Source organism: Myodes glareolus, chromosome 1, assembly GCF_982192425.1.
Source record: "Myodes glareolus chromosome 1, mMyoGla1.1, whole genome shotgun sequence".
Taxonomy (NCBI): Eukaryota; Metazoa; Chordata; class Mammalia; order Rodentia; family Cricetidae; genus Myodes; species Myodes glareolus.
Window position 1 is genome coordinate 137995736 of NC_142026.1, and position 72089 is coordinate 138067824.

The 72089-nt window shown below is 43.7% G+C and overlaps 1 long non-coding RNA gene across 1 annotated transcript; it reads left to right on the forward strand.

Annotated features, from left to right (window-relative positions):
• Positions 1 to 24751: 24751 nt before the first annotated feature.
• LOC125392269 (uncharacterized) lies at positions 24752 to 41562 on the forward strand. Its single transcript, XR_007229451.3, has 3 exons — positions 24752 to 24893; positions 37647 to 37973; positions 41318 to 41562. It is a non-coding gene; the product is annotated as an uncharacterized LOC125392269 (long non-coding RNA).
• The last annotated feature ends 30527 nt before the right edge of the window (positions 41563 to 72089 follow it).

Consider the following 72089-nt stretch of genomic DNA (forward strand, 5'->3'; position numbering starts at 1 on the left):
AAAAACCCAAACAAGCTGGTCACAGCAAAGGCTGAATTCACTGAGTTGAGAGAGGTTGCCCTCTGTAGAAAGTCTCATCTCAAAATAGACCAGGATTCCTGCCCTTTAGACCAGCAGAAGTTTATAGTACAAACATTTTAAGTAAACTTAAAAGGGTTTCTTGAAGTGATCTATAGAAATGAACCAATGTTGATTTTGGCAAGAAACAGGCTCAAGACAGTGACCAGCTTTGGTGACTCTCCATGTAGCTACATTTTATTAGTGAAACAAAAGATAATTGTAGCTTCATCTACCAGACAACGGTCATCTCCAAGGTCATAAAAAGCAAGCCATGGAACTGTGGTGGTGGCAGTCACTTTTTGAAGGTGTTGAAATCATGGTCGCTGGGACCAGAGTCAGAGCCTAGGACAACTTTAGGTTCCCAACTTCCATGGCTTCTTAGTCTCCAGCACCTTACTGTATCTTTGTGCTTCAGCCCCCTTATTGGTAATGAGTACATAGCAACAGGTCCTAACTTGGATGATTGACGTGGGGGTTCAGGACCAGCATGGCACGTGCATTTATAGGGGAACCTTACTGTTCTTCATGCAGAGAAATACCTGAAGGTAATTTTGGGATATTGACATTATCCACTGTGGTGTGCTGATGAGAAATCACGTCACTGTTGCGAGTCCAGAACCCACAGAAAGCATTCACGATAAATAACACTCCCATGTTTTATGCATTTGCACAAATTCTTAAGGAAGTGTATCTTTTAAAGGATTGGAAAAGAGTGTGTTTTGTAGTTTCTCAGGTCAGCAAAGATTAATTGATGAAGTCTGCCCACAGTGACTGGAGGCCATGCATGAGGGGTAGGCGCATGGGTGTAGATGGGGAAAGAGTGAGTGCATTCTTTCTGGAGAGCAGCTAGATGTCGCCTTGCTGCCTTGCAGCCTTGGCATGTCAATTCTTCTTCTTCAAATTTATGCTAAGAAAATAATCATTGATAGAAAGATCTGTCTGGATGTTAGGATCCATACTGCCATAAAAGTGAGCAAATTATATCTACAAGCCATAGTCGATCGATGTTGGGATCATAAAGCCTGCAGGAGGAACCGAGCAGAGGGATACACACTTTATAGTGCTGATCCCTGGGTAATGTCCTAGAGTCCAGAAGCAGCTCCTGTGAAACCCATGTGCGAGAAGAAGTGAGGTGGTCCCCTGTGAGAAGAGATGGCTCATAGGGAAGGAAGGGAGCCTGGGGGTCCTGAAGCGGCCAATATTTCATTCCTTTAGACTTGTTTCTTTTCCTTACACTGTAGGCTGTGGGACCCAGGATTTTGTGCATGCCAGGCAGGCCTTCTTCCGTCGAGCTGCTCCCCCAGCATGTCTATACTTTTTAATCTCTGTAGTAATTAGCAGACATGTATCTCTGTCAGCTCCCTGAGTTGTGCGTCTAGGATGAGTGCACAGCCCATGTGCTGTGTACCCTCTACATTCTTTTCTTAAGCACATGTTGTTTAATTCTTTTAAGGAACATTATTTTAATCAGGGAGCATTATAAATGAAAACATAGGTATATTCCAACACATTTTTATTAGCATATATTAGTGAACTAGGTAATGGGTCTCATTATGATATAATGTAACATAGGATGTACATTGATTAGAGCCACCCCGGCTCCTGCCGGTTCTATTTCCCTTTCCTCCTCCTTTCTCTCTTTCCCGCTCCGCACTCCGTGTCCCCTGGTACTTTCATGTCCTTCTCCACATTCCACTTAACAGAGAAAACACGCCAGGCTTGTTTGTGGAAGATGGGTTACTTCACTTACTGCGGTGATCTGGCTAATCGCAAACGCAGGAAAGGGAAGAAAGAAATAATGATCAAAGCTGAAGTTAATGAAACGGAAGCTAAAATGAAGAGCACAAAGGCCCAGGGAAACAAAGAGGTGGTTCTGTGCTAGAATGATCAAGACTGACAGACTCTTAGCCAAACCAACCAAAAGAGAGAAAAGACCCAGTTTATTACAATTAGAGATGGAAAAGGCGGTATGATAGCACACGCTACCGAAATCCCGAGAATGGCTAGGGCATAGCTGGAAACCTTGTATTCCAGTCAATTAGAAAACTAGTGGGGATGGGCATGTCTCTGGAAACATAAAAGTTACCAAAAATGAACTTAGAAGATATGACTCCCCAAATAGATCAATAAGGAGTAACATGATGGAAGCAGAAAGCAAGCCCAGGACCCAGCGGGTTCACTTAATTCAACCAGACATTTGAAGAAACAAACACGTTCACTAAAGCTCTTCAATACTAACTGTTTATGTAGAACAGGGGACAGCAATCCCTCAGGCTCCTCCACCCAAGTCACATTTACAACCATGTTTTTATCCTATGTGGTAATTGTTAAAATCAACAACACAGAGACTTCTAAATTAATTGTTTCTATCAACAAGAGTAAATGTTGCCAAAATAACGAACAGAAAAAAAGTGCACATTATAGCATATGACCTCATCTTCTTACGAAAACAGTAATATGCTTATATTTAAACATAGGCACTCAAAAATTACTGGAAAGCTCCATAAAGATAAAATAGCCCCAGTGTCTGCAGTTTTTTCCCCTATGTTTTTTATAGACACTAAATGGAAAAATTCCAGAACCAATCAATTCATTCATTAAGTGGTATTAGCTTCTATGCCATTTGATGAGATCGGTGCTGTTATCGTGGGACACGAGTCTCCTTGGCTCAGTGTTTCCAAACAAACCCCCAAAATACTTTTGCAAGAATAATCAGTTTTATATGAAATGAAAGCTTGCTACCCATGTTGGCCATTCCATCTGCCATGGGCACCACACTGCTTGTGTTTTAGTGGAAGCTTTCCTTATTAACACCAATGCATCTCAGCTATACAATGGGCATCACTGAGACACATCATCACACACTCTTTGGTTATCTCACCATGGTTGTGATTTGTCCTCTCTTGTCTCCCTCTTTCTGAGAGTTCTTTTCTTCTCCTCAAGGGGTCCTCTTGTACTACCTTGATAGGTATATTTTTTGATAGATATACTTTTTCTTTAAGCCTGGAAGGAAAAGTTGCTATTTATCCTTCTGGGTCTCACTTGCTTCACTTAACACAAAGATGGCCAGTTCCATCTATTTTCCTGGAAACGAAGCAATTTAGTTCTTTATGTCTGGTCCCAAAACTCAAGAATAGAGCTGCAAAGGAGGCACCAAGACACAAGATGTGAAAGGATAAACAAACCTGGTATTCTGTGGTCACATACAGGGTCAAGGGAACAAAGGGAAGACATGGGGTTACAGCGCCATTTACCATGACTCTTGGAACGGTACCATTGTGATGAGCTAGGGGTGCTGTACCAACAGAGATGGTGTTCACATGGTGAAACACGGGTGACTTCCTTTCTCATGTTATCTGCAAGTGGCTCTATTGTGCTTTTCAGTTGTGAGTTAGTTACCAATCACTAAATATTGAGAACAAACAAACACCCAAAATACATTTGCAAGAATAATCAGTTTTATATGAAATGAAAAACTAAAGATTGGAACAGAAAAACTACAAAATGAGTTAAAATGTCATAAACAATGGTTAGAAATGATTATACAAAAAAAATTATGGTGTGGAAATTGGTTTGGGACTATGACTGAGTGAGAGAGAAGAGAATGTGATATATGTGTGTTGTATTAGTTCACAAACAGTTGGGTTTATGTGGGGTGAGAAACACCAACAGAGGTGCTCACACAGTGGTCAGGGCAGTGTCCCCCAGAGCTATGGGATAATGGGCATTTTCAGTTCTTTTCTAATAATTATTTCATCTGTATTCTCTCAATCATGCACTGGTGTAATGATAAAATACAATAGATACAATTTTTAATTGAAAAATTACTAAAGCAAACTAGCTTTAGCTTATTACATGTCTAAGCTGCAAGTGTCTGTGCAGTTTGTGTAGAGAGGATTTTCTTTGTTTGTTTATTTTTTCACAGCCAATTTAGTGAAAGTGTGTAAGATGATGTGGGATTCGGTAAACACAAAGTTCTGACACACAGGACACCCCCCTAGTGTTCTATCTGGCTTGATTTGAGACACAGTCCTTGTACGGGACAGCTTCCCAGTGTTCTCTTCCCTAGTCTCTGGGTCTGACGAGAGTAACAGACGCCAACAGCCGGTACTGTGCTCACCTCCCACTTCTAGAATTGGGTCTAGGCCTTAACCAGACCCTCGTCCCCTTACTCTGTCACAATTCTGTCTTTTGTTGACTCTGGAGGTTTCACCAAACATAACCCAGTGTGCAAGCTTCCTGAGACAGTCATAGTTCAGGAACCCAGGAGCTGGGAAGGTGGGCTGTGTTGGCTTCCAGATTCAGAACTCAGGGGAAAGTATGTTCTCAAAGGGCGGTCCTGCATGTTTGCTCTGCCCTGCAATGCCATCTAAGCAGTCTTGCCCAAGGGCCAATGCTGATCAGAGGGGAAGCTTAGGAGGGGAACCCATCAAAATCCCCACGAGCTTGGCTGGGTCAATCTGTCCCACCTCCAGGGTGCAGATGATATTTGGGTATTCTGTTGGTTTTCTTCCAAGTAGGTGGGCTGTGGATGTGCTGCAGGACTTGGAGAAACAACAGTCACCCTCAGGTTCCCGTGGTGGCTGCTGTTGGGGACAGGGGTTGAATTCCTTCTCAGCTACAAAACCAGTGTTCACCCCACAGTGTCGGGTCGTCCCACAGATCCGGTTTCCAGATCTCCCCGGAGCCTTCAGAGTCCCATTCCGTGCAGAGAACCTTGGCCCCGCCGAATAGAATCCGCTGAATGATGTGGGCCTTTTCTCTTTTCCTGAGCACATTGCTGTGGCAGGGTTCTGAGGCATTTCTCTTCTTGCCACGTTCATAACCATGACGTCAGCTAAGCACAAAGCGGCCTTGTCTGTGTGCTGAGGCAGCGCTGCAGAAGCCCACAGTAGCTGGGGCTTCATGGTAGATTTGGAGTCAGAGGGCAAAGGGCAGCCGCGGGCACAGTCACCAGCTACCCAGTGCTGGGAGACTAAGGCCTTGGAAGAGGTTGCAGCAGAGGCAAGCAGCTCAGAAGTTGTCCTGTGGAAGATGGTGCAGGGTGATAAGAAGCAAAACCAGGATCTACCCTGGCTACCACTAACAAATGCAAAAATTTGGAGCAAAATAGGAGCAACTAATATCCAACCACAGCACCTTCAAATCACATAGTTTTTTTAAGCAGCGAATTTTAGAATCATGGCAACAGAATTCACCATTTTCCAAGGACATTTTGATAAAATTTAGATCTTCCAAATAACAATCTAAGCAAATCAGAATTAGGAAGAAATAATTTGAATTTGTAAGAGACAATTCATTATAAAACAGCAAACCCAGAAGACATTATTGTAATAGTAAAAGGCTAAACTCATTCCTGCTAAAACTGAACAAGACAAAGGTAATTACTGTCACAATTATCTGATATTTCAGAAGATAAGAAAGGGAAATAATAATTAAAATGCTGGCAAAGAAGAGACAAAATTATTCTTTTTTGCTGATGATTTGAGTATATATCTATAAAATTCAAAATACCCTAATTTTAAAAGTTATTGTAATTAGTAAGTGAATTTGGTAAAGTAATTAGCTGTGACACATGTACCAATCAATAGCTTTTTTCTAGCTTGTAGTAACTAGCTAGAAATTAAAATAAGAAAAAAAATCATTCCATTAAACGGTAAAGGCAATTAACATAAAGTATTTACAAATCCAGCTAATCAGAAAACAAACTGAGTCTTTGTGCAAGATTACAAAAACTTCAAGGATAAAAATATCTTCACAAAATGGAAAAATTATTTTTTATATAAAGTTAAAAGTTAAATGCCATTAAAGTGCCAGTTACCCCAGATTAACTAGCATAACTATGACACTCAATGAAAAAAGCCTCCCCCCTCTTGAAATAATGTTTTTGAAGAATGGGTACCCAAGGAATATGATGCAGGGTGCTGGCTAGACCAAGCACCAGAACATATTCTAAAGCCACTGAAGTCAAACCCGCATGGTTCTGGGTTGGAGAGAGACTAACTCACGGGAAACATACTGAAATCTGGCAGTAAACACCACAGTATTGTGGGAGCGTGACAAAGCAACACTTAAACTCAGCGAGAAATGACGTGTTATCTAGAAAAGGCACTGTATCCTTGGCTGTTGCTCTTAGGTTGCATCACGTTGGGCTCTATTCCATATGATGTGTACGTTACTGAATGGGTTGATGATTTAAAAGTAGAGGAAGCTAGAGAAGTAATGGTATAAATCTTATGGATGGGACTTTTTGCAAGCATGGCAATAAATCCTGAAACCACAAGAGAAATGATAAGCCTGTTTGAATATTTAAGAACAAGATGTGCTTTGTAAAGCTGCCACCGAATATGGTCAACTAACAGATCAAGTGATTGAAAAAAGCCGTTTCATACCAGGGAACTCAGAGGTCTATTTCAAAAGGAGGATAAAAGCTAAATTTTTCAAATATATAAAGGATGTTTACATGAGAATGGTGAGTAGACCGGCCAGGAGAAATCAGGCAGGTAACACCCATTGGCACAGATCAGCAAACCCCTCACTGTCTGCAAAACTGCTAGATCTTTCCACAGGTGATAGAGGAACAGCTCTTGTTCTACCCAGTGCCCTAGAAACCAGAAAAGCCATCTGGGATAGCACTGTCAGTAGCAATAGAATGTTCTTTTTCTTCAGGACATCCACAAACATCTAATAATGTGTTTATGTGAGGATATGTGGTATGTATGTTTGTGTGTGTGTGTAGCAAGTATATGTGTCCACCTTCAGAGGCCATAGAACAAAGGTCTCTCACAGTCTCTGGAGCTTGTCATTTTGGAGGGCAAGCCCCGGCAATCCTCGAATCCCCACCTCCTTCTAGCACTGGAGTTGCAGGTGCTTACCACCATGTTCAGCATGCACACTGGGACTGGAGGGTATGAACTCAGGTCCCCATGACTGCTGCAAACACCCTTGCCCATGAGTCATCTCCCAGCCTAACTTCTGCCAACACATACAGTACTCAAGTGTCTCCCAAACAAAGGTGTCTTTAGGAATCCCCATATATATGCGACTGAGATCACAGGATCATTCACACCTACCAAAATCAAACTCAAACCAAGGACTCATCAATATCCAGCTGTGTGACTAACTCTCACACATTTGACAGTGCATATTCAAAAACCTCAGAGTGAGCATTACCCCTTGGAAGATCTGTGTGCCATCAGGTGAGAGCATCAAGACTGGAGCTTAGAAACATGCAGGACAGTTTTATAGAAGAAGCTGGAGTGGGTTGAACTGTGCACCCCCAACAGGTAGATTGAAGTCTTAACTATAGGGAGCTGAGAATGGCAACTCATTTGGAAATAGGATCTCTGCAGAGCCAAATAAGTAAAAAATCTCGAGGTGAGATCCTTGAGTCAAAGTGGGCCCTGAATCCGGTTCCCGGTGTCCTCCTAAGTGATGGAGGAGGGTTAACTGTCTATGTGTTACTTTCATTGGTTAATAAAGAAACTGCCTTGGCCTTTTTGATAGGCCAGCCCTTAGGTGGGTGGAGTAGACAGAACAGAATGGTGGGAGAAAGAAAGCAGAGGCAGTCGCCATGACTCTCCTCTCCGAGACAACTGCAGGTTAGAATCCACCTGGTAAGCCACCACCTCGTGGAGTTACACAGATTATTAGAAACGGGTTAGATCAATATGTAAGAGATAGCTAATAAGAGGCTACAGATAATGGGCCAAGCAGTGTTTAAAAGAATACAGTTTCCGTGTAATTATTTCGGGTAAAGCTAGCTGGGAGGCGGGCGGCAGGAAGAGGCCCACCATTACTTTGGAGAAGAGAATTTGCTTTTGTTTCCACAGAAAATGAGAGGCTGTGGATTCATTCTGAGTTAAGAAAAATCAGGTTCGAAAAAGGAAGACCACCTGAGAAATCTCCAATAGGAACAGATGACCCAGATGACAGAGTTCTACATCCAGAACAGATTCAAGACTGCTGCCTGAGATGATCAAGACTCACAAGATACTCCAGTCAGGACTTGATTATAACTCTAAATTTTCTTTAGGTCCCCATAAGATCATCAGTGCCCCCAACCAGCAGGAAGTAGCCTGAAATACTAAGCCCACATTCCCAACAAATGGACTATGGGTATTTTCCTTTGTTTAAAAAAAAAAGAGGGAAATGGTATGGGAGAATTGTCTGTATTCTGTCAATCATATTTTAATAAAACACTGATTGGCCAGGCAGGCAGTATAGGCGGGAAAACCAGACAGGAAGTAGAGGTGATGCAATGAGAACAGTAGTATTCTGGGAAACAGGAAGCTCCCTCCACCATTCCTACCCAGACCACCGAAGAGGCAACATATAAGCTGACAGCTGAAAAAGGTACCAAGCCATATGGCTAACATAGATCAGAATAATGGGTTAAGATAAGTCATAAGAACTAATAAGTAGCCTGACCTAATGGGCCAATCAGTTTATAACCTAATGTAGACTATGTGTTATTTTCTTTGGGAATTGCCGGCTGTGGTGTACCAGGCTGGACAGAAACCCCAACAAGCCGGCCCCCATGATACACCTAAGAGAAGGAGTCAGGAGGTATTTGTGAATATGAAAATGGAAGCAGCAAGTGAGCTAGGCTTTGATAGCAAAGGGTACCAAGGATGACTGGCCATGCCCCAAACCTGCAGGCTACACAAGGGAGGGAATTCCCTGTCATGGGTCCTAGAAGGAGGTGGCCCTGACCTGCCCAGGTCTTTAGATGTCAGGCTTTTGCACTAGAAGAGGACACTTCCTATATTTTTGAGCTCCCTAATGTGTGGTAATTTGTCGTGATGGTGCTAATCCATACCAAAATACATCCTTTGTGTAGACTGTCTCACACAAAGACACACATACACACACACACACACACACACACACACACACACACACAAAAGACAGAAATGAGGTGGAGAAGCTGAGAGGTCATTGACCCTGGGCCCTGTGGTGCCCATGGATGAGAGGACTGGGCCGCTGAGTAGATGATGCTTTGGCAAGACAAGGGCTGATATGTGGACTGGCGTGTCCAGGGCATGGGATGTTTGGAGATAGTGATTGGGGGGATATGGCCAGTTCTTTAGAGTAAATTAAAGAGAAGTTGAACCAGTAACCTCATGCTTTTGTCCTTTGGACCAGAGATGGTACACAGAACAAGATGTCTAAGATTTTCATCATAAAAAGCTAAGTAAAGATGAAAATCTACTCAAACCTTTGTATTTATCAAGCTAAACTTTTACATCTTCGAAGTGTTCAGACTTCTCAATCCTCAGCATCTTTTTATTGTATTTGTTGAATGGCTAAAGTCAAAAACCCCCATGAACTAATTAGACACTATCAGTTGGGTAGAGCCCGGCTGTGTTTGGGATCCTTGAGTACTGGCAATCAATCAATACCATAGAACTGAGGGGCCCCACTTTTTCCAAAATGAGGAGCTTCTGCTCAGACAGAACATTGGTTGTGCTGTGTGTGTGTGTGTGTGTGTGTGTGTATGTGTGTAATGTGATAAAAATCACTTTTTTGTGTGGGGGTGGGGGTGTGTGTAATGTGATAAAAATCACTTTTCAACTCCAATTTCTTTTCAGACTCCCACACAATGATGTTGTCTTGCAAGTACCTTTGGAGAGAAAAAAAATACATGATAGCAAAAAATTTACTGAAATTCAGCCATACTTTTAAGAAATGTACATTTTAGTAATCTTACTATTATACTTTCTTAGATTAAAGTAATGGGGACTGACTTTTCCCTCTCATCCAAACAAGCAGTAAGAGCAACAGCAATAAGTAATAGTAATTTTCAAAATACCCAATATGAAGTGACAATGGGCTGAAATACGTCAGAAATGAAACCAAACGACATGAGCGCCATGATTACCTTCCGAAGAGACACTGTTAGGAGAAAAAGAGACACGCCACACATACGTGAAAATTCCTTGTAAGGCTCATATCTGAAAAACATTCATACCTAGAATATCTTAAAAATGCTCCAAATCCAGTGATGAGCAAGCAGCCCCATTTAAATGTGGTCACGACTCTCAAGTAGACGCTCCGGCGCAAAAGATAGAGAGATGTCAGACGGGCACAAAGAAGGACGTTCAGCACTCTCATGGGTGGAGCAAAACAGGTTAAAACCATGCTTCTCAGGGACAGAGCCAAATGACAACCACAAAATCACACGGTGATTTGAGTCTGGGCTTAGACAGTGACCTGTCACGTGACGTCAGGGTGGAAGTTTCCTGACTGTGGTGTGATGTAGATGTTCAAAAAGTGTCAGATCTGGGGGCATCATGAACTTTAGATTTTCAGATTAAGGATGCCAATCCTTAATGTACAATATACGGGACATGGTGTCTGGCCACTCTTGTGTCATGAGGGGTTTCTTGGGATCTAGCAGGTCGTGCCCTTTTCCTGGCAGTGTGGCAGCATTTGGAGGCAGCCTTTGGGTGTTAGCTGAAGGTGTCTCAGCATGGATCTGCGTGTGAACCAACTCTGGGCATTGCCCAGCTGAGCAGTCCTGGGACTCCTCTTGACTGCCACAGCCTCAGTTTCCCTACCTGAGCTCACCTGGTTCTTGTGAGTGAGAAAGAAAACCATCCATGCAAACATCTGGAGCAGAGGCGGATGCCCAGTACATGATAGACTGATTTTACTGTTTGGGAGTGGTCCCTGGCTGCATTCCACTCCTCGACTGTTGATTTTTAGCAGAATTTCTGGTATTGATGAATGAATGAGTGGTTGAGCGAATGAGATCAGTGGATTGCCCCTTTTCATGATGTTTCATTTTTTCAAAAGTTCACTCTATAAAAAAAATCAGATCAAGCTGTCTAAATAACAAGATGTTCTACTCACCTGAACTCCTGTGGACACAGTGGGGGGCTTGATAAATAAGTAGGCAAATGTGCTATTTGATGCATAATTAATAACAAAGATTTTGTAGGAAGTGGGCCAATTCTACGATCAACTGAATTTAACTTTTTTTTTTTCTGAAGGATATATGGATGTAAAACCTGACAACCTTTTAATACTTAGAAACTAAACATAACATTTTTTTATTACATTACAGCCATAGTTTCTGTAACTCCAATAAAATTCGTTTTTTTTTTAAAAAAAATTCTCATTTGAAAATCTCTTGAACAAACTGGGAGTTCTAAATGCTCTAATAATTCTTGATACGTTCGTATTTAAAAATAATATGCCCTCTAAACATTTACATTCAAGATTTGTTTTTTTCTCAGATGTGTAAATAACACACAGTCATTTGCATCTCATGCATAAATCTCACTCTACTGTCAACAAATATTCAGAAAAGGTCTGTGGTTTTCTATTTCCCTGGCTTCCGGTGGTTTAACTGACTAGTATTTCCAGGAGGAGAGGGCTTGGAAAGTTAGGAAAATAATCATGATGACGGCTTTCAGTTGTGGGAGCTGAGAATAGTCTTCGTCTCCGTCTTCCAAAGTCCAACAAAGGCAGCTCAAATTGTCTTCTGTAGGTGACATGTGTAGATGTGACCCAGAATGAGCTACTCTTTGATTTCTTATATAGCAATATCAACACAACTTAAAGGGGTTCTCATTTCCTGGTGTCCCAGAGATGAGGAGTTCATGTGGAGAGCCCTGTTTGGCTGAGCTAGCCTCACCCAGGCACAGCCTGGATCCCCGTGTCATGTTGGCTTCATGCTGGAGCAGAGGTACAAGAAGCTCCCTTCGTCGCCGCATTGATTGTGCCGTCCGGCTACCCTCTGCGGCTTGTTTTACGCTGTGAATTTCCCGCACCACTGCTTTCTTATCTACTGCTCATTTGCTGGGTCTCTGTCTGGTAAGAAGACATCTCGGGAGAGCCTCCCCTCCGTTATAAAATGTGACTGCAGCACCTCATTGAGCCATATGCCCTTGGTGCAGCTAACTCCTCGAGGTAAACGTCTGCCGATGCTTTGAATAAAAGATACTACATGAAAATAAATAAAGCCACGCTCTTCTTGTGGCGCTGTTTATGCGCCTTCTTCTTCCACCGCGAGGGACATGCCTTATTTACCCGGCAGTGTTCTCTTCCTGTAAAATGTGCAAGACCGGTGTCTCTAAAATTATTTATTTATTCTGTCTCCCTTTCTCTCTTTAAACAACTTAATAGATGTTCATGGAGTACCAGGCTTGTTTGTGAGGCAGTAAGTAGCTCAGACCCTGCTCTTTGTGGAGCTCAGCCTTTTGGGAAGACTGACCGAGTTACAGAGTAGCCTGGTAGCAATGCCAGGCAGGAGCCACTAGAGTCACATGTCCAACCGGGGAGACACCAGGAAACGGAAAAAAGAATGAACAGAAAACATGGTACTAAGAGAGTAGGGTCACGTTTGGTTACTAGAGGAATTGAAGTAGCCATTATTGTGATTGATTTTCACCATCAAGAGCGTCACTTGATACCCATTGTTATCCTGACCCAGATGCTTGTCTGTGTGGAGTAGACAGTGCTGTTTATCCACCCCAGAGCAGGAAGTGTGTTAGTCACTTCCTGTCTCTGTGACAAATGGGTGAGGTAAGCAGAGAAGACTGATTGGATGGTAAGAACAGAGGGTTTATTTTGTCTCAATGTTCTGGAGGTTGCAGGCCTGTGATCGCTTAGCCTGGTTCTCTGTAGTGTGGTGAGCACTGTACGGTGGAAGCCTGAGGTGTGTGTTGGGGGCGGGACTTGGGATGCCCCTCCCCTCACATCAGGAAAGAGGTTAAAAAGAAAGGGACCCAGGTTCCATAATATCAGTCTGGGACATCCCCTAGCAACCAAACTTCCTGCTAGTCCACACCTTCTGAAGGCTCAGTCCCCTCCCATTGACATCACCTCTGTTAGCCAACCTCCAACATAAGGTCCTTTGGGAAGGTCAAGATTCAACCTATATCAAAGGTATATATCATTATTAGTCACTTTCTTGGCAATGTGTCATAAATACCTGACAAAAATTAAATGAAGGAAGGTTCATTTTGGCTCCTGCTTTGAGAGGTTGCCATCCACCATGGAGGGGGTGGCCTGGCAGTAAGAACACTGCCCTTGGTCACAATTGTGTCTGTGGTCAGGAATGTCCAGTTTTCCCCTCTCATTTTCTCTTTCTCATTGAGTCCAGGACCCCAGCCCACAGGATGCATCAGTGCTTTGAAAACTAACCTCAAATTACTGCTCGCCTGTAATCTATGACTGGAAGCAGAGAACACAGTCCCTAAGTCAGCCTTCCAGAGGGCCTGAAAATACTTCAGGCTTTACTATCTGAGCACACTAGATGTGTTATCACTGACACATGCATTCACTGCCTGGGAGGGGCCTAGCAAGAGCAATGATTCTGGGCTGCACTGGTCCTTTGTACATGTGTTCACACACATATACACACATGTTTGCCGTGAATGTCTGTGCATGTACACCAGTAAGTCCCTTCATCTACACAGACATCACAGAGGCCAGTGGCTCTGAAGACATTACCGCTACTGAAGTGGTGTCTTGCAAAATTTGGTTTTCCTGTTGCAGCCCCTGTCCAAAGACAAACTGTCCAATCACAGTGTGACTATTCTAATAAGCCACCTGTAGTCATAGTCCTGGATTAAAAAAAATATTTTGCTGGTGCCATCAATATTAAATCTCTAACATGAGACCTTGCCCTTCTCTACTCTCAGATCCCAATAACACTTAAAGATGGAGTATAAATTCCTGTAATGCAAATTCAGTCTCTCCCAACTCTATCAGTTGTGCCCCCTACACAACTCTAGTTCTCTCTGTCTTATAGTGTGACAGTCTTGCTAATATCTCATACCTGGAGATGCTTCCTTGTGCAAAACATCTTGACAACTTGTGTTTCTCATTTCTGCTAGTAGGGGTTTGTGTGGAAGCCTTAGTGTAAGCACTGAAGGAACATCAGAACGTTACTCCATGGTAGATGTGTAACCAATAGTCACCTGCCCTGTCAGAAGACTGAAGGAAACTTCGGTGGTCTATAGAGTTTTAGGTAAGTAGTGGAGGTAAGCAGCGCTCAGGGGAGGAGTTTACATCAGGATAGTTATGAAATCACCAAATTTTAGGACTGTGTATCTAGATTAAAGAGTTAAGAATAAATTGAAAGGATCCACTGTATAGAGGATGGATTGAGCTGGACTAATGATGGAGGGTATGCTATCACCATCAAGCATCTCCTGTTTTGAAGGAGAAACTGTGTCTATCTTACTAACCTCTTTAGAAAAAGTCTATAAAGCAGTTATGAGTCCAGGAGCAATTCAGAGCAGGGATGAGGCTTACTAATTCTGCTAGTAGGAACTTGGTTATCTCTCAGCTCTCAAATTATTTTTATCAAGGGGATTTGGTACCCTGAAGAAAGCATCTTCCTTGGCTCCTCCGTCCAGCATTAATTATACTCTTGGAAGAAGGAGCTGATGTCTCAAGTGCTCCCAGTCAGGGTCAGTGTGAGCATGGGCTCCTGGATTTGGGGAACAGGGCTGGGATCACAAGAGGCAGAGCTGTCGGGAGGCCCGGAGGACCGTGCAGTCTGGTAGTCTACTTCTCTGGGGCATTACATCCCCGGGAGCAGCTTTTGGTGATGACGTGCCAATTAGCAGGCAACCAAGCAGATCCCGTTCCATTTTCAGGAAAATGGCCAAGGTCAGTCAGTGAGCTGGCCTGTACAGCTCGGTCACATAGACACAAACTTATCTGTTGCTGCTTTGTTTGAGCTCCAATTGAGCTCAGAACAGGCCCCAAAGTCTGCTGTTTGGGCTTTGTTGCTTAACGGCTCAGCTAATTACAGGATGGCCACTCAGATTCCAGGCCCAGCGGAATCTGTATCATCTTCCTGTGGACCTTTAGAAACCCCAAATCTACCTTATTTCTGTATCTGTGGCCGTCAAAACAGGAGGCAGATCAGTGTCCCGGCCATCTCTGTCCCCGGTCCAAGCCCGGGATGGGACTGGCTTCCTTGTGGCCTTCCACCCAAGGCTAGCCTCAAACTCACTGTGTAGATCAGGTTGGTCTCAAATGTATCATCTTTCTGCCTCAGTTTCCAGAAATCATGGATTCAGGATGCTTATCACTGTGCCCCACCAATCTTTTATTTCTTTACATTTGGGGATACAGCCATTCACAATCTCAGATGATTCCATTCAGGGACATAGCCAACAGTTCTCTCGACGATAGACAGGCTGGTTGGCTAACAAGACAAATTTCAGCTGTGGGCTTACAGATGGGTATTTTAAAGGTTAAAATGTGCAAAGTATTTTCTAATGGGTACCATTGTCTGCTGAAACTCATTTATTAATTTTCAGGGCTAATTATGGAACCGGGGACTTGCTCATGTAGACAAGGGCTCATCACAGAAAGAATGAAAGGCCTTCATCCGAATTGTTCTTATATAACAGGCTTGCTTCTTTTTAAACATAATATTTATAAATTTAAATACTGGTGAAAGACTTTTTGAAAATTCTTACCTTTTCAAACAAAATGCTTACAATATGTTAGATATAAACAAACTGCCAGGAGACATAGTCTCAACACAGGTTAAAGGTAAGGAAACTGCACAGATGGACGGACATAGGACTGGACATTGGAGCTGAGGTGGATGCTGTGATGCCCCATGCAGCAAACACCATGTAGTGGTAGCCCACCTGTTCCTAGAGCACAAGAATGGCAGCCTTCTTGACCACTGACTCCCTCAGCTCCTTTGCGGTCCATTAACCATCACAGACTTTAATGCTGGTAACAAATCCATTTTCCATTTCGGTACAATTTAGCTGAACATTATACTTGTGAGCTTTGGGTGTGTTCTTCTAGGTGCTAAGTGAACTTGGGATCCTACAGTTCTGCAGACAAAGCCTCCGTGAGAGGACCTGACTGTGAGTCAGAGAGCCACATGACGGACCTGAGCTGCTTGGTGTCGCTTGCCTGTCCTGCTCCATGTCCGCAGGATAAAGCCTGCCACTAGCACTGAACTAAGCATTCTCAGATACACACTGTTACCCATGTTTGTTTGACAGGATTAAATACGCCCCCTCCCCACCCTGGAGGAACCAAAATTCCATCTTTATCGTAATTCCTCAGGGGACATTTGCAGACACCCCGTGTAGCCCAGTCAGGCTCTTTTCACACACTGATGGGCAGTGATTGCTTTTGTGGGGGTGGGGAGCTGAGAGAGGCTTGTGAGGGTGAGGGTTATTTTTTTTCTACAAACTTTTTATGTGAGAGGTTCCTTGAGACTTTAGATAGGCAACAGAATATAACCCCTTCCCGTCAGCAGTAATTGTGGAGATGATTGTCGAGAAGAGGCACAGAGGGCCTGCCTGGTATCCTGTGCCCTGCCTACCGCCTGCGTGTTCTCAGTCTCCACACGGGGACTCACATTCTGTCCGCTTCTCTGTGACAGTCTGGAAGCCCTGTGTGCCCCAAGCCAAGTCTAATGGATCGTGAAAGAGCTGCAATAATGACATTTTATTCCATTATTGTAATTTGTTTTCAGGAGGCATATTTTTAATTATTTGCATGAATAATGTCATTATGTATTCGTGCCAATACAATTCTTATAATTAATTTACATGATGGAAACTTCTTAATGATTTTGATGTCAATGTTAATAGCAACATCTGATAGTTGATCTGTGGGTGTTGACATAAATATGACTTTTAATATAGTGTTGCCAGAACCACTAGCAATATAAAATTACTCTGTTGGGAAAGAAATGATCCATGGGCACAGAAATTCAATGAAGGAGCCTTGCTAGGGGTCTGCAGACAACCACAGGCACCTGGATGTCACCGAAGTGACTTCTGCAGACACAGATTGGTGAAGAAGAGCCAATCCCTAGCCTGGGGCTACTCTAGGGCAGTGGTCTCAACCTTCCTAACGCCACAGCCCTTTAACACAGTTCTTCATGTTGTGGTGACCCCAGCCATAAAATTATTTTCATTGCTACTTCATAACTGTAATTTTGCTTTTGTTATGAATCATAATGTAAATATCTGCAGATATGTAAGAGTATCTGGTACATGATCCCTGTGAAAAGGTCGTTCGATCTCCAAAGGGGCCATGGCCCCCAGACTGAGAACCACAGCTCTGGGAGTCTTCTCTTGGGAGATCCACTTGAGTAAGCAATGGTTCCTGATACTGATTTGTGTTTCTGTGACAATCGCAATGGTAGCATGTTCTCAGAGGTGTTAAAGACTCTTGCATTCTACATTTATATTTTTGGTAGTTTAAGCTTTTCTGTTTAACAGAGAAGATGGTATAGATTTGTTATATTAAGGTATAGAACAAAGAATTATACTTTTTAACGTAAACCTGAGACATGATGAAGAATTTGCAGGCCCGTTATAATGCTAGCTCTCTTGGTATGTAGAGATGCCATGTTACGGTGGCTTGAGCAGATGGAAAAAGCTATCTGCTGATTTCTGTATAAAGCTTGGTTACTTAGGGAGTTGAATCAGGAAAAGGATGGAGGAAGGGAACTGTATCAGTGAACGCCAATGTTTCCTCTTCCCGTATATGGTGACAGCCACCATCCCTAAAGTGACAGAGTCTGTGGTTGGGTGAGAGCTTACTGATCTCAGCTCTGTGTTGTTTGAAGGGTTTTCTCCAAAACAGCAATGGGTACGGAATAGAGAAGGAACAGTTTACTGCGTTTCTTTTCTTGTTGGATAAAGTTTTACTTCTGATCAAAGGCAAGAACACTTGTTCTGTCTTCCCCTCTCTGTAATTTTCCCATTTTTATGCCTAGAAAACAATTAGAAATACATAAGGGCGATTCAATCCTAAGTGGCAGCTCTGCTGACCTGGTTCTAAAAGCCTGATTTTAATAAACATTAAAAGAGCATATAGGGGCTAGGGAGATGGCTCAGTGTGCAAAGTTAGTTGTAAAAAGTCAACATGGCAGGACATGCCTGTAACCCTAGAACTGAGGGACAGAGACAGGTACATCTTAGGGGCTCACTGGCCAGGCAGACTTGCAGAAATGGCAAACCCCAGCTTCAGTACATATTTTCAAGAAACTTTCAAAAACACACTCCAGTTCTAGGTAGCTGTGAAATTCTAACCAACCAGGAAAGATACAAGATTGTTCTCTGTATCTGCCTCCTTTTCTCTCACTGTCCATACGTGTATGTGTATGTTATACCTGCATGCAGTGCACTTAATTCCACAGGCATTTGTTGAGGCCAGATATTGACACCAAGGTGTCTTCCTTCCTTGGTGATTTTAAAGTATATTATATAAGTATATCCCATTCAATAATACATACTGTCTCATTCAAGGAAAAATTTATAAATGGCATTTGCTAACTTTCCAACATTGTCAAATTACTTCATTTTGGGATATCAAATTTCCCTATGAAATGGAAATGTGTATGAGTGTCACATGTTGCTTTTGGATGATATGGGAGTCCCCTCTGTGTGTTGATTGTATTGGCTAATGAATAAAGAAACTGCCTTGGCCTGATAGGACAGAACTTAGGTAGGCAGAGAAGACAGATCTGAATTCTGGGAGGAAGAAAGCAGAGTCAGGAAGATGCCTTGGACCCACCACCAGAGATAGATGTGCTGAGACTTTGCTGGTAGGCCACGAACTCATGGTGATAAACAAATTAATAGAAATGGGTTAAACTAATATGTAAGAGTTAGCCAATAAGAAGTTAGAGCTAATGGACCAAGCAGTGATTTAATTAATACAGTTTCTGTGTGGTTATTTCAGGGCTAAGCTAACAGGGAGGCCAGGATAAACAAGTGGGCTTTCCTCATACAAATGGTGCTCCAACGTGGTCAAGTAAATTCACGTAAAACCATTCACAGTCTGAAAATTCAAAGAAAACATAATAGTATACATAATCCAGACTCTCTGTGTATTTTCCATCTTTATATGACTTTTATTATTTTTACTCCTTTAATCTATGACTGTCTGTATTTTGTCTCCTTAAAGACTTTACTTTTTAAAATAATTGCCTGTACTTGTTTTCTCTTCTCTCCCAAGCCTATGTACATTTATTCAACACTGTGACCCGTTTAGAGGTCTTTTTTTTAAAAAAAAAATAACTTAATCTGTTTTTATTGCATATCTGTAATCATTTTCTGACCAGGAGCACCTTTTTTTTTATGCTAAGCAGGCATGGCTAGGACTAAAGCTGCTTTGCCTTTTGGCTCTGCCCAGTCCAACATGGCAGAGGGATGTTGATTGTCGGCTCTATCAGCCAGGCTCTCTGTCTCAGCTCCAGGGACACAGTGGGTCGACTTTGCCATAATCAACCTATAGCACTCTGCTCACAAATGCATTCAAATGCTTGTTCTCCTGAAAGAACCAGAGCTGTTTGAGCAACTAGCATGAGCCAGAATGGAGCCATGCCGTTTTGCTGCTACTGCTGAGTCAGGAAGCCTCTCCTAAAGGAATTGTGCCTCAGCTTGCTTCTAGCAAACAGAAAATCTGAAAAAAAAAGTACAGCTACCAAAAAGTCATGCTTAACTCTGTTCTTTTGTGTCTAGAATTTCTTTTAAAACTCTCTCAGGTTTTATGTGGATTTAGTTGTCTCATGTTGCCATTTTTAAGTCATTTTTAGCATAATTAGAGAAAACTATAATTATCTGTCTTCAACTCCATCGAAGACTCCAGAAGGATATATTACTTAAGTAACTAAAAATAAATTAAATATAAATATTGTAACTGTAATCTTGCTTGATACCTGTTTTGTTATATGAAATTTTACTATGTTAAAATTAAAACCTTCCTTTTTATTTAGACAGATGTAGGACTCCTCTCTGCGTACTATGAATATGCTTTATTATCATTGGTTATTAAAGAAGCTGTTTTAGCCAATAGCTAAGTAGAGTAAAGCCAGGCAGGAAATCTGAACAGAGATATAGAAAGTAGGTAGAGTCAGGGAGAGACCATATAGCTGCCAAAGGAGAAACGTGCCAGACACCAGCCAGAACATTACCAATAGGCCGCAGCCTCATGGTGATTCATAGACTGATAACAATGGGTTAATTTAAGATGTAAGAGTTAGCTAGAAATATGCCTAAGTTATTAGCCAAACAGTACTGTAATTAACATAGTTTCTGTGTGATTATTTGCATCCAGGTGACTGGGAAATGAATGAGCGGTCTCCATCTACAGTCCTGGGTTGTATAGAATATAAGCTGAGATGACCATGGGAGCAAGCCAGTAAGCAGTGTTTCTCAGGGGTCTTTTTTCAGTTCCTGCCTCTACGTTCCTTCATTAAGCTCCTGCTCTGCTCCTTTCAATGATGGACTGTGGTCTGTAAGTGGAAATCAACTGTTTTCTCCCCAGGTTGTTCATGGTGGGTGTTTTCTCTTAGCAATGAAAAGTATGCCAGGCCATCACGTAACTGCTCAAGAAACATATAGATATTTATTTTCATGGAAACTCCTGCCACATCACTGAATTGAGATAACATGGATAATGCTGATCACTAGGTTTTATGTTTGGCAAAGTAAACAGGATCAGTCAGACTAGATCAATCATATTTAACTTAGGAAAGTAAAATGTCTAGTGCTCACACTTTGAATAGATCTAATTAGCATAAGCTTTTGGATACCTGGATATAATGCTATTTCATTTGTATTTTAATAAATAAAGCTAACCTGAAGGTCAGGAAAGCAAAACAGCCAGCTGTTTTGAGTGTAAGAGCCACATTGGCTATTACCTCTAGCTCAGTTCAAAATGGCGATCCTGCCTCCAGGAATCTCAGAATGAGACTGATGTTTCCTCCTGTTTTATAATCCTCTCTAGTTTTGGGATTAAGGGCAGGCACCACTACTGCCTGGTTTCTGTGGTCTGGTTTCTATGATCTATAAGGATGATCACTGTGGCTGTTTTACTCTCTGAACTTCAGTCAAGTTTTATTTATTAAAATGCAAATGAAATATGACTAGATTTCCCCTTTTTGTCTAAAGTAAAAAAGGAAAAGTCTATAACTAATATAAGAAAAACTATATACAACAAATATCAGTACACCCAGAAGTTTTGTGCCAGATCCCACGGTGACCAGACTTAATTTAGCTCACCTTCTGCCTGGGCAAGCTCCAGCTTTAATTGTTGTGTTTATAGCCACAGAAACACTGCATTTACTGCTGATTGTGAGTCTTGTTTTGATGAGCTGAGCTGAGTTTCTGAAAGCCAGTAACCAAACTGGTAAACTAAGCCTAATACTTTGGATTTTAATATAACTTTTCATTCCATGTTTCAGCAAGTAGGGATTATTGTTCAGTCTTTGAGAATTCCCCTTTGTCTACATTTGATGACATGTGTGAGCCCAGCCACCCAGTGACCTCAGCTTCAGGAAGTCTATCCACTGACTCAGACTCAGAGGGTGCCCAGGCACCTGGCAGATTCAGGGTGTGAGAGTTACTATGGATAAATAAAGCTCATGCATTGAATGTTGTTGTAGGAGGCCACTTGTTCATCCCGACTGCCCAGAACCAAAATAGTCATACAGAAACCATATTATTTACAATACTGCCTGGCCAATAGCATATTTCTGACTAACTCATTAATTAATTAACATTCCATTAATCTGTGTATTGCCATGAAGCCATGGCCTACTGGCTAAAGTTCCAGTGTCTGTCTCTGGCGAGGCTACAAGGCTTCTTTCTCACTCAGCCTTCTTTCTCCCGGCATTCAGTTTAGTTTTCCCCACTTAACTCTGTCATGCTCTGCTCTGCTATAGGCTCAAAGCAGTTTCTTTATTCATTAACCAATAAAAGCAACACATAGACAGAAGGACCTCCCACACCAGAATGCTAAACTTAAATAAGGGAAACCACACCTCTTTTCAGGATCTCCACACTCTCTCAAGCTCTCACCCCTAACCGCTGAACAGGAAACTAGGGAAAGGAAGCACTCCTGCATTCTTTTGCATTTGAATATTCTGCTATACTCTAGAATAAACTTTGGGTAAACTGTCATATGAAAATCTGTCCCCTCAGGAGCAGTGGGGTGGGAAACATTCCACCCTATATCAACTTTAGAAATGATACATTGAAAGGAAAGACATCGAGAAGGGTAGGTAGGGATCAGTACAAAAGTGCTAGTATCCAAAGAAGAAGGGCATGATCCCCCCAGGGCTTGAAATGTGAACAAAGTGGGGAGATAGCTCAGTTGGTAAAGTGTTTGTCTGCAAGTGTGAGGATCAGAATCCAGCCCCCAGAACCCACCTAGAAGAGCACACATTGTTCATTCACTTGAAGTCCCAGTGCTGGGGAGGCAGAGACAGAGACCCTTGAGGCTCTTTGGCCAAACCAACCTAAGCCTGCTCAGCAGGTTCCAGATCATGTTCAAGAACAAGGTAGATGACATCTGAGGAACAGCACCCCAAATTGCGCTCTGACTTAGAAACAGACACACACGTGCACATGTAAATACTTTCTCCAGAAGGCAAGTGATTGGGTGAGTGGGTCTATGGAAAGCATAGCAGAGCAAGGGTTCCACAGTGACAGCATGGTGGCTCTGTTTGCCATGGCTACTGTGGGGAAGGTGGAGTATGACGTCCCCCACACAAGACAGCAGGTTTCAGCTGTCCTCAGTTGCTTGCTATTTCATCTAGGGTTGAGGGCTGGTGGTATCTCCCTGTCTACTTTAGCACATCTATTGTTCTTGTTTAGCTTGTTTAGACGGTCATGTTGATGAGCCTTTATAGGCATAGCTTCTGAGATTCCAAGGAGATACAATATCACAGCAGACTCTGCCTTTTCCCACAATGATTCCTGAATTTTAGGCAAGGGGATGTTTTGTTGATGTATCTACTGCAGTTGGGCTTCATGACTCTGTGTTTTGACTGGTTGTGGTTTTCTGTAATCATCTCTTCCTTGATGGGGGGGGGGGTGAAGACTACACTTCTCTGTGGATATAAAAAAGAATATTTAGAACACAGAGATTATGCTAGCTTAATATAGTGGTGGTTGTATGTTAACTGAAGATCCATGACTTTACTAGCTAGTTTTCCATTACCATACATAATTTCCCTCTTATTTAATGGCTCTTAAATTCAATTAGAGAGCTGTTGGTTACTGCCAAGGTAAAATTGTTCCATTGTGGTCATTGATATGATGGAGGCACCATAACTGGGTAGGACTGTTGGATGCATCTCTCCTTTGGAAGCTTACATAGCACATTGGGGTACCATGTAAGCTAGTCCTCAAGGGGAGGTTTTCAGACAACTTCTCACTCAGAAGCCTCTGGGCCCACTCTTTATTCCTCTCTCCTTCCTTCCCAAGTTTCTGGGCAGTGTGGGCCTCCGCTTCCCTGCACCCCCACTTCTGCCTGAGCTCCTTTGCACCATCACTGGCTTTGTCTCATCATTCCCTGAGCTTAAGATGCTCATGAGTTCTCTGCTGCACCCATGTCTTTTCTCCAGACCACTGTACCTGACAGGAGGAACCTCTTCATCTTTAAGTTTTCTTTTCCTGCCACACCAGGCATCACCCACTTCCTCCGGTTCAGTATAGGCTATACTATACTGAATAAGAAATACCTCCCATGGGCTCTTAATGTCCTGGGCCCTAAGATGGTGGTGCTACCTTGCTAGTTGGTGGAAGGTGAACAGAGCATAGTTGAAGAAAACAGGTCCCTAAAGGGTTTGCCTGAGAAGCAAACTCTTCATTCACAGCCTCTTCCTGCCTTTAGTTCCTCCCTGCTTTCTGGTACCATGCAGCAAGAAGTTTTTTGTAACCACGTGGTCCCCTCTATGTCATTTTTATTGTGCTGCTTCATAGCTTAGAGACAAAGATGTCAACATCCAAAACCAGGAGCCAAAGTAAAACCTTGTTAAGTCCTTTTCTCAGGTGTTGATCACAGCAGCAAAAATGCTCACCAAACCAGGCTCCTTGCCTAACTCACCTTCCTCTGCACAGCTCTGAGACGCAAAGACACCCCCCCCCCCCGGCTGTGCTTCTCCTTCTAATACTCTACCATTTATACAGTTTTTGGTGGTAGCATTGGGATCCTGTGAGCTTGGCCCTTTCAATCTGCATGGCACCTGTATCTCTCTCTACACACTTGCTCTTTCTGAAGGAAGCAACTTGCTATTTTAAACTTCTCAGGGGACATTTGGTGTATTACATTAATATCACGCCAAACTTAAGGTGTCCACAGAAATGAAAATTTGAGGAAAAAATTTGATCATCTCAGTAAAAATATACTTAGCATTTTATAGCAGGCAGTACGGTGATGAATGGGCTAGTCTTCTTTATGAACTTCTGAATGAGGGGGTCCCTGAAAACTTGCCTCTGTATCTCTTCTCTGTTTTTTAAGATTTATTTTTTTCTGGAAGATCTGACCCACTTTGACTTTGGTCTCCATGCAATTGACGCCCAGGTCTCTCTCCAGACATGGTTCTGCTTGTCTGTGAGGACAGATTTATACATTTGCTTGTCATCTTCCCCCCAAAATTCAGAGTCTTCATCCTCAGGTGTGAGAGGGTGGCCTCATAATAATCACAGTTGCCTAGGTTTGGTCTCTGAATTCCCTTGTTAACCTCTGTTTTGTATTCATGTCTGCTTATGGTAGGGAGTCTCTGCTGGTTGCCCTGCTCTTGGAGTCTCTAAGATTCCAAGCATGTCACAGTAGGCTATCACAGCTGGTTGCCTTGCTCTTGGAGTCTCTAAGATTCCAAGCATGTCACAGTAGGCTATCACAGCTGGTTGTCTCTAAGATTCCATGCCTGTTTCTCCTCTTTCACCCTCTAGTGTCACTTCAGCTTGAATCAACCATTGTTGATGTGAGGACTTCAACCATTGCTCAGACTGACTTCCCCCTTTCTCTCCGGCTCTCATGGGAAGGGCGGACATCCCAACTGTATTAATGCTATGCTTGAACAGGTGACATTAATGGGACTGTGATGGGTCAGACTTCACACAGCCTTTGAAATGAATTTTCACTATTATATCAGGATTATCATCCTCGTTCTAGGAAGGAAAGTGAAGCCGTGTAGAGACTGGCTCAGCTGTCCCCGGTGAACTACCGATCCATGTCTGAACAAAGGTTTACCATTACTGCGGCTATAAATCCTTCCTTATGTGTGATTGTAATCCTGCCTTCTGGCTTCACCCTGAACCATGTGTTCATTCTGTTTTCAAGGTTAGCTCATTCTCTTTTTGCCTCAGTGGTTACCTCACTGGCACACCCTGAACACACCTGAGTTTCTGGATCCCCATGTCATTCCCATGGAGCTTCATAGGCTCAGAATGTGTGACCCATGCTGCTGCTTTGGCTTTTAAGTGTCAAGTCAAACAAGTCACTGATGCCTTCCTTCCATAGGCCCCGTGTCATTTTCATCAGCACCACAGTGATCTCTGCTTCTTTTCCATTCCACCCACACCCACTTTCAATTGGTAACACTAGTTTGTGTGCTGGCCTTCCATTTCTCCCCAGCACACCACACCACCCTCCTCTGGCTCTCAGGGAATTTGATTGTAAGCTCTCTGTTTATTTTGTCAGAAGAGCGTTTTCTTCACTTTTCTACTTTGAAAAGAGTCAATGTGTTACGATGCACACTCTAACCTTAATTTGAATTGACTTGAGAAAAGCAGGCTGCCTTTCCCCCAACGCCTGGAAACATTATCTAGAGCAATGGCTTTGGATTTTAGACTGCTCTGTGTCCCGAGGAAGCTAGAGGTCCTGGGGAGAATTCTTTCTTGAGCACTTCACTGAAGGAGGAACACAGGGTCCTGTGAAGTCCCAGCTCCACGTGAGGCCCAGAGCTCTGTTTCCTGGGGAGCAGGGTTGCTGAGACCAGTGTTGACCCAGACATTGGGGCAGCAGCTACTGCCAAGCCAGGGCACATCACAGACAAGTTAGAGTCCTTAAGCAAGTGTGTCAGTGAGTTCCATGAGCTGCCTTTTATTATTTCCATTGGGTTTTCACTGCAGAGTTTATCTCATTTGTCTGTTCATGGGTGTGCATGAGTGCACGCACCAAGGCACACCAGTGGTAGGCAGAGGATATGTTGAGAAAATTGCCCTTTTCTTCAACCATGGGCAGCCCTGGGTTGACACTCAGGTTTGCAGGCTTGGCACTTGCTGCCGTTACCCGCGGCACCATTGTACCAGCCCTGTGCTGTAGTTTCAATCCGCACATCAGAAAGGAGCCCAGGGAGATCTCATGCTCATGGCTTGTTTGCCGTGAGAGCTGCATTACACCTCCCCTCTGCTATTGGGGTTCCCAAAGGGAAGGGTTCCACGTAGAAGAAGAGGCTCCCAGTAGATACAGCAGTGCCTCCTGCCCCCACCCAGGCGATGGTTGCTGTCCCGAGATCCACGCCCCCCCCCCAAGCACACACCTCTAGAGTGTTTGGGCAGCTGACCTCTTCTGGTTTTGGTGACCCGGAAATGTCTCTTACAGGCATTGGCAGAGTCATTCGGGCTGTGACAAACATCTGTACTTGTTAGTGCACAGTACGTTTCTTTCCCAGTGAGTCCCCTGACATGACCCTATACATTTTACTTAGTGTTTCTTTATGAGACGCTTTGAGTCTCAGAAATAACTGCTTTTCTAGAAGAAGACACGGGAATCTGATAGGCACCAAGATAGTTAGCCCCGGGCAGGTGGCATCCCAAGTCCCAGCCTCACTGTGCTTGACACAGCTGACAAGGTTCCATGTTGACTCACCCAGGGGTCTTCTGGAACCTTGCTACAGGTGAAGCCTGTTTCAGACACTGGGGCTCTGAAATCTATGGAGGACTAACTGGTTTGCTGTGACTTACTCTCTCAAGCTAAGGGAAAAGACAGGTTTATAAATGAACAGCTTCTTAGCTGTGCATTGAGTATTCTGCCCATCACATCAGATTATATTATTGTACAGAAAGTAAAAAATAAATGTCTGCTTCCATATTGTAGCTTCACCAGCTACAGCCAGAAAAGTGCCACGTGGTTGGAGATGTGTGTTTCTATATTGCTTATTAAATTGTGTCTTTCTGTAATGTATAGTGGCCTCAAGTGGCCCTATAAACACACACACACACACACACATGCATGCACACATACATAAGCACAAGCTTATACACCAACATGCAAGAGTTCATAAACATACAACTTTATATTTTTATCGTTATTATTTGTAAATAGGAAATGAAGTTACCGTCCTTGAAATTATAATGGCAAGCACACAAAGACACAGTTGCTGGCACAGAATTCAATTAAGAGATAACAATCGCCCCTTGGTGACTGCGTGAGGTAGAAATATACAGGCATGCTAATAAGTCATATCTTAAAGCCACCGTGTTTATCAGCCAGCAGCCAGACATGGGCACAAGCGTGGGAAGACAGGGCTTGCTCTGGGATATTTAATACAAACCAGCTCTCTCCATTTAAGGATTTGTGTTTAATCATTCAGCAACATTTTAAAACATCCTGGCTGGCGAGCTTCTCAATCGGAACTGCTTGCTTTAGGTTTTTGCTCCACCTGGTTGAGGAGGAGCGGGAAGCACACGTTCAGTGATAAGCAATCTGCGTTTGTATTGTCAGAGGCTCTCTTTTTCATTTTCTGACCTTTGAGCTGTGTTTGCGTGCCTCTGCCATCAGCTCTGGACAAAGAAGCCTGCAGAAGGCACTCATTAGCACGCTAGCCAGATGACTGACTCCATAGAATAAGCTTTCCCTAGTAGACACTCGGTGTTGTTCATAGCTAGACTGTTCTAAGCGTGGACTTTAAAATTGCTTAAAGATGAACATGGGGAGGGTGCAAAAATAAGAACGTTTTCTGTTTCTCTTTTATCACTCTTATAAATGGAGATAATTGTATACCAGGTCAAATACATTCTGTAAGTGCCTGTCCAGATAGATTGTACTGACTCACAGTATAGAGCAAAGGAAGGCATCCATGCTCTGTGGGCATGGAACACTCTTCCCAGAAGGACAGGGTGGGTCTTTATCGAAGGAAGGGAACCCCTTGTATTTGACAAATAGGAAAATGGTCTTATATTGGAGCAATCCAGGAGCTATATTTTTGGCTGCCAAGATTAAAGCCTTCATCTCACAGAATGGTTCAGGAACAGCTAGTCTACTGGCATCTAGGTCATGCAATTTGCCTGAAGGTGTTATGTCGCATTTGCTATGAGCAGCTGCCTGGGGGAATCTGCTGGCTTAGCAGATGGTTGTGCTGGGAGAGTAGCCTCCATTCGGTGCCTTGAATCAATCACACGCTTTGCAAAGCCCTCAGTTCTTCAAAGTGTACAAGGAGCTTGAAGAGAAAAGTGGACATGAAAGGAGTAGGGTGGCTACAGACAAGGCAGAGGAAACTGTGGCCGTCTACTCTAGCCCCTCTCCAAGCACATGGACCTTTCTACTCTTTCTCTTTTCAAAGTAAGAGGAAGGAAAGTTGCTGTAGACTTCAGATGCATAATGGATTTTATGCTATCAGGAGGTGAAGCAGCCAAGCCTTCAGCCCAAGCCGTTAGAGAGGGTTTGAGGCTGAACAATCATTTGTCATTTTCTGCCTGACCAAACCAAGACCAGCTTCCAAAACCTGAGGTCTTGTTCTTTGCCTGCACATCTCAGTGACCCTCCTCACTGGAAGACCTGTCCTGGGAGATGCTGGTCTCTGCAGTGTGTCAGAGTGATCACTGAATGAAGGAGATGGGTCCTATCCACGTGGCAACCCAAGCCCAGTGCCAGCATTTGACCCAGCATCTGTGGTACCCGACCCATCCATTAAATATGGTTGTGTGAGTCCAAGGTTCGCTCTACTGAAGTCTAGAAGGTTCTGTTCTGGTCACATGAAGACACCATGGCCTGTGCTTGATCCCAAGTCTTTGCAGAATTTCTAAACTCTGCCTTCTGCAGTTCAACCCAGCATGGTGTGGTCAGTGACAAGGGAGGTCACAAAGGAACCAAAGGGAGCTTTTCCTCTGAGATGATAATTACATTTCCCTCCTTCTCCTCTTTCCAAACCCTCCCTATACCTCTACCCACTCTCCTTCAAATTCATGGCCTCTTTTTATTGACTGTTAATGCATACATATATGTATATGCACACACACACACATATATGTATATTTCAAAATGTAAACTGCTTACTCTGTATGTTATTGTAGGTATATTTCCAGGGATGACAGTTTGGCACTGGACAACCAATTGGAGTGCTCTTCTCTGGGCATGACCACCTCTCCTGTTCCCAGCATTCCTCAGTTTCCTACAGTTCTTTATACAGAGTTGAGACTGTGTAGACTTCTCCCTGCCCACCTTGGCATGTCTATTGGTATTGTCCTTGTTCAGCTTACAGTGCTTATAGACTGCTTTCCTTTTTTCCAGTGTTCTAAAAGGTACAGCTAGAGCTGTGCACTTCTTGTAACTCTTGATGCAATGAAGCATTTACAAAACCCCTGTGATCCTCAAAAGAACTAAGTGGTGTGGGCTTATATGGTGTGGAGAAAAAAAGGTGGGAGAGGGCCTGCACTTACTGGGAAAGTGGGCTGTGTTTGAAATCTCTTTGGATTAAGTGTTGAAAACAGGATGAATCAGAGAAGGTTCAGTAGAGCACATACTGCTCACCTCAAGGACCTGAGTTCTTGGGACTCATGTCAGCTCACAACCAGCTGTCCCTGCAGCTCCAGGGACCTGATGTCCTCATCTGGCCTCAGCCTGCACGTGCACTCATGCACACCCACACAGAGACGTGCACACATACATATAAGATTTTAAAAAGTCTTTATCAGTGATGTTTTTGGCCATTTTAAAAAATTTTAACATTATTAATTTCTTTATATGTAACTAGATTGAATTATAAGCACTCTGCTCTAAATGGACCAGTACTGGTAGAATTACTCACAATTAAAATGCACATACCCTAAACATTAGTCAAATTAGAAATCTGAGCAGTTAGTATATCATCCTAGAAAGGCCGATAAGAGATTTTGACATGCAGAATAATGTGATTGAGACAAAATTCGTATGAAAAGTGTGAGGATTTATTAACTTGTCCTATTTTTAAATCAGTTGTCTCTAACAGTAGGATTTGGAGGGAACTACAGAAAAGCAGACAGATGTCACCCTGAACTTCAGGGACTTATTGTTCAACTGTGGTCATCAACCATTTTTAGACAATGTATAAGTAAGAAGTGTTCTTTGTGTACTGGTCTCATAGTATTGTGGGAAATTAGACAGGGATCTTGGAGAAGAGAGGGTGTAACGAGACCAAATGGCCAGCATAGCCTGTGAAGTTCATCATATATGCTTCCCCATGAAGAATTTATATCGTGGGGTTTGTGAAGTTGCCTTGAATCTTTGTATTTAATTTACATGTCAGTCTTTTACTTGTGCACTCGCAGAATCAAGGCTCACTCTGCTCAGGCGTGTTCCCAGGGGCTGTGGATCAATTCTGTAATGTTAGAAGACACAGCTGGAAGAATGAAGGGCTCATCAAACCTATGATTCTGAAGATGTTTTAGATATTTGCATTGATCCCCACATAGCCTTCATGTATCTAGCTGGAGTAAACAGACCCATAGAGACAACCAGGCTAGGGCTTTATGCAGTATGGCTTCCAACCCGCATCACCTCTGCTGATCTCTTGCCTGGGCTTGGGGTCAAGAACTGGGAAGAAAAAATGGATAGCTCCATGTAAGCTCATGCTTGGCGACTTTGTGAGGTTGGCAATTAGGGAATGCAATAACAGCTGGAGTTTGGGAAGGAAATACGGTTGTAACTGCAAGGACAGTACAAAGGGAAATTTGGACAGACCTGTTGACTGGTTTGAAGAGTCGGGCAGCAGCAGGGTCTAGAATTCAAAAGCCACAGGGCTAGTGCTATAGAGAAATAGATGAAAATGAGACCCAGAAATGAGTTGGAGGTCAGACCCCCTACAAGGTCAGCAGTGGTCTTGAAGAAGGAAATGCTGGGGAGAAGGCAAAGGGGCTGAGGCCATATGGACAACAATCTGTCCCACAGCTTCTGAAGACCCTTTTGAGGGAAGAAGTGCCAGAATGTCTGAGGCTCCAGTGACCTTTGTCCCCAGCAGGATTAGGTCATTTGAAACCAGCGAGGAAAGTGGTGTAGACAGAGAAAAGGCCGGACACAGGCTAGCATGTATGGTTAAAGAAACATGTTTTAGTGGTGGGGTTAGTAGAAATTAAAAAGTGGCAAGGAGAGACAGCAGTCCTTCCTCAGAGTCTGCCCTTGCTGCATGGGTGGTGAGGAGGATCAATCACTTTTGTCTGGATCCTGATTTCTGCTCAGTACATTGTGAGTAATGATGCCTTGCAGCAGAACGCAGTTAGAATGGAGCACAGAGGTTTATGTCGCTGTCCTTAGCACAATGCCCAAAGAGAAGACATAGAGTAAGTGAAGAGAAAGAGGACTGTCACAATAATGCTGAAAATCTTCATGTGACAGGGTTCAGGAGAGGCCCCCATGACATGGAGTGTAAGCAAGACAATGACCTGCTCCACAGAGTCACTGGGAAGGGAAAGTGATTAGTTCAATTGTCTGTTGTTACTCCTGTCTTCTCTTCCTGCTTAGAGTTAACACTGTATTTAGATCATAGGTGTTTGCCTTCTTTTTTCTCCTCAAGAGCAAGGGCTGGAGTTTCTCAGTCACATGCTGGCTTTTGGGTAGAAAATGTAGCCCAAGGTTGAGGGAGGGTCAAGTGTGTACTTATACCGAGTTCAGCATCTACAAATAGAAAAGGATGGAAGTAAAAGGCAAATGTGTCCTGATCAAAATTTCAGACCCACTGAACAAGGCTGAGAGAATAAGGAGAGTGGGGGCGGGGGCTCTGGTTGATCAGGTTGATCATCGGGCTCCTATAGCAGGGGTAGGTAGGGTTCTCCCTTTATAGGTCAGATGAAGTTTGATCTACAGGTAGGTAAAGAGCTGTTCCAAGTGCTGAATCAATGAGGTAGATGCTTTTATACCCTTTAACAGGTATCAGCTTCCTGAAAGTCTGAGGCATTAGGGATAGGGACCCTTTGAAGAAAATTAATGCAGATAGGTATATTACCCATGGGAAAAGCAACATACAGCATAAAAGTGAGGAAAATCAAAGCAGGAAAGAAAAGTATAAAGAAACAGAGGCTTGGGTATTAGAGAAAATGATGAAGTGTTGGAGTGCTCCATAGCCTGGCTGTCTAGGGGTATAGGCTCTCCTCAGTGGTGTCTGTGAGGACAGCTCAGGGTCATATGGCTTTTCATCTGTTCACAGTGGCTCTCTGAGGTGGTAGTACCTGCGGGGGCTTCTGGATAGCTTTAGTTTTTAGTTTTATGAAACTAAAACATTTTTAGGAGAAAATCCCAATTTCTCCAGTGTGTCCCCAAGGTCAAATGCCCACTATAGAAAGTTGGCAAGGCAACCACGCAGTCTGTCCTCAGCTTCCTTCTCCTTTGCTCATGCGAGGAAGGTGGATGGCTTTATTTGACTGTTGCTTTGACACCCACAAAGGCAGTCTCAATATCAAGATTAGGTTGGACTATGGCATACCTATAAAGAATTTCCTCAGCTGGGTTCATTGAGTTGGGTCGGTCCACCGTGTTTGCGAATGGTACCATTTCATGGGCTGGGCTGTGGACTGAGAGAGAAGAGGGAGCAAGCTGCACACCAGGACACTTTAAGTCACTGCTCTCCGCTCCTGACTACGACTGTGATGTGACTGACCACTTCTAGTGTGGTATGACTGACCGCCTCTAGTGTGATAGGACTGACCGCCTCTAATTCCCACCACCTTCATTTGCCTGCCGTGATGGATTTTAATCCAGAAGCCCTCACTCCCTGAAGGATCTTTGGTTAGGGTATTTTACCACTGAAACAGGAAAAGAAATGGAGACAGAAATGGGTACCAAGGAATGGGACAGTTGATGTAACAAACGTGACCATGCGTCACTCAGGACTTTGGAACTCTTTTGTGGGAAGAATGTGGGAGAGTTGGAGCTTTGGGCTGGAGAAGTCATTTAATGCTGGGAGCAGAACTTAATGAGCCATTCCTGTAGACGTCTGCAAGACAACAACGCCAAGGGAAATGAGGACAGGACAGGACTGGCTCATGAGGTTTCCGAGGGGGACAAGGACTCTGTTAGGAAATGGGTTATGGAAAATCTATCTAATATTTTGGCCAAGATTCTGTCATCATTCTGTTCCTACCCCAAGAACCAGAGCAAAGTTGAACTGAAAGAAAATTTACTTATTTTTTGATGACAGGAAGGTGCATGGGCAAGCTTAAAGTTTTAATCAAGGAGAGTGCAGAGAGCAAAGCAATTAGCACCATTAAGGAGAATCATAGCACTCTGTTCTAGAAATATGAAAATGATTTCTCAGGGTCAATATACAGATACAGACTTGATCCAAAGGGCTGGGTTACATCTCAAGGTGACTTCAGGATTTAGTAACATTCTTCTCATAATACATCTTTTAAAAAAGGCATTGAAGTTAGAAATATTTAGTGGGTCACAGAGAGCAGTGGAGGCTGAACTCCATGGAGGGGCCTGAGAGGCAGTGGGTGAAGCTATAAAGATGAAGCCTGAGTTGCATGGAGACCTCAGAATAGTAGAGATGTGAGGACCAGGTGCCATCCGTCAAGGAGGCCACAAGCATGGAGCAGGGTAGCCATGGTAGAGAAGCTGTGTGCACTATGTGATACAGGGATTGGAAGAGTGGAGCTAACCAAGTCTTTGGTACCCTGCCAATTTCGTCATGAGCCCAAGATACCAAACATGGAGTTGAGGGATTTTGTGTCTTCCCTACTATTTTTGTTTTGTTGAGATCATTTTTTTTCACCTTTTGGAACAAAAGTATTTACTCCACACAATTATGCTTTTTGTTTGTTTGTTTGTTTTTATTTTTATTTTATAAGACTCTCAGTAGAGAGACCTTGGTCTTTTGGAATACTGGAACTAGTGATGACTATGGGGACTTTATGATTAGATTTGAATATATTATATAAATTCAATATATATATCATATATTTTATATGATAGCATGAGCATGAACATGTAGAGACAAGGGATAGAAGGTTATGATTTAAAAGTGTCCTTGGGTATTGACATGGGATTGAATTGAAATGGTTAGTTTGTTAACTTGACACTGGGCAGAATTTTCTTGGAAGTCAATCTCAGTATCAAGATTAGGTTACTGTCTTAGTCACTATTTTATTGCCGTGAAAAGACACGGTGACCAAAGCAACTCTTTCAAAAGAAAGCATTCAGCTGGGGTTTGGCTTACAGTTTCAAAGGCCTAGTCCATTTTCATGGTAGGGAGCTTGGCAGTAGGTAGATGTGATGCTGGAGAAATAACTGAGTGCTACATTCTGATCTGAAAGCAGAGAGAGAGAGAGAGAGAGAAAGAGAGAGAGAGAGAGAGAGAGAGAGACTGACTGGCTGACTGGTATGGGCTTTTGAAACCTCAAAGTCTATACCCAGCATCTTACTTCCTCCAATAAGCCCACACCTAGTATGACAAGACCATATCTTCCAATCCTTCTAATCCTGTCAAACAGCTTCAGTTCCTGGTAACCAAGCAATGCAAAATAAGAGCCCATGGGGGAGATGTGGGTTAAGAGAGTTGTGAAGATCCACCCTGAATATGGGTAGCATCATTTCATGACCTGAATGAGCACACGTGCATTAATGCATTGCTCTCTACCCTTGGTTATGAATTTAATGTAACCAGATGCTTTAAGTTCCTACCTCCTTGACTACCCGACAAGGTTGGACTCTTACCCAGAAGCCCTTTCTCCTTTAAGGTGCTCTTAACTCAGTGACAGGAAAGGAGACCAAGGTAGCATGCTTAAAAAACTCCTTCTCCATATTGCTGCTAAGAAAATCCTCTGCAGGGCACGCTGGAAAAGCACTCTCTGCTGTAATACTTCCTTCCTTCTTTATTTTAGTCAGAGAGAGTCTCTATTCTTTACTGAACATCATCCTTGAGGAACACAATTTCCAATTTAAATTAGAATTTAAATATCAATACGCAAGCCATTGCAGCTGGTTTGAGGGGCTGGTGCTCTAACATTCCCCTTCTCTGCTTATTGTTAGGGATGAAAGCCGGATTGAATTCACACCCCCTCCTAGATAATCAATTACCTAATTGTGTTTTGGCATGGGGTCAGCCTCCTGTCAAACCATTCTTACTCAAGCAGGTGGTAGAGTAAAGCAAAACCGACCAAACAGCCAGACAATTGCAAAAGCAGTATAAGATATTGGCAGAACTCAAATGCAAACAAACAGAACCCAGTCAGGCCACTTGGATACTGCAGATATAATGACCCCCGAGACTCTTGGAAGTGACAGACAGAAACCTGAAAAAAGTCTTGTCTGGTCCTAGCCTTAGGCACATCCGGTCATTTTTGCCACCAGGCAAGTTGTCACTGCCCTTGCTGACACACTGTAGATGTTGCTTCTTGAGCTGCCCTTTCCTGGTGCCGCCCAGGTCAGCTCCCCTTTCCTGTAGCCTCGTCACACTCTCTAATATCTCTGCAAGCATATGCCATGTGCAATTGCCTGTGAGTGCCTCCATCTCTGTGGGGAAAGGTGATGTCATCTCTCAAGGTATTCCCAGCTCCTACATGAACAGTTAATCTAAAGTGGCCGAGGATTCAGTTCAACACCACACAGCCAAGCCATTGCCAGGTTATGCCACTGAATTCTAAGAAGTCTGAAAACGTCTGTCTTCAGTTAATAAGTGATGTCAGAGCTGTATGCTCAGTGGTGATGCATTATCCCAGACAGATATTTTTCACTTTTATAAAGAAGTCTTTTAATTGGACTGCTAGGGATGCCTAGTAATTTATTCCTTTATATTGCCCTCAAAATTCTGATTAGACACTGGCTAAGCAGAGAACTAATGAATAAATGTCTCCACTGCCCTAAGCCAGGCCCAGGCAGGGAACCTGCCATTAAGGTACAATCATTTATAGCATTTACAGTGAGTGTCTATGTCCTCTTTGCTGTCCCTGGAGTGTTGAGGTTACAGCTACTTTCTCCAGCCCAAGTTCAGCAATGGCTTTGCCTGGTTCATAGGTCTCAGGAAGAGAGTGACATTCTGCTGCCACATGAAGGTCCATGCTCCTGGAGAATACTGTTTCTGCTCTGGTCCTGTCATCTGCATGGATAGGTGGTTAGTCTTCCAAGAGGATCTGGCCCTGGGCAGTTTGCATAAACTCTGTGAGGAGGTTGCAACGGTCAGGGCATGTCGAGCCTCTCAGGAGACAACCCATAATCTCTACTGACATCATCTTCAAAATCCAGTGCCTAAATTTTCAGCTACTGAGTGTGACACTCAAGCTGGAGACTTTTCATATGGAGAATTTTATATGATAACCACAACCCATCACCTCTGTGTGTTGTCTCACCAGATTCTTCTGTCTCCTTGGGAGGACTCTTTAGCTCAGTCTAACTTGTTTTGATGGATTCTTCCTCCTCACCTAGATGTATGGGACACTGGTTCTCCATCATCCATTACTTTACAGCCTCATGCTTGGTCCCTTGATTGAGGGTCATGACAGTTCTGCAGGAGTGACAGAAGTCTTATCCTCTCCGAACCTCGCGATGGTGTCAACCATCCTCAGTCTCTAGCATCCTCTTGGAATCATGGAAATGGTCAGAATACCTTTACTTGGAGTGAATGCGTGACCCTTTGGGTATGCACCTGACTTTAGTCTCTGTGCCCGACAGTAGACGAACAGAGCCTATTCCCCTGTAACTGAAGCTTCCATCTCTTGCCTTGATACAGTCACGTAACAGAGCAAATATTCAACCACCTCTGGCTGGGGCAGCAACGTCCTCCCAGACACTGCAGACATCTAGAAAGGATCTCTCCAGCCTACATGAGATTTGTGTCCCCGTGCGCTGCATCTGCTGATGGAGGAGGGAGTCTCCAATTCCTCTGAATGAGTAGATGGAAATTTGAAATTCCAAGACTGAGTTCCCTTGCCTTGTTAATGGCATTTGCTTGCCAAATAAGTTGTCATGGTTATAGGTTTAAGTGAAGTTACAAAATGCCAAGTGCTTTTCCATGACCATCATGGAGTCTCACAAGAAGGGGCTTTGGCTGAGCATCATTGCTGGAGAAAAGGGTTCTTCAGCTTGTTTGGATTCCATGAGAAGGAAGATAGTGATTCTTCGTTGCTGAAGCTCACGACCAGCCAGTCCCACTTCTGATTTGTGTAGTAATGCTTTATAATGAGAGTTCCTCTGGGGACAGCATGCCCTGAGTAGTGACATGAATGTGACCTCCAACAATGGTTTCAGATAATATTGATACACGTTGTTTTATTGTCCCAGTGGGTAGTTCAATGATATCACTGAGAACTTTGGAGTGGACTCACTAATAAGAGGATATAGATATTCTTACAGTGTATTTTGAATTTGTTTTCACTGAGGCTCCTCACTTGATTTTCCTAGATTGCTTCGTTCTGAGAGAAATGGGTGTAGGCAAGTGCATATATCTATATATAATCTATATCTACATATTATTGCCTTTGAATAATAGAAATATTGGGGCCTCAAGAATTTGATATCTGGAAATTTATCTTAGACCTTTGTTAAAATGCTTACTTCGTTCCTTGTTTACTTTGATAATGAAATAGCAGATTAAATTGCCACTCCATGTTATACTTTGCAATCCCCTAACAAAATCTTATCTCCTACAGCTTTTCTAAAATATACAACAGTGTGGATTATTCTGACAAATAGACGAGAAAACACCAGAGAACACCATTGTCCTCTGTGTCAGTTTCTCCCAAGTCTGTGCCTGTCATCTTCTGGTCCGGAGACATAGCCTGCCCTGTGCCCAGTGTCTGGCCACCAAGTCCTTGGGAGCATGCCTGAACTTTCCAGTTCCTGTTTGTGATCCCACGGAGCTTGCCTCCAGCACAGCCCTGAATGGCGCCATTGTGACAGCCTGCATGATGTTTAAGATGCTGAGAGGGGCCGCATTACCAAAGAATGTCTTTCAGGAGAGGAAAACTAAATGACCGGTAAGAAAGGATCTTCACAAGTTCCTATTGTATGTGACACAAAGACGAGCCGATGCATTTAGGTCCAATTCTTCAAGGTCTTCAGAGGCTGCCAAGCTCGGGCTCCCACCCTCCCCTGCCATGGGAGTCTAGGCTGAAATCTAAGTCCAAATGAATGAATCTGATGGGGAGGGGTTGGAGGAGTCAGTCACAGCTGTGATTCTGACTCACTGGGGATTTGAGTTTTCTATGTAGTCAGGATCAAGTCTCTGAAATTATTTGATTTGGGAATGGGATAAAAAAATGGATAATATCTGATTTGTCGATTAGCCCCTGGGTAGGGAAATACTAATTTCAAATATCATTCATCTTCCCCTTTATCTAGTCTCTCTGAGCTGTAATGAAATCAGGTCTGAGGACCGAGTCCAGCTTGCTGAAGCTCAGAGGAGTTTGCACACTGAACTGGCAAATTAATCTGTGAACAGCCCACATTCCAGCACTTATTTAGTCAATATTCAGCAAATGAGAATGGTGGGAAGCACTTTTTTTTTTGTCTATTTACTCATCAGAATTTTCCCAATCACCGCATTGTAGGCTTTATTTATCTTTTCTAAAACCATGAATTTTTTGGTTTAATTGTGTTTTCTTTTCCCTTCTGACTAAAAGACACACTGTTGAAGTAAATGTATTTACATGTTAAACTTCCCAGACTCAGTTAGAAGGAGAATTAGCAAAGGACTCAGGAGATTGGGAATGTGTTCAGCTCGCTGGAGATGCTCATTGTGGTCTGTTCCCAAACAGTTTTGCCGTCAACGCCGTGTGAGACATTCTATAATCGATAGACATATGTGTAAACTGTTAAAGGAAATATTTAGCAGGGTTTCAGAGTTTGAGGTTGTTCAGGGAGTTTCTGCTTTTTGGGTTTACTATGTAAGGGTTGCTATGCTGTACGGTAGGTCACCCTCACACTCCTGTGACCCTAATGCATGTCATTATACCCCAACCCCCTCTGTGTGTATGTGTGTGTGTGCATATGTGTACCTATGTGAACATGCAGAGGCCACGTGTTGACCTTAATGTAATTCTTTAGGGTATTGCACATCTGGTTTTCCAAGGCAGAGGCTCTCTTTGGTCTGGAGCCCCTTTATTTGGATAAGTTTGCTGGCCAGTGAGTCCAAGGTATCCACCCACCTCTGTCCTCACAGCTATTTACATGTGCCACTAGGGCTGGTATTTTTTATGTGAGACTCAGGTTTTCATTCTTGCATAGCAAGCATTTATTAGCCACGTTATCTTCCCAGCCTCCTAGTGAGGGCTACTCATTAACTTATTCCATCAGCATTGAGACTGTATAGTGAAATGTTCATTGGAAAGAATTAGAGACAATCTTTCGGGCTGGAGTCATGGATCTATCACCCATCAGGGCTTGAAGGTGGCACAAATCACTTGACTTCTCTGAGCCTCAGTTTCTCATCTGTCCAAGGGGCAACACATAAAAAAGGGAGAAGGAGAAGCGCCCACAGTGTCATAATAGACACGAGCTTCCCTAGTGCCTGGGACACCAAATTCCTTCAAAGGGAGATATGTAGGCAACAGATCTCCCTGGGCTGGAGGCACTGCCTGCATATCACATTCCGCACCAGGCATTGGGAATGGCAATGGCCACAGTGCCTCCTTCAAGGTATTCTCCTGTGAGGGAAGACACTTAAACAATCAAAGATAAGATAGCATTACCCATGTTGAGAACACAGTCATCACTCCAAGTACACTGGAGAATAAAATCTATTGGGTGAATGAGCAAATGATTGGAAAGACAGATGAGTGGGTTTATAACCAGCGTGATGGCAGAACAGAGGGACAAATGACCTCCTTTGCAGTACTCTGGGGATAGTTTCTGTGTTTGTGACCGTAGAAGACATGGTCCCCTCTGACCCAAACAGTGTCAGATGTTTACAGTTGGAAATGCTCCAGGCAAATGGCCCTGGTTGGAGAGATTGGCTGCTGTAAATCAAGAAAATGAAAAACAAAGGAAACAGAAAGTTTCAACAGGTGAAAGACATGCTGCCCTAAAGGACTTAGGAGAAAGCCATCTGAAAAGAAACTCCCAGAGAGGAAGTGATCAGGCAACATTCAACCAAGCAACACTACTCACAATCCCTCACCCACCCTGTTCTCAAGACTCAGTAGACCACGTTGTCTGCCTCTCATTCCCAGGATTATATCTCGGCATGACTTGTATTCTGGAAAAAAGAAAACCTTTTGGATTTTAATTCTAACAGGGAAACCCATGACACGGATGATGTTTGTCTGATACCTTGTGGTCTGTGTTAAGAAGAGGTCAAGACCATGATGAAGACACCCATTGAAACAATTTATCTGAGCTAATAGGAGTTCACCAACTCCAGTCAGATAGGAGAGAAGCCAGCATAGGTCCAAATTAGTCCCTCTGAATGTGGGTGACAGTTGTTTGGCTGGGGCAGACTGCGGGGCCACCGGCAGTGGCACCAGAATTTCTTCCTACTGCTTGTACTGGCTTTTTGGGAACCTAGTCTCTTTGGATGGATACCTTGCTCAGTCTAGATATAGTAGGGAGGGCCTTGGACCTTCCCCAAATCAATGAGCCTTACCTTCTCTGGGGGGGTGAGACGGGAGAAATGGAAGGAGGGGAGGATGTGGGAGGAGAGGGGCTGGGAGTGGGAACTGGGATTTCTTTTTTTTAAAAAAGTAAAAAATTGAAAGTAAAAAATTGATAAAAGATATGCCTCCCCCCCAAAGAAGAAAAGAAAATTCAAAGCTTTGCAGTATGATGTGGTTATCCTTACAAGGGCCACAGGGTCTGAGGGTCAAGTTTGCTATTCGAGCTGAGAGAAACTACCTTAGACATTAGCGTCATTAGTGTTACAATCCTTCAAATATATAAACTAATGACATAAAAGTATTTGATGGCTTGGCTGAGTATGTTGTCCACAGACGCATGCATACCCTGCAGCATTCTCTCTCGGTATTTTTTGGGATGAATTCAGTGCTTTACTTCAGTGTTTCTGTTGCTGGCACCAGACTGTCTAATCTAACCACTGTAAATTACTGGCTGACTGGAAAGGGCTTGTGTACAAAACGCAATTAATTTGTAACTGATTACTACATTGGTAAAATTCTATCCACGCTACTGAAGTCCTCACTGAAATTATTGAAAGATATCTATTCAAACCTCTGTTACCTTTGGAAATGTGAGTGTGTGTGTGTGTGTGTGTGTGTGTGTGTATGTGTGTTTTAGTATAGTGCATGTGCAAATGTATACACGCCTGAGGAGGTCAGAGGTTAGTATTAGGTGTCTCTTTCAGCCATTCCCCATTTTCTCTTTACAGGTAGGGTCTCTGATGGTTTCAGAGCTCATCCCTGTGTCTAGGCTGACTGACCTGTGACCTTCAAGCTTCACCTACCTCTACCTGCCCAGCACTAGGTTTACAGATGCACATAGCCAAGCCCTGAATTTTACATGGATTCCACAGGTCTACCCTTGTGTCCTCAAGCTTCCACAGCAAGAATTGTACTGACATAGACATCTCTTCAGCCTCTCAATATACTTTTAATAAATATTTTATGAATTGATAAAAAAGATCTTTGCTCTATTCTCTTTCCTTGTGAAATCTCCCACCCCCGCGCCTGCCTGGGAGATGGGGGAGGGCGCTCTAGGGCTCACTCCCCCCATAGTGTCAGCCACTCATCAGAATGGCCTTCCTGGCTCTCGGGTCTTGCTGAGATGATGCAGTCAGTCCTGCCAAGAGTTTGTAATGAAAGAGAGTAAAGACCTCCGCCCCTTTCAGCAGCTGCCTTCCTGTTCTTTAAAGAGGCCCCACTTTTCCATTTCCTAGACCGGTAAAAGCCCCCAGAGGAAGTACAGGCTGACAGCGTTGCCAGTCTCACATTTGGCCAGCAAAGACACGATAAATGAATCGGAATGACATCGGCACCCTCTCCTAGAGAGCATTGTAAAAGGACGTTTGACAGTAAAAGTAGGATTGGAAGTCAGCTTTCAAAATAAGACGATACTTATGACTACGCTTAGGTTCGCAGAGAAGTCCCTGGATTGTCATTGCCTGTTCTCATTTTGCCACCAACCAATAAACATTTGGCAAGGGACAGCGGAAGTTCCCCAAACACTTTCTGTGCCTGATCCCTGGACTCAACATTCAGATTCAGGAAGGATTTGGAATTTCTTCAGCTCCATTGTCAACAGTGGCTCTTCATAGCCAAAGGGAGCATGGGTCCCTTCAGAGGAACAAGCCACTCTCTCTTCTGTTTTTACTTCCCTAAAAGCATTTCTGGTTTCACATTAGTGCTCAGTCTGGGAAACATTCAGCTGGCTCTCCTGCTAAGGTATTCTGCTGGCCCTAGCTTTGTAAGACAAAACCACTGTGCCCAGGTCCCCCATCTGTCAGAACTAAGGCAGCACTGAAACATAGGACTTGTCGTGGGCTTTATATGTTAAATCCCAAAGTACGGCAGGGAGATGCCCACAGCTAATGCACCTGACTTTCCTTAGCAGGTTCAAGGCTTTTATGGTCATCTGAAGGTGGTTTTGGAGTGTGGTGAACATATCAGGTGATATACCATTTCCTTAGGCCACAACGGGAGGGTGAAATGAAACATGTTGTATTGCTGCTCCCATGTAATCACAATTTCCCAGTGTTTGTATGCTACACGCACGTTCATATAGTTGTGTGCGGGGGTTTGCCCATTTGTGCAAGAATGTGTAGACGCCAGGGGTTGACATCGAGATGTCTTTGTCAATTGCTTCTCTGCCTGACTTTTTGAGACAGTCTTTCACTGAGCCTGGACACTCCCGAGTCTGTTGGCTTAGCTAGGTGTGGATCACCCGAGGTCCATGTGGCTCTATCCTTTTGTGCTGGGTTACAGCTGTGTACTGCTATAAGCAGCCATTTATATAGATGCTGTAGACCCACACCGAGATTCCCATGCACCACTGGGTCATCCCCTCGTTGTGTTAGAGCTTTCATAACCCTTTGGATTCATCCAAAATATATACTAGACATCTTAGTTTTTTTTATTTGACCTGGGACAAGTAGGTTCTTGGACAATCTACTGCAATCAATGTAGCCTAAGCAGATCTGGATTTCTAATGTTTACATGGGACCAAAAGGGTGTTTGGTCCACATGTGTGGCCTTTGTTGACTTTTTGCTTGTAGGGTGATGGATAAATAGGTACAGTTTAAGGCAATGGTGACTGGAGAGAAATATGTCTATAGGAAGCAGTGACAGTGTGAATAGACCTTTGGTCTCTGGTTCTATTTCTGCGCTCCTTAGCATCTATGACACAGTCAATTGCACTTGTGTTTGATTTTGAAGAATCTACTTGAGATTCTCCTTCAAATGGAAGAGTAAGTGGTCCCATCGAAATACATTCACTTCTCAGGCTCTGCTGCTCTGATGCAGGTTTAGCATGAACGCCTCCAACTATTTAAACAAATCAGCGAATGTCTGCTGGGGCCTCCCAGTGTGCTAGGGTCTGCTTATCAGTAGTGGCTTGGTAAGAGAGGCCCCGTTGCTGACATGCTTTGGAGCCCCTGGCAGCCCTTCCCACCACCTCCCTCTGTGTCTCGGCTTGTGTGACCAGGAGGTTTCTGACCCCATGCACAATTCCGTCTTGTGACTTCTGTTCCCTTGCTGTCAGTACCCTCTCCCCCTGTGGGGGGGGGGGAGGCAGGAAAAAGAGGTCCGCTCTCTGAGTCTCTGCATGGAATAATGGGAAAGCTGAGTCTGCAGTAGCATCAGTGTGGTTGGGACTGGACATGAGGAGTGCTCTCTGCTCCCTCACTTTCCACTTTCAGTCTTCTGCTGATTACATTCAATGAGCAGAACATCCATGGTGAGGAAAATGTCTGTAATGGTCCCCTGGTGGCCACGCTACCAGGGCTAACTCGCTCACAGCCTTAAATACTTCCCTCTTCTGCCAGCACCAGATCATCTCTGTCTTCCGCAAAAAAAAAGAGTTGCTTAGGCTTTCTTCGTGGTAGGTTGGGACCGGGTCCATCCTTTTTGATGCTGTTCCTTCTGAGTCTTTGCTTGGCAGCCCGGTAGCAGTGGTGGGGATTCAGGGGGAGTGAAGGTGCCTGGGTAAGCAATGAGGTAGGATACTTGGGGCTCCCTCAAGTCCACTAAAAATTCACATCTGGTTTTGTAGTTGCTCAAACAGAAGGGCAGATGATTGTTGTTGCTGGAAATGCCATTGACATTATAAATGACAATCCACATACATCTGTACCTTACCTCTTGTATTAGTTTACAGCAATTGGACATGTGACAGAATTTAAGATCAATGGGAAAGAGGCCTCTGGGTTTGCTGTGGGGACTGTCTCGATTGGACTGAGGTAGGTGACACCATTCCTAGGCTGGGATGCTGGCCTGTATGAGTGGAGAAAGGGAGCTAAGCACCAGCAGAATTATCTGTCCCTCTTTGCTTTCTAGTGTGGATGTCATGTGACCACCTATTTCAAGCTCCTACTGCATCTGCTTCCCCCATGAAGGACTTTACCCTGGAACTGTGAGCAGGAATAAGGCCCTCTTTTCTTACTTTATCAGTCACAGTAGAAGAAAAAGAACCAATGGTACCTGTATTGCTTCATGGTAAAATTACTCACTTGTGACTATTTGACCTCAAAGCTATGCATGGGGACATAAGCGCTGAGTGACTCTCAGGGGTTCAGACTCTATCTGCTAGTGAACATGCTTTGATGGAAGCATGTGAAGTGGGAGGAGCCTGCTGTGGGAGGAGTGTGAAGTAGGAGGAACAGCCTACCTCTATTCAGGTTCCCATTTCACCTTCCAAATTGCAGAGCCTTAGGGATCAGAAACAGAGCTGAGGAACAGAGGGAAACAGGAGAGGGCTTATCAGTAGAATTGACTCACCCAGTAATGGGTAGAGAATCTCCACAATAGGCCATCTGCAAGCTGTAGATCTAAGATAGCAAGGATCGGTCCAGTCTCAAAAGTATCAGAACCTCAGAGGCAATGATGTAATTTCCAGTCTGAAACCAAAGGCCCAAGAATTGGAGAGCCCTGGTGTGGGTCCTGAAAGTTCTCTTAACCATGGTTCTCTAGAGCAACAGAACACATAAAATGAACATAGGTTATAAAAACTGGATTACATAGCAGAGGCTGGGCAGCTCAGCAATGGCTGCCTGTACGCTGGTGAGGCTGAGAACCCAGTAACTGCTCAGGCCCCAGGGCTGGATGCCTCCGCAGTCCCCATCTTATGATAAAGGCCTATAGCAGAGGTTCTCAACATGCACATTGTAACCTCATTTTGGGGGTCAAATGACCCTGTCACAGGGGTCACCTAAGATCATCAGAAAGCACAGATATTTATGTTATGATTTATAACAGTAGCAAACTTACATTTCTGAAGTGGTAATTAAAATAATATATTGGTGTATACTTGGTGGTCATCCCAACACGAGGAACTGTATTAAAGGGTCACAACAAGAAGAAGAGTAAGAACCACTGCTCTGGAGACACCCTCAGACGCACAGAAGATGGGTCCATCATTCTGATGTGATGCCAGCCCATCTGGCTTCCCTCACAGCAGGAGGGAATGGGCCCTTTGCTAACTGAGGCACCTGGGTAATGAATGCAGCAATAAAGAAGCGTGGTTTGCCAGATGTCTGCTGTGTCCTTTTCTCTTTCTGTTGCTGTGATTGGTGGGATGTCAAAGTGTCAGGAAGCAGCTGCTCACTTCCCACCCACAGTCATGGTACAGAGAGGAAGGAACGGATGTCTGCTGCTCAGTTCCCTTCCGCCATCCACACTGTCCAAGATCCCGGTCAGGGAATGGTGCCACCCAGAGTAGGTGGGTCATCCCACCTTAACTAATGTAACCAAGATCATCCCACATAGGCATGCCCAAGGGCCCATCTCCCAAGTGATTCTAGATTCTGTCAGGTTGACAGCTGACACTAACCATCACACCTGGCCTATTGGCTGGTCTTGTGTGTCAACTTGACACAGGCTAGAGTCATCAGAGGAAGGAGCAAGGAAATGCTCGATGAAATCCAGCTGGAAGGCATTTTCTTATTCAGTGATCAATGGGGGAAGGCCCAGTCCTTGGTGGGTGGTGCCATCCCTGGGCTGCTGATCCTGGGTTCTATAAGAAGATATTGAGCAATTCAGGGGAAACAAGTCAGAAAGCAGCTCCCCTCCATGGCCTCTGCATCAGCTCCTGCCTCGGGGATCTTGTCCTGTTTGAGCTCCTGTCCTGGCCTCCTTCAGTGGTGACAGCAATGCAGAAGGGTAAGCCTAATAGACCCTTTCCTCCTCAACTTGCTTCTTTTGGTCATGGTGTTTTATTACAGCAATAGAAACTCTAACTAAGACACCTGGGTACCCTTTCCCCCAGTCTAGGAGCTACCCAGGATCAGACATTAAATAAGGATTCTGTTTATTTCATTTTGCTCTTTTTAGAGCATCCTCTCCAAATATGTTGCTTGCCTAGAGCTTCGTTGTTCTCAATACTTCACTTTCAGGCTGCCACACAGACCTGACCCCGCTCCTTGCAGCCCTTCCAAAAGCACAGTTCCCAATGTGTGGCCCAGTAGATAGCGCCTCTCTCACATGATGCTTTCCAGAGGAACAGGAGGCTGTCTACTATCTTTCTTGCTCTTCAAGGATTGTTGTCGATCTTTCTCCCCTAGCATAAATAAATAAATCAGGTAAACCCACTAGTGAATCTTTCTGTTGGCAGTGACAGACAGACCTCCTAACAACCCCCCCTCCCCATACACACCGGCTTTTCTCCTTCTCTTCCTCAATGCACAGACCCTCAGATCTAGAGACATTCTTCAGGTAAAGGACCCCTGATCATCCTTCCCCACCTGTTCCCCTCACCTCCCACAGACACTTTCCGCCTCTCACTTCTACTGCTCACAGCCATCACCATCTCCTTGCATTTATGATTAACCCATAACTGCAGACTCTATATGGCATCAAAGCCTTTGCTCTGAGACCCACCTTCTTCTCTTCGGCTCATGTGTTCCTCTGTTACTTCTGTGTCTAAGACTTCATCTGAATGGAGACCCTCAATTCATCTCTGCTACCCACTTCCCAATGCCCTTCCCTCCCTTCATCTCCCACTCCCCTCCTCACCTGCCATCAATTTCATGGTCTATCCCAACTTCTGCTCCCTTGAACACATCCTTGGTGCTCTTGTTTCTCTGTCCTTCCATTAGATTCTCCTAGAAAACTGATGGTTTCAGTGAAACCAACTCCATTCAGCATGTGTCCACACTCAGCCAGTTAAATGTGGTCTAGAAAATCACCTAGTTGGACCTAGTATGAGACGCTATCTCTGCTTAAACATTTTAAAAATATTTTAATCAATATATATTACTTATCTGTGATGAGTTTCATTGTGAGATTTCATACATGCATACAACTTGCTTCAATCATGTTCCTCTCTCCTTCACCTTCCCTGACTCTTGCTCACATTCCCATCGATCCCCTTTCCCCTGGAACATGGTCAGACAGCACTAACGTGTCTCTATATGGCCACAGCCCTCCCAGCAAATGACCAATTGACTACGTCCCTCCTGCCCTATGCTGTGCTCAGCCTCAGCTAAGGGCTTTGCTCTTTTCTATGAACAAATAGATATAATATACACTGGAAGCCCTGGGATTTTTGCCAGCATCTATCCCTTTGCCAGAGCCTCTCACTCTGTGCTTTTCGTTTTAATTGTGAATTGTTCACTGTATGTTATTTAGACATACAGCTATGTTTCCAAAGTAAATTGAACGGTGTATTTCTAATCTGTATGAAAGACATCTTCAAACATAAAAACACTTGAAATAAATTTTTCTTATTAATATAGTCTTCAGAAAATTAACTGGGTTTTTGGCCAGAAGATTAAGCGAAATGTAACAAGAGCAAAAATAAACTTGACTCCGCAGCAACCATGTCTTCCAGGCTCGGAGTGCAGAAGCCTAACAAACCGGACAGCTACAGACTCTACAAATGAACATGCTGTCTGAATCTCCAGTAAGTTTATGTAAAATCGTTGACCTGGATCCAAGGGCAGACCTTTTGAACACAATCAATACAGGTGCAGTCAGATAAGAACATTCTACTGTTTTATTAAAGCGCATCTAATTCAGAACTCAATAACCCTCACACATCCTTAATCAGGGCCGACATCCTGGGAAGCATTTCCGTGAGTGATCTGAAGATGCTGGCTTTTGGCTTGTTAGATAAGACATTCTACAAACAAGAATTCCGGGATCCTGTTTATTCGCCCTGGCAGAATTCCCATCCCCCACCTCCTTACAACCTCCGCATTTTTTTTACTCCAGACAATTTGTTGGAGTTCGCCTCCCCCATTCATTTACAATGGAATTACTCTTCTGGAGTTACAGCTGACAGGGCATTCTCTGAGATGTACTGGGAAAAGCCTAGCACATTTCGTGGGAAATGGGCAGTCCTGGGGAGGGAGTGTTGGGCTCTGAGTTTATCTCTGGAAAAAGGGTCTCCATTCCCTCAGCTTCCCCTGTGTCAGTGCCCTGGTGGATCTCAAGGGGGGGGGGGGTATGTAGCCAGGGGACCAGGATCTCATTTCCAGAAATAATAGGATAAGAAAAAAAGATACGTCCCAAACCAGGGTAGGGAGGATGTGGCACTGTTTACTGAGTGCAGCCGTGGTCCTTAGGTTGCTCCTAAAAGCATAATCAGCTGCCAAGTGCCAAAAATTATCATTTGGAACAGCTGAGCGGAACCTTTATTCATCTTCATTTAGTTAACTTGAAGAACATTGAAAATGCAAGCTCTGATATTCAGGGGTGATGTTTTATATCAACGGTGTCCCTCTGCTGCCTTGATTCTCACAACAGCCATATGCAAGGCAGGTTCAAATTCATCAGCCTAGGTAAGAGTGAGGTCGTTCCCAAACCCCAGAGTGGTGGGTGCTGCCATCAGCAGCTTCTTCTTTGTGGAGAATAGGGCAGCGCTAGCTCGTCACCACAGTCTTGCTGGGGTAGAATGACTCTCCCCAGAGCAAAGAGAAACCCACCATGTTTCCATGCCATGCACAGGAGATCTTTCTCCATATTTGTCTACCTGAATGCTTTACCTAGCGCACTTGGATTTTCTATCCATATAGAGGCTGAGCCTACACTAACCTAATGCTTATCAGAACTTCACATCTTTCCAAATGTCTACCAAAATCTGTATACCTATTTTTTTTCTCTTTTCTTCTGGCCTTAAGGCTTTGTGTGAGCTAGGGAAGTGCTCTCCCACCCTGATATATCTTCAGCACATTTTCTAGATTTTAAAACAAATTAAATAAGGCAAGCAAGATAGTTCAACGGGTAAGGTGTTTGCGGCTATACCTGATGGGCTGAGTTTGAGCCCGGGGACCTACATGGACCTTCTGCAAGGAGTCCTCCGACCTACAACAGGCAAGCTGTGGCATATGCATCCCTACTCCCAACATAAATAAATAAAAGATGTAAAAAATTAAAAATAAACCTAGTACCATTTAATTTTAAAATGTAAATAAAGTGTGTGTATCAAAGAGAATATTGAGCACTGGATGCTTTCACATTCAGCTGTGGAAGGTTCCCACCACATCTGACTGGCTTCCACCTGAAGCTGCGGGGATTGTCACAAACTATCTGGGTCCATCTTCCTCCGAGAAGGTTAATCAGTTCCTTGGAGGACAGATTTGCATTTAGAGGCTGTGATGGGAGAAGGGGGTTATCTTCTGTTCAAGAGAGATGGAACGTGGAGATGAAGGAAACAGGGGCCCCTGAGAGACAGCTGATTCTTCGACCACACTGTACTGATACAGAGATCTGGTATGGGCGTGGAGATGCCACCTGAAGGAAACAGGGGCCCCTGAGAGACAGCTTAGACTACACCGTACTGATATAGAGATCTGGCATGGGTCACTGTGGCTAATGGTACCCACCCAGGGTACTATAAACTAGCATAGAATGACCGATACCAGATGTTTGTTGTCCAGGAAACCCCGAAGTAAATAATGATGCAGTCTGTTATGCTGTTATTTCTGGCCAAAGGCCATGCAAAATACATGGTCTTAGTATCCCAAGAGCCATGGCTTGAGGCTACAGGCAGGTTCTTTGGTGTTTGGTCAGCATGGGTTGCACTATTGTCGAAATCCCTCCCAGTCCTAACTGGTTCTCTCAAGGAGGAACCTTCGGCTGCTGTGACCCCCTCTTGGTATTTACTCGCTAATTGTACAGCATCCACAGGTGTAAGGCTGTTTCTCCGGGCAGGGGCTTGTGAGAGCCTCAGTTCTGGCTTGGCATATACGCAATGTAGTTTAACATTCCGGCACACTCGTCTCCTAATGAACCACAGACACTTCTTTGAAATGGTCCCCCACACTACTCATCATTAGGCCGAGCCTGACAAAACCATTACTGGATGAGATTTTTAAATTGTCTCCGTAAATTAAGAGAAACACACCTGCAATTCACAGGCCATAGGGAGACAGTGCAGGGCATAACATGCTAGCAGAGAACAAGGGCATTCTAATTTTAGATTAAAGAGTTCAGGGTCTGAATACAGGGTGGGGTTGGAATGTGCCAGGGATGAGGCCATGGGACCCCACTCCCGCCATCTCTTGCAGAGACTTCATATTGGACAAAATTCTGATTCCATCCAGTCTTTCTTCTCATTCTTAGGAGACAACTTTCTATTGCAATTGATTTCTTGGAACTAATAAAATGAGTTTATAGCAAAAGTGAATTCATGGCCTTTGTCTAGTGAGCAAGGTTCTTTCCCTGGGGGAGCGCTTCCTGGATTCTTTTCATCTTAGAGTACAAGAGTAGGGACCAAACTGTGTTTGAGGAGCGTATTGTCAGGGAGCTGACAGGGTTTACCTAGTGAAACGGGAAGGCACAGGTGCACAGATTTAGCTCTTTCCTGGGGGGAATTAATGTCTATTTTTAGTCAAGGCTGCAGCAGAGGAGTACCATGAACAGTGGGGCTGACTTGAGGCTGACAGCCTGTCATCCCAAGAAGGGCTCCAAACAAATCCAACCCTTAGCTGAGAAAGCCTAGATAACATAGCAATAACTACTGTTTATTGAACACATACTTGTTTAGTGCCACGGGTTGTACCTGTGTTTTCCCTCTCTCAAACCCCAAGAAGGTACAGCTGTCACCCAACATGTAGCTAAGATCTTGCTGCTGCTTGGTTCTTTAAGTCTCCTAAAGACCCACATGATGAAGGCTCAGTCCTTGGCTGATGCTGGAGGGAGGTAGTGGAAACTTCAGGACACTGGCTCTCAACCTGTGGCTTGAGACTCTTTTGGGGTCAAATGATTCTTTTGGAAGGGTCATCTTAAGGCCATCAGAAAACACAGGTATTTACATTACAATTCATAACTAGCAAAATTGTAGTTATGAAGTAGCAATGAAAATAATTTTGTGGTTGGGAGTCACCAAGCATGAGGCACTGTATTAAGGGTCACAGCAGCAGGAAGGCTGAGAACCACAGCTCTAAGAGGAGTCCTAGTGGGAGGAGGGAGAGCACTAGAAATAAGTTCTCATACTGAGATGTGAGTTTCAGCCTCTTCCTCCACCTTTTTTCCAGCTGTGGCATGAAGTAAGGCTCTCTGTTCTGGCAGGTACCCATCACAGGCCTAAACACTGAGGGAGCAACAGAGCAGACTAAAGCATCCAAAACTGTGAGCCAAAAGAACCCTTTTCTCTTTCTGAGTTGGTTTTCATTGGTATTTGTTGTAGTGGTCAAAAGCTATTCATAGGTCCCCAGGATAAGCAAACCTTCCCAGTTCTCAAGAGTGGGGTGTGGCTGCTTCATTATGTAGTGACTCTTGAGTGGACACTCCTCACAACCCAACTCTTCTGGTTCCCAGGCTTCCAGAGTTGTGCAGAACCCAGGAAACTGGGGGCATACTTTCAGGAACACAGGCTACCCATTCTATAGGGTCTTGCTTTGTTTTCCTCATTCTCCTCTGATACCCTCAGCCACCAGCTCAGATCCTTCTCCGGAGATCAACACTCAACTATGGAAAGACAGAGGGATAGGTGATGGATGCATGATGGATGGATAGATAATGAATGGATGGATGATGGATTGATGGATGGATGGGTGATGGATGGATTATGGATGGAACATGGATAGATGATGAATGGATGATGGATGAATGAGGGATGGATGAGGGATGGGTAGATGGACAGATGAGGGGATGGCTGAATAATGGATGGTAGATGATAGACGGATGAGGGATGGATGATGGATAGATGATGGAAGGATGGATGGACAAAAACATCTCAACAAAGCTTCCACTGAGTCAATCTGTAAGTAAAATTTGGTCAAAAATATAAGATCTGGGAAAATAACACCCTGGAGAAGGCTGTACTACCTTTCAGTAAGCATATACTACCTTCATGTATAAATGAAGAAGAAAACAATTGCAAACTACTAATTTTAAATTCAATATGAGGAAACACTAAACTCAGGGCAACCTTTTAATTGAGAGTTGGGAAGAAAGTAAATTAAATAGAGTTCAGCAGTGTGAATACCTAAGTTAGATGGCTACAAAATACTTAATCAGGAGATATCCTAGTACTAACTACATTAAATAGAAATTCTGGGTGACATCATGGATGTCTCATTTGGATCTTTGCTAATTTAATTGAATCTACTCCAATGGAATGGGCCTGCAGCTCAGTGTTATAGATTCTAATGGTTCATCTAAAACTCTGTGGATGCTATTTTTGAGGGCTGAGAAAACCAAGACAGGAAGAAAATGTTTCACTCTTATTCTGTTTCTGTTTATAAATCATTCTCTTTTCCTATTCTGAAGCTCCCTCTGCTTGTGCCCCAACTTCTAACTCATTACATTGGTGGGAACATGTCACTGATGTAAGCCACTCCCTGTTCTCCAGGCAGGGTTTCCTATTTTGGGGAGAATTCAAACATCCATACTCATGAGCATGAACTTCAACATCACACATCTCACTAAAGTCCTACTCGACTCCTGAAGAACTATCTGCTACATCTGGAAGAAGAGGAGGGGCATGATTACACTGCGGTCCTTAGTTCATGCGTGTGCATAGTGGAACACAGGCTAGCCCCGAGGGTGACCACAGTTTAGCCATATCACTCTGTCGTTCTTTCATCTCCATGCCTTTACAAGACACGACAGAGGCCAGACACAGCACTGTCGCTGAACTGGGGACCTGCCAGCTGGAACAAGGAAGAGAGTGGTCTCACTCTTGATGGAGTGAGGCAGATGTGTGTGGTTGACATTAGCGTGACCAGACCGCAACTGAAGAGAGCTGGAGGACACAGACTTCTCAGTATTACTCTTATTCATCATCTAGGAATTTTTGACCATGGCTCTTTATCAAGTATCTGTGCTGTGTGGCACCACAAGTGGGAACCTAAGGAAAAATGGAAGAGTGAATTGTATTGAAAAATAGTGAAATTCAAAGCTGTCACACAGTGCACATGAGGGACTGTGACTGTATACTCAACATTAGCAAAACACAATACATGCTTCATGCCATTCAGTCCCTAACACACTACTGGGTCCAAGAGACACACTCATTCCATTGTGATTAACTCCACTAAGACTCTCTTTATCCCACTCCTGTGGAGATTACTGTAAAGCAGAATAAATTCCTAAATCAGAGACTTTCCATTTATTAGGGTAATGTGAATCTGAAATATAAAATTTATCAAGCATCGCAAGGCTCTGACTCTAATGATGAAGACCAGGCTGTAAGAGTGGCCCAGAGCAAAAGCTGAGTGAGCTCGCGGTCGGGAAGTAAGGGAAGTAGCATGTGCTCAATGAACCTCAGGCATTGAGCATCCTGCAGAGGACTTTACATGAGTTCTATTACGGAATTCTCAGGCCTCTTTCATGAAGGAAAATTGTTTCATACATACTATCAATCATCCAGGTATAGGCAAAATTGTATCTCCAAGACCATATTTTCCTTTTAAAAATACGTTTTTATCTTCTGAAGATTTTATACAACATATTTCAACCATCTCTATCTATCATTACCTCCGTTCATATCCTCCACACCTTCATGGCCTCCAGGGGGTTTTGTTACTGATAATCTCCTGATTCAATTCATGCTGCTTGTGTTTGTTTGTGCAGGGCCATCCTCTGAGGCTTGGGCATCCTACAAGCAGAGGTGTCCCTGAAGTAGGGTGACCCCTCCTTCTTTAGCCACTCACTGTCAATGGCGCCTCTACCAAGTGGAGGCGGGTGGCTTGTGTCCCTCTCCTTTCAGGTTGAAGGTCATATTTTCTAAATTGTAATGACTGTTCTCCACCTTATTGTCTGATAAAACAACTGTTATTTAAAAAAAAAAAGCTATAGGGAGCGATAAGATATGGTTGCCAGAAAGCCAGTGGTTCCTTTAAAAACTTAGGTTTTTTTTTTCCTCATCTTTTCTTGCATCTTGGGTAAAGTATTCAACTTGAGAAATATTTTGCATGAAGCTCAGGTTTTCTTGCCCCTCGGATGCTTAACTTCACATGCCTTTTCTGATTTGCTTCCTCCAATTTTACCTAACAAAGTTTGTCATTTTCCTTACTCAGAATTTGATTTATTACTTTTCTACAGCTTCCTTGGATTAACATTGGCTGCAATAGATTGAATCAACGCCTGTGATGTGGAGTAAAATCTGACTTGCTTTAGGTTTGTGAGTGCTGGCTGAGGTATCAAATGAGATTATTCTTCAGCTTAGAGTTTAGAGTTTGATTTGCCACATCACGTTATAGCTCTGCAAGTGGATATATACTCACGTTCCCTCCTCAGCTCCGAGTGCCAATCTGTAGGGCCTGGCAGAGAGGAGAATTAGTGAGCACATTCCATCTGATACGGAGTAGTCTTGAACATTGGATTTGCCTCCAGGTGTCTTCTTTGTAAGTCTTGGTAACCTCTTTTCTAAGAAGTTTAAAGTCAGCCCCTCCTCTCAGGCCTTACGCCCTTCCTCTCAGGCTACCTTCACTCCCTTGTTCCTTCACTTACAGTACAGACCCCGAGTCCCCCTAGTTCTTCCTTGCTGCTCCCCTCGGCCACTTCTCTTATGTAACCTCCATCTCTTTGTTACTCTGTGCTGACCCGCAAAACCCTCTCTACAAGGGACTACATGCCCGCTGTACTCAGGTGGCATCCTCACAGGAGGAGCTTCTTCTTGCAGTAGAAGGTAGTTATCACAGAGACCCATACCTGGAGACAACATGCAGAGACTTTGGAGCACTCAGACCTAAACGGGATGACTTCTTCAAACCCCTCCCCTCAAGGCTCAGAGATCTATGCAGAAAAAGGGGCGTAGAGATTGTAAAAGCCAGAAGTGGGGGATGATGCCTCAGAAACAGCCTTATCCGGACACAGCGGGACTGATGGGCATCTAAGCACACAGACACTACTCAGGTTCATGCAGGGACCTGCACAGGTTCAAACAGACAAGATCCCAGTAAGGAGAGTGAGAAGTGGGCACAAAGCCCTAACCACCCCTAAACAAGAAGCTGTTTGTAACTGGACGCTGCTGGGAGAGGGAAAATCAGTTTTCTCCAAAGGAGTGACACAGAGCGTGACACTGAGCGTGACATCACCCACACCAGCTGCTCCAGGGCCAGCCCATGCTGAGGAGAATTTGGTCAACACAAAGTCAACTCCGCTTTCCTTTTATGGATTTAATTATTTGCCTTTTTATTTTGTTTTGTTTCTCCCCCCCACCATCTCTTTAGTGTGAGAGAGAAAGAACATGAAGTTGAGTGGGTAGAGGAGTGGGAAGGATCCGGGAGGAGTTGTGGGGGGAAGAACAAGATCAAAATATATTCTATAAAACTAGAAAGACTAATTAAAAATATAATAAAGAGTTCAAATTTCTTTGCTAGATTGATTCCCACCTAGTCCCCCAGCCTCATTACTGTCGAGACCAATTATCTAGTCCCCATAACAGCTCCGTGCTCTACATTTCGGTGTCTGCGCCATGAGGTTTCTAACGTCTAGGGCTGTAATTATTTTCAGGACCTCAGGTAGTGGTTAGTGAGGGTCCAACATGCTTGAAAGGAAACATGAATAACTTGATGGGAACAGAATGTTTTTCTGGACTAATCTCATATTTCAGCAGAGGATGAATGTCTTCTAAGAATTCTGTTCCCCAGTGTGATCTGTGTGCATATGCACATGTGTATGTGTGTACCTGTATGTTCTTGTTATTTGTGTATCTGTGCATATGTGTGGCTGTATGTCCCTGCATATATTTATATATGTTTACCTGGGTGTACATGACGACATGTTCATGTGTACACACATATTCACATGTCTATGTATGCATGTATACATAGGTATGTGTACCTGCATGTGTAGTGTCCTTGTGTGCATCTGAATATATATAACTGTGTCTGTTCATGTGTATGTGTATTTCTTTTTATGCATTTGTACATATATGTGTGCATGTGTTTCTTTGTGTGTATGTGCATACTGTGTTCTTATATGTGCATCTGCATGTGTGTGACTGTGTATACATCTGTGTAGCTGTGTATATAGCTGTGTATGTGGGCTTCTGTGTTTGCATGTATACATATCCGTGCGTATTCCTGGGTGTGTATTGTGTGTGTGAATGTGTGTTTCAGAGTGTGTACATGTGTATGTGTGTGGCTGTGCACGTACTTGTGTTCTTCTGTGTACATGTGTTCTCTTGTATGTTCACTTATTTATGCATTTAACCTACATTGAACTCCTTTTGACGTCTCCTGCAGTCTCTGCCTCTAAGATTAAAATTCTGTCTCTGTTTATCTTTCAGTACCTTGTTTTTGTTCAGCACTGGAAGGATAAAGCAAGATGCAAATTATTTTAACAGCTCTAAAGACATGATTATTTAGTATAGCAAAGGGCTGAAGGAAGATAAAATCTTGTAGCCTTAAAATGCATGAGAGTGCATGAGGAAGAAAGCTGATATGGCACCAAAGGAGAAGCATTCCAAATCCTCCCCTTGTCTTACATGTATAATTACTGGTTTCTTTTAATAAACTGGTGATTATATCGTATGCTACAGCCAAGTTGGGGCTCCTGGAAGATTCTTGCTCTCAATGGTTATTAAAATTTCCAAGGATTCAAACACTCATAACATCCCGAGCCTGTGATTTTTCAACAACAAGTCTTTAAATTCTTCTGACATTTAACGGAATTTTCTGTGGTGTTAGAACCATGTTCTACACAAAATGCATTATAGAACATTTGATTTTTTTTCTCTGTGGGGAAAAAAAGGTACCAGTAATGAACTCTTGAGGAAGGAAATCCAGTTCAAGTGAATTTTAAATAGGCGCGATAAAAATAGATGTGTACCCACGAAATGTTGATGACGCGTAATCAGCAGTAATTGTATTTCAGGCAGAGCCCTTCCCTACAGTGCTGGGCTCTCTTGCATAAGCTGTGCTATGCTGGAAGCAGGGGTGGTGGACCCTGCAAGGCTTCACATGGACATCTTCCAAACCATTGCAGTTAAAGGTCATGCCAAGTGCCATTGAAAAGATGATGTCCTACAGGTTGTCAATAAAGTCTGCGATATGATTTATTACCCGGAGACAAGTGTTAATTGGATGGCAACAGCCTTTGAGTGGATCGTCTTTCTCCTTTCTTAAGGCTGACAGATAAAAATGGAGATATTAGTTGAAATGAAGTCTCTTAGGCACATACGGAACCTAAGATTCCCTAATCATCCTGTATTTATTTATTTAAAGAAATTGACCGCCTGACTGTCCGAAGGGGGAAATGGTTCTGCGTTAAATGGAGAGCAGTCAGCTTTCTCGTCAATCAAGACCAGTGTGGGGGCTGGTGCAGGGGACCCCAGCTGACGCGTCCCTCTAATCTAACTGCTCAAGTCCACAGTCTTCCCACCTGTTGGTCTCGAGAGAACATTCCCACTGTCTTGACCTTTGATTTTTCCCTTCAGTTATGTATCTAAAATGCATCAATTGGTGGTGGGCATGCATTGTAATCTTCCTACTTCCCACATCTCCCATGAACACCCTGGGTATCTCCACATGCACTGGAGGTGGGTTTGGACCCTGGTTCCTTGACTTGGGAATTGAGTTTAATCATCTGAGGAATTAAACAGGATATTCTCACTGTTTTTCTTTAATGGAAAATAAAAAGGTTGTGAACCCCATGGAAGCTGTACATTAAAAAGTAGGGGCGTTGGCTACCAAAGAAACATGAACCTGAAAGGATTGATTGGGCTGCCACCATTTAGCAGAGGATGGGTATGGTGCTCCACTGGGCAAAAGAAAATTTCTTGTGACATAATAGTAATGCCTTGTAGAAAGTGGTCATTGATTGGCTCTGTATTATGAGCTATAAAGAAGGTGGTCATTGATTGGCTCTGTATTATGAGCTATAAAGAAGGTGGTCACTGATTGGCTCTGTGTTATGAGCTGTAAAGGACCAGATTAGTCCAACTCCAGTCTTTCAAAGACCCAGTTTTCAAGGATACAGCCCACTTTCTGTGTCCAGTGGTTGCTATGCCCAGGATGGACCGCCTATAATTTATATGTTGAGATTTAAATCAGTGTGATAGGATGAAGAGGGAGCCAAGCTGGGGGCAGGGGCTCGGAGCCCTTACACAGAGGCTTAAAGAAAGGCTTTATTCTTTGACTCGCATCCTTCAGTTATCCGAGGACACAGCCGTCGGAGCTATCTTAGAGGAAGACAGCAACCCAGAGTCCAAACCTGTTCGTGCCTTGATCTGGACTTTCCTTGATCTCAGACATTTATTATGGCATCACAGACACACAAAGACAGTGAGTAGATTCAGCTTCAGCTAATGTGCAGAAGAAATGATTCATGGAACCCCGACTCACTTCTGCAAGGTTGCCTTTTCCCCCACCATAGCTGTCACATTTCCCTTTCCCCTTCCTTCTCCCCCCCTTTTCTCTCTCCTTCCTTCCCTCCATCTCTCCCTTCCTTCCTTTCTCTGTCTCTGTTTTGAGGTAGTTAACTCAATGCTAGAAATAATCTTATGCCTATAACAGAGGAGACCAGTGGCTTTGCTCCCACTGCCAGAAAGTTGCATCCTTTTCAGGTGGAATAAGAAAGGCCTGGTCACTGAAGTCACTACACTGTCCGCCGAGGGCAACCTGTGGGGACCAATAGCACACCCCATATGAGAGCAACTTCTTCATGCACAAGGTATAAAGAGAAGAATTGTTTGGCTTATGACTGCTAGGACTCTGGGCCGCCTCTGGCCTGGGCCTGCTTTCCTACTTCTTTATTGTATTCTCAGTGCTGCCTCAAGGCATCAGGTGAGGTGTCAACCCCATGTAGCCAGTTACAGAGCTCTATCATCAGCCCTTATTCCCCAAGGCTACCCAAGTGGTTCATTTTCCTTGAGAATCTCTGGTGTCCTCCTGCCAGATTAAATAACTGGTGATATTTGAGTGATGCTGGACCCTCAAAGAGGAGCCAGACTTCCCAGATAGCTTCTTTGCTTCCCCATGGAAACAAACCCGTATTTTTCATCCTTGAAACAATGGGCTTCTTTCAATATCTAAATTCATTTTTATGCCCCGTGTCAAGAAAGATGGTTTTTCTGACCAAAGCAGTCTAGTTATGTGTTTTTATTCCTGAATAAGGAGTTTGTTTCTCTCGCCTTGCCAGTGAAATTAGATGAGGTCAGCAGATTTTCTTGCTTAAATAATTTTTAAGAATTCTAAAAAAACTCTCTGCTTCCCTAGGCAATCAAGTATATAGATAGATTTTTACTAAGAGTAAATAGGCCTTTCATGGTGTTTTCTAATATGAGAACATTTTCCATAAAGCCTTTGGACACTGTTTAAAAGGTGAATGAATAAAGGACATTTTTCTTTTCTTTTCTGTATTTTTTGTAACCATGAACAGAAAAATCATGAAAATTAGAAGTGTAGAAATCCAACAGAATAAAATGTCACATAAAACAGTATTAGCAAAGGATTCAGCTAAATACCAGGAACAACAAGAAATTTGTACATTCACCCATGAGCTAGATAAGGGATACTGAGCTTTACTCTCTAGTCCTGAGTGGGTTGTTACCTGCAGTGTCAACACTTACAGCTGGGCAGGGTCTCCACGTGCCTCGAGTTCTTTTTCTGCTGAGTGTTCTTTATTCTTTTCTAACTTATATGTAAACCATGAAATTGTATATCTTAACGGAACACCAGGTGATATGCCGTTACCTGTATACACTACATACTCAGGCTAGTCCTATCTACTTCCTCAGCTATGCATTCCTTCTGCCTGGTGACAGGGTTCAAAATTCTTCTCAGTTTTGAGAAGCACAGTACATTCCTATCTTCTGTAGCTTGCTCGGCCACTAGGCACGGCAGGGAAGGATGGTAGCAGGTGAGCGTGGGGAAGGTGGGTAGGAAGGATGGGGAAGCTTGGAAGGATGGGTGGCAGGGGTGACAGAAGCTTGGGATGATGGGTGAAGGGATGGATGGCAGGGATGGTGGTTGCAGGGGGGTAAGCTCACGGGTATCCAGGAAACAGGTAAGTCCTTCAAGAAAGACACCTATAGGAAGAGTACTGATTGAGTCAAGGCTGTGGGAGGGAAAGAGCAGGTCCCAGGCTAATAACAAGAGCAGCTCACATTGGTAAGTTAGGAGGAAAGAAGATGGAGAAATCTGCCATGACATCAGGGTAGCCTTTGAGTACAAGAGGAGTAACTCTAGTCCAAAACCCCCAAATTAAAAATGCTTCAAAATTCAAACCTTGGAGTGTTACTCAATGCCATAAGTGGAAAATTCCACACCATGATGGTTCATATTTCATTATGATAGTATGGCATGAAATTACCTTCAGTCTAAGTGTGCAAGGTATAGATAAAAATAAATTGGTTCTGCATTAGGTTGGGCTCAATCCCCAGGATTCTGATAATCTGTAATAAATACTCTAAAATTAAAATAAGCCTAGAATCTGAAGATCTGAAACATTTCTGGTTCTAAGCATGTGTGTGTTTGTGTGTGTGGTGTGTGCAGGGTGTGGGGGTTTCGGTTTCACAACTAAATACTAAGTACCAATCTTGAGAGTGAGCTCAGTTGTTAGCAGAGTGTGAATGGAGGAGGAGAGACATGAGGCAGAAGAAACCTGCTTCATGTCCGCTCATATCTGCTCACGAGCAGGCCAAGCTTTGACTTGGAGGGTAAACTAGGTAATGTAGTCATGTGGCCTGTTTCTGATTCTGCTGAGACTGGTTACTTCTGGTATCTAGCACAATCCCGACACCCCAGGAAAGCAGGTTTGGACTGAGAGCACCGAGTCCTTTGATCCCGGTTCCAGTTTGTTACTTCCTGGGATGAGTTTCCAGCTGATAAATGACCGCCAGAGAGGGAAGCGGCCTTACTGCTGTGGTTCCATCAGAAGAATAAAATACAAGGTCCAGAGAGCAGAATTAGATTTCCAAAGCCGGGCGAGTCCCCTTCAGCCCTCTGCTCTCCCGAGGAGGAGGAGGAGGAGGAGGAGTGCTCTGTAATTACCGAGAGTGCCTGGTGAGTCACACAAGATGCAAATTCTTTCCCCAAGATCAAAGGTCCCACTATTTTGGAGATTACCAGGTGTCCAAGCCTGGGCACATTAAACACAATCCTTCTGTATAATGTAATCAGGATGTCTGAGGAGTGTCTTGCTCTATTAGACAACAATCAAGGGTGGTTCAGGGAAGTCAAAGTGTTTTACTGTGTGCAACCATTCAGACTCCAGAGGCCTTGAGAAACCAAGAATGGATTTAAGGAGTCACAGACCTTATTACCTGTTCAACAGGTATTTTAAATAATACTTTCTCCTCCTTTCATGTCAAATGCAAAATTAAATAGGCGGCTTTGGAAATGGTTACTTGCTGAGACAAAGGAAAAAGAGTCGTGGTGCCATCTTGTAAATGGTTGCAAAGAGATGCTGAAAGTAAGCAGTCACTTCAGTACGTTGCACGGGGATGAGAGAGATGAGGCTGCAGGACAAATGTTATTTCGTGTAGGACAGAAGCCAGATCACAAGGCCAGTACTCCAGACGATCCTGTGAACACACTGCTACTTGTTATGGTGGCTGAGGTCTGGACTTTCTACTCTGAGTCTTTAATGGGTTCCCGAGAGAACATCTTCTTGGTTGACCAAAAGCTGGAGGTAGCATGAATCCTCTCGAGGCCTTATTTAATCTCCTTGTAAGGGAGAGAAATCCATAGCCATCACCAGGGAGACTAAGATATTTGCAAGCTTCCACGGGAGAGCTGGATTTCAGAGGACACTAATTGGCATTTCTGAATTATGCCAAGGCAGAGAACAATCGCAGGAATGTGGCCGATAGGTCAAAGGCGCCTATGATGTCACAGCCTGAGGAAAGCAGAGAGCTCATCCTTGGCATTGATTAGAAACCCAACCCAGGCTTTGGAGAAGGGAGAGGAAGTTCTGAAGGAACAGTTTCACTTCCTTTAAGCACCATTTTCGTAGGGTAACACAGGTCACAGCAGCAGTGGTGAAAGCAGCAAGGGTTGATCTTGCTTTCTTAACAATGTGGTTGGGGGAGGGGAGCTGGAGAGATGGCTCAGAGATGAAGAGCATTTGCTGGTCTTGCAGAGAATGAAAATTAGGTTCCCACTCCCACATGGCAGCTTCCCAACCACCTGTGACTCCAGCTCCAGGAGACACAGGATCCTCTTCCGGTCTTCATCAGCAACTACACTTATGTATTCATACTCTCGCATAGACACACACTGATGAATGTAATTACAAAATAAATCATTAAATAATTTGCTTACTGAATCCACCTCAACGTTTGAAGGTGTATTTCTCTTGGAGGAATCCATTAAATACATGACAGAAAGAATTAACACACATTAAATTTAAAAAGGGAAAGAAAATGCATATCAATTAAGCACTTAGTATTTACTGGGTTCGGATGGATCATCTATTCCCTGAATAATGGAAGGGATTGGGAGAGAGAAAACCATTAGTTAAGATGTCTTCAACAATGAAATGGCTATGTTTGTGCAGTTCTGAATGTGTCCATGAGCATCATGCTTGTATTTCTAGAACCCAAGTTGTTCTGTTTTGTTGCATTGCCTTCATGCTTCACAGTCTACCTCTTTCAGACTGTCCTTTCTTTGACTCAGGCCAAGCAGAAACACAAATTTTAGGAGAGAAAAGATTGGTGTTAAGGTTCAAAAATTGTTACACAGTGAAAATGAGTCAGCTTTTGATAAGTGTTTTTAGCCTTTTCTTGGAAGAAAAGCAGGGTTTCACTTTATCCATAAATAGGTAGAAACATGTTACCAAAGTTTGATTTGGTCTAACTATAGTGATGTTGACCTCTTTCAAGTCATTCTCATGCAATTTCTCTAGATAGATAAATCTGATTCAAGAGTTTGAGGAGAAAGCCTGGAGAAATTCCATGTTGAACTTAATAGTAGCATCCCCAAAGGTGCCAAGATGCCCAGATGAACAAGGATGGTGGGGAAAAGAGGGTTGGTTATGAAAGGAAGCTGTAGGAAGAACCCAGAAGATACTCTGAACCTTTAGTGGTGTGCTCAGACATGACAGGAACTGAATATGAACCTGGCAGAGAGGTGTGTTGCCCAGACTGCTTCAGTGTGAACTCAGAGCAGGCACCTGGGCTCAGCAGCAGGTGAACACAAGTTTATTTTTTAGATGAAATGTATTAGCGCGATTTCCACAATCAGTTACCAAGCTAGGCTTAGATAAAATGGTTCTGCGTACCCTTCAATACTCTCCATGTGCCCCAGGCTGGCTTCTGAGCTACAGGTCTTGAGACTATTCATGACTTCAACTCTATGCCTGGGATGCAGTCTTCTCAGGGACAAGCTTAAGAGATGTGAAGTAAATATTCCCAATGCGTATTAGAGTATGTGGAGGAAACACCCGAAGGGTGCCCTAGAGGTGGCAGTTCAGGCAGTGATGGAAGGGACATTGGGAGTGGAGCACAGAGAGGGGGAAGACTCTGTAGTGACATCCTTGTCCCTGATATGCCTCCCAATGGATGTTGAGATGGCAGCGCATGACCTGGGAGCTCCAGGTTTGTATGTTTCCAAGCTGAGACTAACTTTTTAGGGTGTTGATGACTACTAGCCGGACCAAGTCATAGACAGCTTTCCTAACTACATAATAGCTCATTTTAGGACAGGGTCTAGAGAGGTGTTGTTTTTTACTCTTTGCTCTTTGAGGTCCTTGGTGTTCCACCACTCAGCTCCCAAGTAACCACACATGGAGTCCTATTTGTACTTATAAATGCCTAGTCTTAGCTTAGCTTATTTCTAGTCAGCTTTTCTTAAGTTATCCAATCTACATTTTGCCTCTTGGCTTTTATTTTTCTCTATTCTATACCTTTCTTTACTTCTTACTCCATGGCTTGCTGTATAGCTGGATACTGTCCCTGATCTCTCTCTCTCTCTCTCTCTCTCTCTCTTTCTCTCTTTGCTTCCTCTATTCTCAGATTTCTCCTCACACTTATTTTCTCTGCCTGCCAGCCCCACCTATCCTTTCCTGCCAAGCTATTGACCATTGGCTCTTTATTAGACCAATCATGTGTTTTAGACAGGCAAAGGAAACAAATGCAACATAAAAGAATACAAAACATTTTGCATCATTAAACAAATTTCTGCAGCATAGACAAATGTAACACATCTTAAATTAATATTCCACAACAGATGGGGGTCTTCCCCTATTACTTTCCTGTTGTTACTGGAAGACCATCAAGATCATGAAAGCCTGGCATTAAACAGAGAACTAAGGGTCTGACAGAGATGGGGGCGTTTTCAAAGTGGGGACAAGTGTCTGTGTCCTTGGAAGGAAGGTGCTTGATGCACTCCCCTGGAACAGGCTATGGCCATGTTCATGTCTGTGGCCATGAAGGTCTATTTCTAAAGGCCCTAAAGTCCAAGGGAAGTAATATATTTTGGAGTTATCCTGGTGGTAACAGAAGAAATAATATGAACTGGTCTGTTTGAAAGGATCCTCCTGGAACACACATGGAGAGAAGACTTGACATAAGAAAGAGCAAGCTGGCAGCGAGGCGATAGGAAGTGAAATCATTCAGCTATGGGGAAGCAGAATGCATATGACTCTTAAAAACAGGTTGTTAGTGGCTTGAATTGCACAATATGTCGTTCTCGGAGTGAAGACAATCTCCATTGACCTACACTGTGAGAAAACTGGAGCTACATTCCAGAGGGTTAGCAGTAGGTACGGTGGACCCTTGAGGCTGGAAGAGTAACTCCTGTGTGCTGAGATGGAGACCCAGGAACCACCTGGGTCCTGGTATTTGTTGGTTTGGCTAGAATTAGGGACATGTATTCATTGAAGCTGATGGTGGCTTGGTAATAAAGTTTACACTCTGTCTTCACATTCTTCATCTACATATTGAGGACACTCACAGTCATGAATCTGATGGGCCATTGAGAAGATGAAACAAAATAATGAACAGCAAAAGCTCTGACGGAGGCCGACCACTCACTGGTGCTCAATAATGATGCAGCCGTGGTCAAAGAAAAGGAGTAGATATAACTGTTGGCTGAGATTTCTGTTCCACCAGGTCCTGCAGCCACTCAGTCCCGAAAAAACACACAGAGGTCTACATTAATTATAAACTGATTGGCCTATTAGCTCAGGCTTCTTATTAACTCATAGCTTATATTAGCCCATAATTTTTGTCTGTGTGAGCCACGTAGCTTGGCACCTTTTTAGATGAGGCAGTCATATCTTGCTTCCTCTGTGTCTGGGTGATGATTGCAGACTATGCCTTTCCTCTTCCCAAAATTCTCCTGTTCTCATTGCCTGGCCTCTACTTCCTGCCTGGTCGCCCCACCTATACTACTGGCCAATCAGCATTTTATTAAAATACAGGTGACAGGATAAAAGACCATTGTCCCGCAGCATATGATGAGTCACTTTCTTCTGTCTTAGAGTGGGAGAATTTTACTGAGGAAGAATTCCCTGAAATCTATATTAATCTTGAATTAAGAATAGATGCACAGAACCATATAGACCAGCCTGTCTGTTATTCCTGCTGTAATTTTATTCAGCAACACAGTCTTTCTTTGTAATCAACAGTGAGAATTTGGGGCCCGGTATCTACTTGAGAGTTAGAAAGTGATACCATATTTTAAAGTTTCTCTTTTATCCTACTGCCTTGATTTAATTTCTAGATTGGAATTTCTTCAAATGCATTGCCTAAGATACCTGCATTAGAAGGTCTGGTTTAGAAATTCAGACTTTGCTTGCTTAACATACATGAGGTCCTGGGTCCAATGCCTAGCACTGAAAAACAGAAAAGCAAAAGGGTTGTGGAAGGAAAATGCTTGTCACAATCATAAGTACCAGAGTTGAATTGCAGAACCCATGTAAAATTAACTAGTCATGATGGCATTTGCTGGGGAGGCAGAGACAGGTCCCTGGAGTTTGCTAGCTGGCCAGGTTAGACTACTTGGTGAGTTCCAGGCCAAGAAGAAATCCTACTAACAACTGGTTTGTCTAATTATCTGGTCTTATAAGGCAATAGTGTTGCTTTCCATTGCCTTTGGTGATCTTTACATGTAACTTCTACATCTAAGGCAGACATTTGCAGAGCCACATCAGTAGATAGTTATTTTATAAGGTTGGAAGTCAGAGATTTTAAATTCATCAAAATGTTTTGTAGATTTGCTTAGAGTCTGTGTGGCAATATCCATGCATATGATTTTATGTCATAATCATTTTCTAACATATTTTACTGCCCATGTGTTGGAAGCTTCTGTCCTGGAGATCAAGATGGAGAACTGATGGCATGCCTTTGCAGTGAGAGAGCCTTCTAGTCAGAATGGGCAGCCAGCCCCACCCATGTGTCCCAGCATTCTGGTCTGTAGCCATGTGAAGACCCCCTCCTCTCCCTAGCAAGGGCTGTGGCTGTGGCTGTGGCTGTGGCTGCGGCTGTGGCTGCCAGCTTTCTCACCAACCTGAGCCTAGGTCCTGTTTTTTTCCACCCGCTCCAGAGACCCCCCAAGATCCTTGCTTCTGTGCAGTCAAAGCCCGAGTAGATTCTGGCGTCTGTGCTTGCAGCTTGATTCTATATCTGTGTGTAGGCATGGCTGGAATGCAAGTACATGTGTGCTGCTGTCCCCACTGTTTAATCAGACTCCTGTCTCAGCATCCAAGTTTAAAGATGACACTGAAGAGCATGGAGTGAAGGAAGCATAGGACTCGGAACCAGTGCCCCGACTGCACCTTCCCAAAGCCAGGTCTCTGCTGCAGGGCAACATCTCCCCCAAGGATGAAATCATCTCACCTCTCAGAGAAATGTGCTCCTTACACTCTGGGTGGAGAAAGTGAAGACAGGAGACATCTGTGGAGGGGTTTGGGTGAGGAGTTGTGAGAAGAACTCTGAGGGAACACTGAGATGTTTTGTTGGATCCACTGCCCGGAGGGCTCCCGTTGGTAGGGACACATTTTTGCACACCACAATCATCGTAAGGCATTACCCACATCTTCTTCAGTGCATTTCTACAAGGACTAAGAAGTTACAATTATAAATGGGACAAGGCGGTGTGTAGTTGAACCAAAGAGGCTGAGGCAGGGGGATCACTGTGAGTGTAGCTTGGGCTACATAACAAGATCCTATGTTAAAACTGAAGGCCAAGATAAAACAAACAACAAACAAAACAGTGTAGTCTCATGTGATACTGTCTGAGCCCAGAAATCCTGAAACATTTAAACTTCTCTCCAGAGTTCCTAATTTGCCTTTGTCTGATCTACAAGCAATGATTTCAGCAACTCAGCTTCGTAGTAGAGATTGAACTCAGTTTGATTTTTATAGAAACTTCTTCATCCTTTCTACATCCCTGTCCATGGATTTCCATAACGTTTATTCAGGTTCAGCAACTAACCACAGGTTTGGGAACAAGGATCCTTTAGCCATCGGTCAGTATTCCAACTTGGGTGAACATTACGGAATTCCAATGTGCCAGAGCAGGCAGCCAGCACCTTTTACCACGGAAGTCAAGGCACCGATTTCTCCTGACTTCCTTGAACGGAACTTGATAAACAATCCCATTGCTGGGATCTAGTCACCACTATTTATAATATGGGACGTACATGTTGGCCTCTCAGCATGATTTTTTTGAAGGTCCATGCCCAATACCACTGCCAAGTGAGTGCTTTCACTCACTCCCCACACTGAAGCTGTGGCCAGCATCCTTGTCTGTTCCTCTTTTGATGACTCATGCGCTCTTCCTCTTCCTTCTTCCTGACTCGACTTTGCTAACATCCCACAGTTTGTGCTTAGAACTTCAGCTAGGGGAGCTTGAACCATACCAGGCAACCCTCATCTCCGAACGTTCTGCTGAGTGGAGATAGAATCCTACCTGTACATCTACTTTAAAGACTTTATTTTTAAAAGGAAAGGGATTAGGGCATTTACCCTCCTGCCTTTATTTAAGACAAGTGGATCACAGGTTTTTATTCTTCTAGAATCTAGATAATCTAACTTTTAGTTTCTGATCAAACCAGTAGTCACCTAACAAAGCTGTAGCACTTAGTTTGTGGGTGACTCAGTCTTCACAGAATGTTGTTTTGATATCAAATGGTTGGTATGAATTAATGTGCTTTATAGAAAATATTGGTGGACAATTCTCACATGGATTACAGAGATATTATAAGGACGTGGTTAAAATAATTCCTCAAATAGGTATGAGCCCAAGATTTCCATTTATTTATTATTCTAGTACCGAACTCAAAACAAAACATAATCCCTTGGTCTAGCTCAGGCCCCTGTCAGTTTACTCTGGGTGGGCCGAGCACCCAGCCACAGCTGCTCCAGACTCCAGTTGATGGGAAGGACATCAAGACATCGACTCACGGACTCCATCGTCTTTTTTCCTACCCAAGCTTTTCCTTTGGATTGTATTCCCTTAGTTTGTATTCGTTTTTTAAAATTGCTACGACTCATGGAACAATATTGATCATGTCTAACCACTTTTGTAATCCTTTCTGTCACTTGTCCATGGTTCTGACAAGAACCACTTAAGGAAGGACATTTCTGCTCCCAGTTTGAGTTTAGTTCTTTATGGCAGGGAAAGGTGTATGGCAGAGGGAGAAGCAAGCAGTTAGCCACACTGCAGCATTCACAGTTAAGAAGCAGGGACAGGTGAAGGTCATCTTCCTCCCTTCTGTTGAGTTCAGGACCTCAGCCCAGGGGATGGTGCTGCTCACAGTTAAGGTGGGTGTTTCTACTCTAATTAACCAAAATTCAGACAAGCCCTCACAAGCATGCTCAGAGGCTAATCTAAAGACCCCTTCACAGGCATGCACAGGGGCTTCTCTCTTTGGTTATTCTAGGTCGAGTCAAGTTGGCAATTAATAGCACAGTAATTTAATAGCTCTGTATTAAACTCTGTGAAGGCACATCCTGCGAATTGCTTATAAACGATTCTATTTTCTCATTTCGCCCTCAGTGATTAGCTGGTACATTGAAGTATCTCAGAGGAGACAGGCAGAACCCACACACTGACAAATATGCTCAAATACAGCCAGGCAGCTCTCTCTTCCCGTGAAGGTGACGGGGAATAAGGCATTTATGGAGAGCCGTATTTCCAATCCACTGAGGCCAGGGCATTGATCGCACTGCCTATTATAGATCCTGCAGTTCTTGAGGGCCCCAGGAATCTCATCTGGTGTCTCGATGAGCATGCCATTATCCTCAGGGAAATTAAACACGTCTGATACAAGTACCTCCCTAGTTCACAAGCTCACAGTAGTGCTGGGATGGCTCTCAAGGCCTGGGGCCAAGTTGTGCCCCCACACTCTGTCCCTACCTCTGCTTGGAGTTTGTGGATATTTACAGAGAGCACATTTTAAGCCTGCAGATGTCTTCACATGTGGTTTGTGAATTAAGGCTAACGTTTTGCCATGGAAACTTCTTTAGCTCTCTTGCTATTGCCCAGGAAGGTGTGAGCCCACAGCCTTTCTATTTAACTGTTGTCTGGGCTTTCGTTCTATTTCCCCAGCAGCTTCAGAATTATCTAGGTGTTCACCAGGTCTCATGGCCTGTGGCATTTAAACTTGGGGAGATATTCTTTAAAAGAAGGAGAACTCAGTGGTAGACTGATTTTGTTAATGGCTGATCTTGGCTGTGAACTTGACACACCTGCAAAGGGAACTTAATCGCGGAGTTCGCATGTCATGGGGGCATGTTTCTTCTTAATTGCTAATTGATGTAGGAGGATCCAGCCCACTGTGGGTTGTACCATCTTTAGGTAGGTGCCTTTGTGCTATGTACGAAAGGTAGATAAGACAGCCAGGAGATGGTAATGACACCTCCATGGCTTCTGCTTCCATTCCTGCCTTGAGTCTCTGCTTAGGACTTCTCTGGAGATGGACTGCAGCCTGTAAGTTAAAGGAAACTCTTTCTTCTCCAACTTGCTTTTGATCAGAGTGGTTTATCAGAGCAGCAGAAAAGCAAACTGGGAACAGAAATTGGTCGCAGAATGCTGCTCTGATGGACGCGACTGTGTTTGGGGGCCAGGATTGTGAAAATACTTGAAACGTTTGGCTAGAAAAGCCTTTGAGTGCTCAGAGCTTAATGGGCTGTTCTGTGAGAGCGTCGGAGATAAAAACACCAAGAGTAATGGAGTTGATGGAGGCCTGGCTTGTCAAGTTTCAGAGGTATGTTTGAGAGTCCCTCCGAGACCCTTTTGACATCTTCGTGTGGTGTATTTTTGATTAAGAATTGTGGAAGTCAAGCTTTTGCTTTACTGAAACAATGGATGCCGGTCAGCTGGGGCTAAAAATTCAGCTGTGATTAATAGGCAATCAGAAGTGAAATCTGGGGACATTTCCCTGGGGTCAGTATAGGAAATCTGTGCATCAGAGGGGCAAATGCTGCTTCTCAAGATGGTAGCCGAACTTGGTAAGGTGTAACGGTCTCTCACATGGTTTTTTCATGATGTGGAAACTGCAGGGTTTAAAATGGTCATGGAGACTCTCTGAGGCTTGACACTTTGTGAAGTTCTTGGTCAAAGTGAGCCTCAGTTGCAGTAGAGATCCCAGGACTGAATGGGTTGCAAAGAGAAGCTGAAGCTTGGTGCAGCGAGAGACCAAGAAAGCCCGCTGGTGAGTGGCTGCTCTTAGTGAGACCCCAGAATATTTTAACTGCTAGGATTGTAGGACATTCACCAAGAACAATGTCAGGTGTGGCGTGGAGCCAGCTTGTGCTAACTAGAATAACTGCCTGTATTCTGAGTGGTAGAATTGGAACATCGGGGCTGCCCAAGCCCTTTGTAGCCTAGAATATCATGTTAGTTCCAGACACCAGATCTCAAGCTTTTGACATTGTTGGATGTTGGTTTTGCTTTTATATGACAGCAACTGTACCCCTGTTATTCCCTCTTGCAATAAGAAAGTATTTAGCATTATTTATTTTTAATTTCATGGGAGCCTACAGTTAAGAAACTTTGGCTGTTTTAAAAGAGACTTTGAACTTATTATTATTTTTTTTTTAGTTTATAAAAGTTTCTTTCTAAAGACTGTGGGACTTGAAATTTGATGGTGTTTTATATCGTGATATTAATATGAGATCCTAGGACCAAAGACAGGTGATGGCTTTACAGTGATGTGGTTGTGTGTCAAATTGGCAACGGGAAGACTTGGGGTTTATCTTGATCGTCAACTTGGCACCCCTAGGAAGAGGGAACCTCAACTGAGGAATTGTCTCCATCGGCTTGATCTGTGGGTATCTGTGAGGCATTTTCTTATTGGTGTAGGAGGATCCAGTCCTCTGTGCACGGTACCATGTCTAGAGAGACACCTCTGAGTTATATAAGAACTGCTGCTGAGGAAGCCAGTCAGCGGTGTTCCTCTGTAGTCTCTGCTTCAGTTGCTGACTCCAGGTTCTTGCTTCCAGCTTCCGTCCTGGCTTTCTTTGATGGCAGACTGTAATCTTTCCCATCCAGATTGCTTTTGGTCATGGCATTTGCCACAGCAGCAGAGAAGGAAATCGGGACAAGCTCCATCTCTAAAGAGCAGGAGTTCAGTCAGTAGAAATGAGAGTAGGTGGCAAGAACTTAAAATGGTTAGCATTCAAGACACCAGATTTGGTGTTTGAGT